The sequence below is a fragment of the Triturus cristatus genome, chromosome 5_1, assembly GCF_964204655.1.
Source record: "Triturus cristatus chromosome 5_1, aTriCri1.1, whole genome shotgun sequence".
Lineage (NCBI taxonomy): Eukaryota > Metazoa > Chordata > Amphibia > Caudata > Salamandridae > Triturus > Triturus cristatus.
Window position 1 is genome coordinate 522,170,969 of NC_140587.1, and position 72,089 is coordinate 522,243,057.

A 72,089-nucleotide genomic window follows, 5' to 3' on the forward strand; every position below is an offset into this window, starting at 1 on the left:
GGATTTTGGATGGCAATGGGATTTGTAGGGTTGAGGGTGGGTATGGGTTGGGTGTCAAGGGAATTTTTAGGATTTAGGATAGATATGGGTACTTAGGTGGCAAGGGATTTGTTAGGGATTTTGGGCAGCAATGGGATTTTTAATGTTTAGGGTGGGTATGGGTTTTTGATTGGCATGGGAATTTTCAAGGGTTAGGGTGGGTATGGGTTATTGGATGGCAAGGGAATTTTTTGTGTTTTTTGACCCACCTATATCTTTTGTGCTGGTTGACATACTTCACAAAGTTTTCTCAAAAAAGTCTACTGGTGATTTTAGTTGTGTATAGGAAAAACAAAATGTGTGTTTCCAATGCTAATTATCTAGAGTCTTTAAATACTCCTGTAACCTGAACTGCTGGACAGTATTACACAAAATTTGGCAGAAAGGTAGAGTCTGTTCTGGAGACCATGCTTTTTCTTATTTGGTGTAAGTCCTTTCAGTAGTTTTCAAGATATTCTAGGAAACCAAATTTGTATATCTGAGCATATGTAGTACTTTTGTAGTACCTTAGTGTATATGTTTAAAACTCATAAACCTTTAGAAAACAGTAATAATCACTGGATGATGCCATCAGTGATGTCATTTAAGATGTCATCAGTATTGTAATGAGTTATGTCACTCACCATGTCACGAGTGATCTAATGTATGAGGCATGCATTATAGTCTGCTCAGGTAACTATAACTGCTGAATTTCACTGGTTTTGTATGAGTGATATCTGAGTCTAGCTGGAACGTTCCTGTAACTTTTGGTTTTTTCAGTGAATTTCTTTCCAAGTCTTTTTAAATTCTATTTCCTAACTATAACACCCCTCTAACCTTTGTCTTTTTTAACATTAAGTAAGATGCCCATTGCAATACACAGGGGGGAGGGGGGTTGGACACCGGTCCTGGCTTGGTATTGTACTACCCCCACCTAAACTGGCTGCTCCTTTCCATCCATTGCCCAGATCCATGATCCTGCTCCCTCATTACAACCTTTTCTGGCCATTATTCTGCCTCTGCCCTTCCTGCCCTAAACAATTAGCTTGCTGTCCCATCCACCTCTTCCCTACCCACTGTTGTCCAAATTAATGTGCAATCCCTTCTCCTGCCCTGCATGGTCTGATGTGCTGCTACTGCCCTCCATTTAGCTTGATGTCCCTGCCCACTCCTACTGCCTTGCGTTGCTCAATTCTATGCCTCATCATTGCCCTCCTGCTTAGCATCTGTACTTAGCTTGATGCCCCTACTCTCCTTCCACTTGCCCTCCAATGTCTGTGTGCATGTCCCTGCTCCCTCCTTTCTGCCTACCATATTCCATGGACACGCCACACTCCGCCCACCTGCCTAGCATGGTCAGATGGCTGCCACCTGTCCCTGCCACCTCCACCCTGTCTGTCCAAGTTCCATGCCCCATCCCCTCTCTCCTGTCCTCCGTGGTCCATTTTGCTGCCACTCTTTTCTGCCCTCCATGCTCTCTTTTGCTGCAACTGCTCTTTCTGCCTGCTCTGCATGGTCTGTTGTGAAGTCCCCTCCCCTCTTTTGTTTGTGTCCAGCCCCTACCCCTCCCTTCTGTCCTCCATGGTCCTATGTGCATGCCCATGTCCCCTCCCACTTTCTCACCATGGCCTTTGTGCTGCCATTAACCCTCCTGCTTGCTGTGTATGATCTTCTGTGCTGACACGTCCTCTCCCACCAGCCCTTTTTTGTCAGAGTGCTGCCCCAGACCCACCCTCCCACCTTCCCTTCAATGTCTGTGTGTATGCCATTATAGTGTCACTGTTGCCCTCCATGAGTGTTGTGCTTCCAGTGCCCATCCCTCCTGCCCTCCAATGTCAGCGTACTCCTCCTGCCCTGCCCACTTGCCCCCAGCCTCCAATTTCCATGTGCAGACCCCTATCCCCTTCCTCCTGCCTTGTCTGGTCCTTTGTAGTGCCCCTGCCTCCTCCCTCCTGCTCTCAATGGTCTGTTATGCTGCAGCTGTCCCTCCTGTCTGCCCGGTATGGTCAGCTGCTGCCCATGCCTCTTTCCACTCTGCTCTCTGTTGTCAATGTGCATGGCACTGTCCCCTCCCTATTGCTTTCAATTGTCCGTTGTGCTGCACTGCCATTCCTCTTGCCCTGTGTGGTGTATTGTGCTGCTGCAACCCCTGAATCCTGTCCTGTAAGGTCAGTTTGGTGCCCCTGCCCATCTTCCTCCTGTCCTCTGTTATACAAGTCCAAGTCCCAACCCCATTTCTCCTGCCCTCTTTGATCCAATGTACCTTATTTGCCAACATTTTGAACTTGGTATGAGGGAAATAGAAAACCTGGGGAATTGATTTTCTCCATTGGCTTACATTGAAAAGAGGAGCTTTTAGGCAGGAGACAGATAAAATAGGGCCCTTTTGGGTTAAAAACACTGAGATTCTCCTGCCCGAATCGGGTCTGTTGGCTTGTATGATTGTACTGCCACTGCCTCTTCCTTCTGCCCTCAATGGTCTTTCATGTTGCCTCAATCTCTTTTGCCTGTACTGCATGGTTGCTATGCTGCCAGTGCCCCTCCCACCTGCCCAGCGTGGTCAACTTATTGCCTCTGCACCCTCCTCCATGAAAGCGTCTTATTCCCAGAGAAGTTATAGTTAGTGCTCTAAACAACTAAAATGAGGACATATTTTCTGAGTTCTCAAATAGTGACAAAGCACTTTTAAATAATTTGCTATCTTTATGTTATTTATCCAGTTGATCACTTGATTATTTGGTACACTTAAAGGAGAGGATGTGGCGGTATGGCCAGAGCTGCAGACTTTGCAACTAGGGAACCAGGTTTGAGTTCAGGCGTCAGCTCGCCATCCAGTGACTCTGGACAAATCACTCAATCTCCCCATGCCTAAAAACAAAATTAATGTGCCCTTGAGTAATGATGCTCATGTAATGCACTCCAATGCCTCCGGGTCAAGTCTGCGATGTATAAAACTGCAATGTAAAGAAGTTCATCTTCAAGCATTCCCTTATAAAACATATATATTGCATTTGAATAGCTGTTAGGTCAAAGTGATCGTAATGTTGACAGTGTTTAATTTTGAATATGGACACAGTGTAATGTGTATGGATTGAAATAAAAACGCAAAACATCAGAACATGGCAATAATATAGCCACAGATTTGCTTCTGCAAAGGGCTGGACTGTGCTTCCATCATAGGAATGAGAACAAAGGGGCATATTATCAAGAACGGCGTTAAAAGTATCGCCTCTTTAGTGGCAGAAAACTGCCGCTAAAGCGACGATAATGGGCTTGATAATATGCCCTTGAGAATTCCAATAGAAGCCCATGTTGACATGGGCTTCTATGGGAATTCTCAAGGGCATATTATCAAGCCCATTATCGCTGCTTTAGCTGCAGTTTCCTGCCGCTAAAGCGGCGATTATTTTAACGCCATTTCTTCACAATATGCCCCTAAATGGTGTCAAACTACGTGGGACAGTAGGGGAGGGAGTTTACACACAGAGCAAAATATTTAACCGGTGGAATTAAAAGAAAAAAATGGCCAGCTGCTCATAGGTGCTGACATCCCCTAATGCGGTCTTGTACAGTGCATACAATTCAGCACTGTGGGGATACTATTATGTAAAACAATGGCATATGACATTTCCAGTAGTAGTCATTCTAAGCTGCGACTGGTGCATTTTTCCAGACGTTCTCTGGGAATGTTTGGAATTGCAAAAAGGTAGGAAATCTGCACTAGAGCATAGGAGTAGTTCTACAAATGCAGTTTTATTACTATTTTTGTGAATTGGGCCCAACGCACTTTAACATAGCATGACTCGTGGAATGTTCATTTTATTAAAGTGCCTCCAATTGGTTGACGGTGAGAGCGCCTACATCTTCCTAAAGAAGGTGTACTCTAATTCGACGTTTACCTATTTATGGTAAAGCAGTTTGTTTTGCACGCGCTCAATGATTTCACTGTGCCCATCCCAAGTCAATGCTAGAATTAAGGAAGCTAATACTGTGTACTTTGATTTTCCGGGGCACGTTCCTCGAGCAGGAGGATGTTGACATTAATGTAGCACTTTCCAATGGTTGGCAAAAATTATCCCTTAAACAGTTGGCATTAAACTCAAAATGCACACCTTGGAATATAGGACAGGTTTCACAGGACTGGCCATAAATTGCCTCCAAGGGGTTAGAGAGTTGCTTTGAAGTCATCAATTGACACGGTCTCAGGGCACAGCAGCAACATTTTCATGCGGGAGTCGCTGAATTTATTCACTCTGATAGAATTTGCACCGCACTTCGGAAATAAAAGGAGCTATTTAAAAGTGAATGCGAATGAGAGCTTCTTGTGTGCGCAGAACCACCAATTTCTGGACAGCGCAAAATGAACCTGCTTACAACAGAGAGCCATTCACAGAGCTGTCTGCCGCAGCCAACTCGTTTTCACCATAGCGCCATTGAAGTGGCTGATTCGCCGCTTTTTAATGGAGAAAGTGTTTATGGTTGCCACAAAAATGATTGACATCGATAACTCACTAACAAGAGTTGCCTTTGGGTCAAGGAAAGATGGGGCATATCAGCAACAACCGGCGATAATTATCGCTCAGCGCTCTTAGCGTGAGGATAATTATCGCCGGGTAACGTGGATTTTTATCGCTGAGATAGCGTGCTATTAGCAACGCTTATCTCCTCAGCGATGAAAATCCTAGCGCTAACTGCCTGACGTGAGATTATCGCTGGAAACCCAGCGATAATCTCACATAGTGTGGCGTTAGCTTGCTGATAGGGACTCACAAACTTAGCCATGATATCCACCTTCCATAGGATATCATGGCTAAGTCAGTCCTGAAGCAGGCGTAAGGAAAGTAGCGATAGCAGGGGTTATCGCTACTTTTCCTGCCGCTATGCTTCATAGCGTGGGGCTTGATGATAGGAGAAATGTCGCTTAGCGACATTTCTCCTGTCATGTTAGGTCAGGAACGCCCACTTTGCATCTCATTAGAGATGCAAAGCTGGGTGTTAGGAATCCTGACGCTAAAGCAAGGTTTCACGCATTAGCGTGGCCTTGCTAATTAGGTGATAAAATTATCGCCGCATTTCGCCCGAAAACAGCCGCAAAAGCGGCAATAATTTTTTATCGCCAGCTTGTGAATATGGCCCGATGTCCTTTTAAAAACACGGAAGCAAATCAGCCATATTCTTTTTCTTTTTTCTCTTTCTACCAGGACTGAAAAAAGTAAATTACTCCAAGACATACTACCGAACACATCCCACTTAATTATTCGTTAGAGACAACTCGTTTTATTCAGAGGACCATATACAGTATAGACCTACTTTTGAAAAGGATTGTGAGAAATTGTATAAAGCAATGACAGTCTTGATTATTTCTGATTATTATCTTACTTTTCGTTTGTGAAGTTTCCTGCTTTTTCTATTGCCGGTCACTCACATCACGTTCTCTTGGTGTTAGCCTGAGTCACTCGCAAGCATATTATATACCAGGGCACAAGGTGTTGCCCCTGTCATGTGTTCATTTTGTACACCAGTGTATACCTTGCTTAGTTGTTCACGGGCGTACTCTTGCACCAGTAACTCACTTGCATGTTGTATGCGAGGGTGAAGCTTGCTTTTTCTCACAAGCTCTCCGGAACCATGTCTCACCAGTATATTACAAGCATTTTGTGTAGCATTGTATTCCTTACCTTGATTTTTCTTGAGAGGAACTGTGAGGCAGAGTAATAAAAAGTGAGTCATCGCTGCCGCAACGCAGCGATGCGTCAAAAATCGTGTGTGGCGCTCTGCGACAACGCAATTCGGCTCGGAAGCGGCAAATCGACAAGGTGACGGACAGGGGAGCAACACAGTAGCCTGCGTAGGAAAAACTGACATAGGTGCCGCAAAACTGCCGCAAGTCAGCCTGATGCAACTGTAGAAAAAGTCACATAAGACTGATTTGCGACACGCAATGCTATTCCGGCAACCCTGCAACAGTTCACACTGCGAGAAGCGGCAAAGGCACCAGGGAATCGATGCAATTCTCCAAAAAGACATTTGTGGACCACAGAGGACATAACAATGGACCAGGAAGGTAACCCCAGTAGCCAGGACCCTCTGGCAAACAGCCGTAGCAGAAGCCCAGATGCACAGGCTGAGACTGGGGCAAAAAGGAAACGGAAGTTCAATTTTAGTCGTGAGGAAAATGAGATACTGGTGACAGCGGTCACCAACCACCAGCACCAGCTCTTTGTCAGTTCCAAGCTGCCTCTCACCCAAAAAGAGGCGATATGACACAGAATTGTACAAAAGATCAACAGCATAGGCCAGTCCAAGAGGACTGTCATGGACTTCAAAAAACGGTGGCATGACTGTAAACGCAGGACAAAAGAAAAGCTTGCAGCAAACCGTAAGGCAGTCTCACAAACTGGAAGAGGCAGCCCAGCAGACCAGGAGGTCCTGGATGACCTGGAGGATCGGGTTGCAGCTGTCATCCCAGAGGAAATCGTAACTGGAATATCCGGACAGGACAGTGCAGCCCGAGAAACTGAAGAGCAGACAATGGGTAAGTCAAAATAAGTGCACAGATGTCAGTAATGGCCCATGGTGGTGATTGCAGCTAGAAATGTCCCTGTGCCACAGTCTGATGTGTACATCTTGTTGTCCTGAAATTAAATTAATCACATATGACAATCACACATGTAAAATGTCAAAACAGCACTTCCATGCCCATCTCTGATGGAGCAGATATACTGGACCTCATTTATGTAGGGCCTTGCACTACCGGTACCTCACTTTTGTGAATGTCCAAAGTGAAGCCCCGTTGGCGTAAGGACTACATAAATGACGTTCACAAGGTCAAGCATATGCCTACATGCGTAACTTAGGTAATACGGTGCAACATGGTGCTTCATCTTGCCTGGTCTCTCTTGAGGTGTGCCAGTGTGTTGGGGCAGTTTGAGATCAATGGTTGGAGGACGTGTGCAGAGGGTTCATTGTATGTAAGCGTTGGCAGAGTGGTGGGGCCAATGGACTCAATGATAACTGATTAGATGACCTGGGTCCATTTGTGATGTGGATCAATGATGGTGATGGTTTCTGGTGGGTATGGTGAATATGTGACATTTACAACGATGGTTGGTCCAGGTGAATTCGGTGGTGTGGCTGTAGTTCAATCTGTCTACTGGTGGTGGAGATGTGCTTGACTGTGTCTCCTGCAATGTGGATTGGTGTGGCGAGTAGCTGCTTCTGTCTGATGTCAGCAAGTTCACCCAGGAGGAGGTGGTGTTCTGGTCACTGGAGTTGTCCAGGTGGAATTAGAGTTCTTAAAGTAGGAATGTCGTTGGTGGATGGGCGACCCTGGTGTGCAATGATGTCTACAATGGCATTGGTGAATGGGTGTCCATGGACCGGGGGGCCTGCAAATGAAGGTGCCAAAGTGGATGTTGTTATGTTTGATCCAGATTCTAAAGTTGTGAAGTAACATGGTCACCACTGGGTCATCAGAGTGCATAGTTAGTTGGAGTGTTTTTCTTTCTTGTAGGAGATGGCAATGCCTCCTCCTCAATGGACGTGGTGGGCCTTGCGGGTAATTAAGTAGCTGTCACTGATGGCGATGGTGATTTCTGGTCCAGAACAGAGGTTGGTACATGTGTTTGTGAAGTAGGTAACCCAAAATAGTATGCCGTTCCAATGGTGTGTTGCAGGTAATTGTATATACTGGGTGAACACATAGGGGTGCTCAATCAGAACAGGAGAAGGGTTTCCTCCTTTCGGAAAAAGACCCTCACACACCCAGCCAGCTAGGTGTCTTGCTTCATCATCGGGTCAGCTCCTTATCGGGTTGGCACTGCAATACCCGATCGGCACCCAAGATGGGGCCTTCTTGGAGGAGATCTTTTTTCCTTTTGCCGTAGGGTGTAGTGCATGTGAGGGCCCTTAGTTAGTGTAGGTGTAATAACGTGAAGGGGTGTGAAATTAAAACAGGAAATAGTAGTCCACTCAAAACAACTTTAATGAAATGTGGACACAACCTGATTAATAAATGAAGAGGCGCGCACACCTGCTCTAAGGTTGCGGGAGAGTGCGCTTGTGATTTAGTTCAACATGTTTTTTGCCTATTGTCAATTTAGACGGCAATTCCTCAGGACCAGAGTGTGATCTACCTACACTTTTTGGTGGTGGTCTGAATGGAGTGAAAAATAGTAGTGACCACCCATACAGCACCCTAAATAGTGGTACCTGTAGATTTGAAGTAGGTGACATATGAAGAGTTTGCAGCAATGAGGTGCCACATTTCGGTAGTGTGCATGTGTAGGGCCTGCACGTTGTGGAGGGTGCAGTTGAGCTGGTTGAGTGGAGTGTTTTTTGGCTGGGTGGCACGAGGCACCGGTGTGTTGATGGGGCAGAAGGTTTGTTCGTAGTTTCGACTGGCGCAGGTTGCAAGATAGGCATACAATCTTGCAAGATGGCAGGTGGTGTTGTGTCCAGGGTAGATGGCGAGGAGGGTGCTTGTGTCGCAGTGGAGGAGTGTACGAGAGGAATGGTCCTTGCTGGCGAGTGTGGTCCTGGGGCAAATGGATGCAGACGGTCTTATCCATGGCTTGCCTTCGTCATGGGAGACGAACATTACAACACAGTTATCACATTGGAATGCCAATTCTAAGTAACTTCAGGCACTCAGTTGCCGTCACATTGCATGTCATATCAACGCATTGTCATGCAAGTAATGGAGATTCATCATTTCCAGGTTAGGTAATGCTTTCTGGTGTCAGATAAAAATGTAAGGGAGTTTCTTTGTGATCAAATATTACATTTTGGGGGTCTTGTGGGGTAAATAATGAAATATAGTGTAATGTTTGTTTGGATAAAACCAAAATTGGATTCCTTTTTGGGTCAATAAATGAAATAAGGGCGACTTTTGGGCCCCAAAAATGAAATTAGGGTGTGTTTTGGGGACAGAAAATGAAAATAGGGTGTGTTTTGGTGGCATAAAATGTAATTAGGGTGTCTTTTGGGGTCAGAAATGAAAATTAATGTGTCTTATGGGATCAAAAAAGAAAATTAGGCTGTCTTTTGGGGGCAGAAAATGAGATTAGGGTGTCATCTGGCCTCAAATTTTACATTTACGGTAGTTTTGGGGTTCTGAGATGAATCTCAGGTATCAGGGGTTGTTATGTGTTTTAAGTGTTCGTTTTAGTGGGAACTGTAATTTAGGATGCTACCCTAACCAGCTCTTTCTCCACTGTTGCAATATGAGTACTATTGGTATGCATTGTATTGGAATGCAATGTAATGGTATGCATTGCAACCCATGATATTCCTTTGGTATACAACTGTCGTACTTTAGAATTTGGGACCGCGTAGGAGGCAGGGCCCTACCCCTGTCTATCCCGGTATTAGTGAACCGCGAATGGTTAATGCGGTATGTACAAGTGGTTTGTGTAACGTTTTAGCTATGAATGCACTGTGTATACGCTATTATACATCACTACGTGGGTTCCATTTTAGAGCGGTGGCCATCTTATGGTTGCCCTCACATAGGCTACATAGCAAGAAGCAAATACAGGCCTTTTAGAGCACATGTGCCTTTCTTTGACTTTTCTGTGACCTGGGCAGCTTGGCTCCACTGCCCCAGGTCAAACTGGTCTCACGAGTTCCCCGTCCTCTGGCCACCTGTGATTAGCATCAGGGCTCGACACACCATAAAGCCTTTACATTAAACACTAGCCTCCAGCTAATCTCTTTCTCACCTGACTGTTCCTGCTTTATGGCTTGTTTCCCAAACAGGAGATGCTCATGTTTATTGGGGCCTATTGATATCTGATGTGGGATCTGAGCCTTGCTGGGTAAATAATTGCGGGCTGGCTTAACTGGAATGTGGGATGGTCATCATGACTCTGCCTTTTCGTTTGAAATGTATACATCTAAATGACCATGCCATAAAACTAGGAATGTATGCCTGAAGCAGGATATTCTGTATTTAAGAAGAAGCCCGTTTCTGTGATTTTTAGCAGTCTCCTGAGAACATACACGCTGTTGTACTTCTAGGACGCCTGTAATTGGTCTGCAGCCAATAAACTGATCTTTGACTTCACCCAGAAGACTCTGTGTTTCTGTAGGTCTGAAACAGGAAGAACCCGAAGTCATAGGGTGTGTTCCCCTGCACCGCTGGGATTAAAATTCCCAGTACTTCAGTTGGCGCCCAACTCGGCGCGATTTCAGCGGTACTGGTCCAAGCCAGAGGTTCGTGAGGAGCTTCGTGTGGAAATTCTAGAGGAAGGCCGCCACTTCATCGACCCCTGCATGTCGACGTGGTCCGAAAGTCTTTTCTACGAGGTTCTCCGCATCCCGACAGCTACGAAGGACTGCTGCCCTGATTAATCGCCCTGTTTTGGACCCTTGACGATTTTGGTAGAGCGAAACAATCGAGAGAGTCTTCTGGTGACGCCATTGATCATCGATATTCAGTTAAGTATAAGTGGAGAGTCTCCCAATTTGTTTGGTATCCTTCGGGATAATTTTGGTTTATTTGGAGTTTGCAAACCCCAAAGCCAGAGGACTCGTGTATTCACGAGACTATCGTAATCGATAATCCTTTGAAGTTGGGAACTAGACTAGTGAGCGAAGATGCCTGGTGCTAGTGTATTTGGTAATTGGTTTTGTTTAAGTTGTAGAAGGGATTTCCAGTTAGAGGATTCATGTCCGGTTCCTCCAATTGGAACTCCAACTTATGAGCTTTATGTAAAACATGGCGTGGGCCCCATTGCATATAATGAAGTATGGATCCGATACACCAGAAAGGACGGTGTTTTAAAATGGCCCCAAAATGGTAGTTTCGATACAGATATCTTAGATAATTTGGAAGTAAAATTGTTTAAAAAGAAAGCCCGGCCGGCGATGTTTGATTCTTTCCGCCTATGGCGAAAGGAAGCCAAACAGAAGGAAATTAAGCTAGCAAAGAGGAATAAGAAAGAAAGAGGTATGTCAGTGATGCAAGCAGCTGTGCAATTTAAAGATAATGAGGAGGAACAAATGAAGGAACAGTTACATAGACAGCGCAAACTAGGGATTGATAAATGTTACCCTGTTTTGCCACCCCTTGTGCAAGATGAGACAAAAAGATTCCCTAATGTCCCATTTGTTAAGTTCACCACCCCCATATGCGCAAAATGTCACAGCACCTCCACAGCTTGTAAATGTGCAGCCTCCAGTAAATATGCCGCAAGCCTTCCCACAGCCGCCAGCTCCTCCTCAGCTGGCTCCTATCCCTGCAGTGCAGCCCTCTCAAGGGCCGCCAGTTTTGCTACCTGTTACCCCCGCGCTTCCTGCAACTTCGCCTAGCACGCCAGCGGCTTACCCTGGCGCTCCTTCTTACACTACCCAGGTACCTGTATCTGAATCTGTTTTTCTTCCCTCTGTCTATCCCCCCGTTTTCACCTCAACCTCTCCTTCAGCACGACAACGACTAGCTAATGTAGTTACTAGTCTAATGTCGCCTCTCTTTGGGTCATCTAGTGCGACTCCTGCCTTACAGCGTAAGCAATTGCGCAGTCAGCTGCCTGATCCCGACGAGAAAGAGGTGTTAGATCATCTGGCGCGTAGGTGGATTGGTTTCCTTTCACTCTATGATGTGGAATCCGTTGTTAACGTTTTTCACCAATGGGATGCCCCAAAGCAGAGGTATGTCTTTGATAAGATGTGTGAATTCTTCTGTGAGGAATTGGAGGGTAATGGTGCAAACCCAAACCCACAGGAATTGTGTCGAGTGCGATTTGATTTTGAAAAAGGTACAATTGTGGGTCCTAATGTAGATAAAGCAGTTGCGACTTTACTGTCCCTCAGAAATAGGGATTGCCAGCAATCATTGTTCGAACAGGAATTCCCTGTGGGGAAGAAGGGAAAAGCGCGACAATACCCTATGAGAGAAGTCCCTCCGGTATGGAAAGAAGCCCTTGCGGCTAATGCCGTTCAAGGTATTGCTGCTGCTCCAGCACATTTTCAGCGTGTTTGGGTACATGTTCCATGGAAGCGTTCTGAGGTGTTAGCGCTTAAACAGACATTGCCTGATCCCCGTAAAAACCCTGCAGGATATTATAAGGAGTTATCACAGACTGCAGAATCATGTGTCATGAATCTAGCCGATATAGATTTGTTGTTTGGGAATGTGGTTCCACAGCCCTTATGGGGATCCATTCGCAATGCAGATCATGTTGCGGAACTAGGGGACACATGGGCTAATATCATTGCCGCAGACACTAGACAAGTTGGTGGTGCAAAACCTGAGCCCCTCATAGCAGCGCTCCCTGGTAGAATTATTACCTACATGAAAACCATAATGCCTGCGATGCGCGTAAATTGGGATAAACTATCCGCATGTAAGCAGAAGAATGATGAGACAGTGTCCGATTTCTTTACCAGGTTTGAAGAAACGTTTATCGACCACAGTGGTCAAGACATGAGCACTGAAGGTGGCCAACGGTTATTTGTTGATAAATTTGTGCAGAATCTACTTCCCGAGTTGTGTAAAAAATTAAAAGACTCAGAAAGTTCTTGGGCTGTTTCCTCTTCAGCGCAAATACTGGCTACTGCACAGTATTATGAGAATAGAGACAAAGATGAGAAGGATAGAACAGATAAGAAAACGAAAGAACTAAAGACAAAGGTCCTCTTGCAGCAGGCTTATCCACCACGTGGAGGACAGAGTAATTATAGGCAAACACAAGGTATCTATCAGCAGCCCCAACAGTTTCAGAATAATCAGCAAATGAACGGGTATTATCAACCACGAATCCCTGTAGGTCCCAACCAATGTTCATATTGCAAAGAGGAAGGTCATTTTAAATATAGTTGCCCTAAATTAATGCAGCGTAACAGTAATGCATATGGCGCAAGAGGTAGAGGGGGTCAGCAAGCTCCTAGGGGTAGAGGGCATGGAAATGCTCCCCAGAACGCGTGTCCTCTTCCGCCTCAAAATACCATAAATAGCTTTGATCAGCAAGCCAATGCGACTGGTAATACAGCTCAGTACTACAATAATGATTATTATGCAGAAGACGACAATGTAGAAGATGATGATTACTAGGACCGCCGTAGACAGAGAGAGGGAGTTGTTTCAGTGCCAGTGGATCAGAGCGGACCCTATGTAAAAGTAACTACAGCAAATGTATTGGAGCCCATTCTGCTGGATACTGGTGCTGCAAAGAGTTCAATCATGCATTCAAAACTCCCTGGCGCGCCTTTGTCTGGCGAAATAAATGTCTCAGTAGGTTTTTCTGGCGCCCCAGTTAGGAACCTGATTTCTAGTCCTATGTCACTTTCTGTTGGACCTTGTGAGCTAAAAGCACCCCTCATCCTAACTAGGCCTGGGCGGTAAATTCCGTTCCGTTCGCGGAATTTGCGGAATTTGGGTAATTTCGCGTTCCGCGGAGAACGCGAAATTGCCCAAAAATCTGCGTTCCGCGACTTCGCGAAATTTTTTGCTTGTTCGCGTTCTCAATATGCGTGTTCGCGAGATATTTCACCCCGAGCACGCAAACAGCGATCGCGAACAGGAAAAAAGTATCGCGAACAAGCAATTCCGCGTGTTCGCGGAATTTCTGCGTGTTCGCGGAGATTTTTTACCGTTTCGTGGAGATTTGCGTAACGCGATTACGCAAATTCCGCCCACCCCTAATCCTAACAACAGGTTGTGGTGAAAATTTGCTAGGCTTAGATTTGCTAAAAAGATTGCATGCAACGCTATATTGTTCTCCCTCAGGAGTACAACTTACATTAGGCAAGAAAGTGATTTCCCCAATGTATTTGTCTAAAAATGCAATGCCACCTGAATTGTCATCCCTTCCGGATGTCCTTTGGGCTACTGGTCCCAATGATGTGGGTCTTTTGGAAATACCACCATATGTGGTCACTTTAAAAGCCAATGTCAGATTGCCACGTATTCCCCAGTATAAGATCTCCAATGAAGGTCAGAAAGCATTGTTAGCAATTGTCAGTGATTTGATTAAAAAGGGTGTAATTGAAGAGACAAGAGGCAACGTTTGCAATAGTCCTGTTTTACCTGTCTTAAAACGAACGGACCCTTCACAGCCACCTGTTTACAGATTTGTGATTGATCTTAGAGAGGTTAATAAGATTGTTGTGCCACAGTTTCCAGTTGTCCCTGATATAACTGCCTTGTTAACCATGATTCCAGCATCCGCTGCATGGTTCTCCGTGATCGATCTAAAGAATGCTTTCTTTAGCATCCCAATTGCAGAGGAGAACAGAGACATTTTTGGCTTTAGTTTAGGAGGTCGAAGCTTCCGCTTTAAACGAGCTCCCCAGGGCTACTGTGAGAGTCCATCAATATACAGTCAGGCTTTAAAAGCGCAGCTTGATGCACTTGTTTTACCTAGTGGCGCTATCCTTATTCAATACGTGGACGATTTACTAATCGCCGCGGATACTGAAAAGATTTGCAAAGAAGCTACATTGTCATTGTTGCGTCATTTGTCTGCCTTTCATCACAAAGTGTCTCTCTCAAAGCTGCAATATTGTCGACAAGAAGAGACCTACTTAGGTCATCTCTTATCGAAGGAGGGAAGGAAACTGACCCCAGAGAGAATTCAAGCCATTACACAGTTGAGTGTGCCAAGAACACAGAGAGAAGTGCGTGCTTTCTTGGGCATTACTTCATACTGTAGGCATTGGATTCCTAATTTTTCCTTGTTGGCAAAACCGTTGTTAGCATTAACATGCAAAGACACACCGAATCCTATCCCATGGTCTGAAGAGTGTCAGAAAAGTTTTTGGGAATTGCGTAATGCATTGTGTTCAGCTCCTGTGTTGGGTACCCCTGACTACAGCAAGCCTTTTACATTGTATGTTCATGAAAAAGATGGTTGCGCATTATCAGTGTTAACACAGCCTTTTGGCGATAGACCGCGTCCATGCGCATATTTTTCGTCAACCTTGGACCCGGTAGCGAGGGCATTGCCAAGTTGTCTGAGAGCCACAGCCGCCGCAGCTATGTCTATTTGACAGTCTGCTGGCCTAGTAATGGATAATACATTAATTGTTATGGTTCCACATGCTGTGGACACATTGTTAAACAGGACCAAGACACAACACTTAACTAGTGCGCAATTATTCGGATATGAGCTAACACTGTTAGCAAACCATATACACATAAAGAGATGCAACACATTGAATCCAGCTACACTATTACCAATTCCAGCAGACCTAGATGAGATTGAGCAACATGATTGTCTGTTCAGAACAGAAGAAGAGACGAAAGGGAGAGTAGATCTTAAAGATACTCCCCTGACTGAGTGTGATGGTACCTTATGGGTGGATGGTTCGTGTTTCAAGCTTCCGAATGGTGATACGACTTCTGCATATGCTATCACGACTTTGCACACGATTGTGGAAACTGCGCGTGTGCCACAAAATTCGGCTCAAGCAGCAGAATTGATTGCCCTTACGAGAGCATGCGTGTTGTCTGAAGGAATGAAAGTGAACATATACACGGATAGCCAGTACGCCTTTGGCGTGGCACATAGTTTTGGGCGATTGTGGAAAGAACGTGGGTTCCTGACTTCGCATGGAGCTAAGATTCAGAATGGCAAGTTGGTGAATGATCTCCTTGAGTCGCTGACCCTACCGTTACAAGTTGCGATTATGAAATGCAGTGCGCACAAGAAAATCACTGATGATGTTGGTCGCGGTAATGCGTTTGCTGATGAAGTCGCGAAAGAAACAGCAAAAGATGTGAAGACTCGAATGTATGTTGCAGGCCCTGCCAGATGGGTTGGTGATGTTGGAATGTGTGAAAACACAATAGAGAGTGTAAAGTCCCTTCAAGCTGAAGCCACAGAGAAAGAGTTGAGCAAGTGGAGAGAAAGTATGGGTAAGTTCGATGAGAATGGTTGTTGGATTGATTTGTCAGAACATAGGCGATGGTTGTTACCTGATGCATATGTGCTTCCAGTGGTTACTATGGCACATGGGATGGCACATATCAGTACGAAAGGAATCTGTAAGTTGTTGGCTCCAGTATGGCAGAATGCTGGAATTCCTAAGTGTGCAGAGGATGTGGTCAAGAATTGTATGATATGCTTGAAGTACAACCCTGGTAGGGGAACCCCAACTCCAGCTGGTCATTTTGCACCTCCATCATATCCATTTGAAGTTTTGCAGCTAGATTTTATCCACATGGAAAGATGCAACAACCTGAAATATGTATTGGTGGTTGTTTGCGCTTTCTCAAAATGGATAGAGGCCTATCCTCTAAAAAATAACACTGCTCTGTCCACAGCCAAAGCCCTTGTGAAGGAATTTTTCCCTAGGTTTGGAATGCCAAGAATGGTATGGAGTGATAATGGGAGTGAATTTGTGGGTAAAGTGATGAAGAATGTGTGTGAGGGACTGGGTATAAAGCAGAAATTCCATGCTGCAAATCACCCCCAATCAGCTGGATTAGTAGAGCGCTACAATGGCGCTCTAAAACTCAAGCTGGCCAAAATCCAAGCGACCTCAGGTCTTAAATGGCCTGACGCTCTGCCTCTAGCACTCCTGTCCACCAGAATGACCGTGCATTCACGAGTGGGACTTAGTCCCTACGAGGTCGTGTTTGGCCGCCCGGCCAATGTATGGGGTGTGCCAAGACCGACGAAATTCAGGGAAATCGAACACCCAGTACTGCTTGATTACTTGTATGAATTGACGGCTAAATTATGTGTTTTACACCAACAGGTGCACGATACTCTTCCCCAGGCCTCTGAGGCTCCAGGGCACCCTATCGACCCTGGCACGTGGGTCTTGGAGAAAAATTTTCAGCGCAAGAGCAACGATGAGCCTCGTTGGATCGGCCCTCATCTCGTACTCCTATCCACAAGATCAGCTGTTCGAGTAAAGGGAAAAAAGAACTGGATCCACGGCGCCCACGTGAAAAGAATCCCTTTGCCTCTGCCGTATGACCAGTGGGTCCAGGAGGGTATCGCAGACTCTGAAACAGACACTGTACCTCGTTTTGTGCCGTTCAGTGATGCACGCGTAAAAGGCACAACTTCAGCACAGGAAAGTGACGATATTTTGCAAGAAGCTGTGCCACCGTCAATTCGATTGGACACCACAGAGCCTGAACTCTTGTTTCAAGATCAAACAGTACCTGGCCGTTTTCATTATAATCTAAGACCAAGGCCTATGGACAAATAAATATTCTTTTTCCTTACCCTTTTTATTTTTTGATAACCAGAGCTCTCCCATCTGAAGGACTTTCTTGATTTTTGTTTTTCGAACCACCATCCGGGTTCAGCCGCAGGGTCGCGGTGCCAAGACTTTGGGGTACAGGCCGAAGACGTTAGGTCGACGGTTCTGGTTGGTCTAGGGCGTTCCCTGGACTGACAGGTGTACTCCTTAGCAGAAGATACTCACCCGCCGCGTGCGGCACGATTAGAGGATGGAGTTTTTCAAGATGGAGAGACCCGCTGAGGAAATGAACTTTAAAGCAAGAATGTGTAAAATAATGAAGAGCAAACGTTTTGTATTTTTATTCCTGTTTGTATTATGTAGTATGGTAGTGTTTACTGTAGGATTTGTATTCTTTTCTTCTCAAGAGCCCATTGCACCCACTGTACAGCCTATACCTCCTCCTACTATCTCCTCACACTCTTTTCACCCTCTGCCTGAACATGAACAAGCTAGACGATCAGAGTTTGTGAATAACTCGTTTATTCAGCTCCTGCACCAACACCAAATAGTCATGAATACAACCAATTGCTGGGTGTGTGGTTTAATGCCACATACCATTAACAAGGGTATTCCCTATCTAGTGCTGCCGTATAGTTACAATGGATCATCATGGGCATTCCAGACCATGTTTCTCTATGCACTAGATGCGTACTCCCCGCGACAACCGCGTTCCATCAGACCTAGCACCAATAACAAAGCTTTAATGAAAGGAGTTGCCGATATGAGCAGAGATATCGATGCATACTCATCTATTCCCAAAGAAGAGTTGAGAGCTTATGTAGGGTGGAACGCTACGGGGTATAGTATTAGTCTGGGTGAAAGACAGCGAAAAATCTCATCCCCAATCTGGGTCGTACCCCACATAGGTCGGTTCTGTTTGCAAGGTAATGGTCAGAATCCTAGAGCTCAACTGGGAAGAAGTGACTGTACTGAAACGTACACTTTTCCGTCACAGTTTTCCCCTGCGTTTTTGGCTGCCAAGGGTACATATTTTATCTGCAATGACCGAGCATATACATGGTTGCCCCCTGACTTCTCGGGCACATGTTATATTGCAAATCTGTTACCGCCAACATTTACTGCCGCCTCTGACTATCACAAGACTAGAGTTGTGAGAGGCGTGATTAGTAAGGAGGATACTGCCGGTCAGGAAGCGGGAGACTTCTTTTTGGGTTTCCTGCCGTTTTGGGGACCTATGGTCAATAGTAGGAACCTGAGACAGCTGACTCGTGTGATTGAATCCACTGTTAATGTTACGGATCGCCTCATGACTTTGCAGAACCGCATGGTTCTAGACGTCATACTTGCAGACCGCGGTGGGGTATGTAAGGTTATCCAATCCAGTTGTTGCATTTTCATACCAGACAACGCTCCAACAGTTTATCAAGCCATCTCCAAACTACATAAAATATCTGAGTCCATACACGTGGATGAAGGAGATTGGTCACTGGTGGGGTGGTTCTGGGAACTGATATCTGCCTGGGGTTGGAAAGTTCTGATAGTCATTGGAATGATCTTAGCCATCCTTTTCCTGTTCTGTCTGTGCATACAGTGTGCTCCTGCGATATGTGGCATCTGTGCTACATTATGTGTAAGGAAACCTGTATCGAGGGACAAGCTAAGTAATAGGATGATCCTACAGCAACATCTCCATGACTTTGTGAATATTGACCTAGACTCGGATTGAAATGAGTATAGTTATTGCCTATGTAAGGGCAAAAGGAGGGTCTGTTGTACTTTAGAATTTGGGACCGCGTAGGAGGCAGGGCCCTACCCCTGTCTATCCCGGTATTAGTGAACCGCGAATGGTTAATGCGGTATGTACAAGTGCTTTGTGTAACGTTTTAGCTATGAATGCACTGTGTATACGCTATTATACATTACTACGTGGGTTCCATTTTAGAGCGGTGGCAATCTTATGGTTGCCCTCACATAGGCTACATAGCATGAAGCAAATACGGGCCTTTTAGAGCACATGTGCCTTTCTTTGACTTTTCTGTGACCTGGGCAGCTTGGCTCCGCTGCCCCAGGTCAAACTGGTCTCACGAGTTCCCCGTCCTCTGGCCACCTGTGATTAGCATCAGCGCTCGACACACCATAAAGCCTTTACATTAAACATGAGCCTCCAGCTAATCTCTTTCTCACCTGACTGTTCCTGCTTTATGGCTTGTTTCCCAAACAGGAGATGCTCATGTTTATTGGGGCCTATCGATATCTGATGTGGGATCTGAGCCTTGCTGGGTAAATAATTGCGGGCTGGCTTAACTGGAATGTGGGATGGTCATCATGACTCTGCCTTTTCGTTTGAAATGTATACATCTAAATGACCATGCCATAAAACTAGGAATGTATGCCTGAAGCAGGATATTCTGTATTTAAGAAGAAGCCCGTTTCTGTGATTTTTATCAGTCTCCTGAGAACATACATGCTGTTGTACTTCTAGGACACCTGTAATTGGTCTGCAGCCAATAAACTGATCTTTGACTTCACCCAGAAGACTCTGTGTTTCTGTAGGTCTGAAACAGGAAGAACCCGAAGTCATAGGGTGTGTTCCCCTGCACCGCTGGGATTAAAATTCCCAGTACTTCACAACTGGTCTGCCTGCTGCGCATGGCTGCACAGCATCTGGCATTGAGCAATGATGTAGGGGGCCCTGGACACCTGGGAGGTGGAAAAAGCCTGAAAAGACACTGGAGGGGGTATTGGATGCGGAGGTGGGGTGAGCGGGGTTTAGCCTCACATTACAAAAGGACAATTGCAACAAACCTGGGTCCTGCGTATTCTGTGCTTCTGCTCCTCTGAGCCTGCTGAAGGAACAGGAAGCAGCCAGTCAGGCTCCCTCACCTAAGTCAATCACAAGGCTGCAATGTGGCTTTGTGATTGCCCATGCACACAGGGACAATGCATTAAGATAGGAGCTTGAGGGGTAGGCATGTTCTCCATACAGGCAGTAATGCTGCCTGCATTGCAAACAGGGAAGTGCCCATGACTGTTCCAGGTGGACTGAGAGGGCCAAAGAAACAGTCAAGGTGCACTTTAGTGGGCATACCACTGAGCCCTGTGCCTACTTGTGAGTAGAGCAGCCCCAATCACCCTCCCATCCAGAAAGGAAACATAGCATGAGTACCTCTTATATTAACCTTCATGGTATTTGTTTCACTGTCTTGCACTGCTCAAAAGCATTGGCCTAATGCTCCAGCACAATAGTGGGTTATCCGCCACTGGGGGTCCCTCACCCACAGGTGCTACCCCTGAGCCCCACTATACCCTGGGCATCCTCCGCTACACATCACACCTCACACTTGGACCTCGACACAGTGGTGTTATCCGATGCACTCTCACAAAGTCTGTGACTCAGCCAGCATGAGCCTCATCCAGGTGGGCCTACACAAGCCTGGGTACAGCATTCACTGCCAAGACAGCTGGGTAATCACACGATGAAGGTGATGCAACACGCATCCCTTAGACGTGTAGTTTCAGTGCTTGTGCAACATAAGTTTGCATCATCTGTGATATACTGGGGCCAGGCAAATCCATCCTGCATGATAAATTTTTTTAGTATCCTACTTCTCATTGTAGGTTGACTCATAGGCTTCTTTTCACTGTTGATCCCATAAAAAATAGGGCTGACATTTGATTTCCTTTGCCGCTAATGTGCCTTTTGTCAGTCTTTGTCTGCTAACGACGGAATTACTAACAAATTTACAGCAATGTTTCTGGCAGTCATCATTGCAGCCAACTGTAAATCTCACCATGTCACAATGTATTGTAATAACAATACCAACAGTGCGTCCTTTGTGGGCAATAGGCTGGCACACAGCAAACTTCCGCTAACTAGTGTTGGTCATAGTTTGAGTGAGTACTTGTACATATGGGCCATAATGTCTCCATAGTGTGAATGGAAACATATCTTTAGGTTGGCAGTATGTTGTGCTTGGAAGGAGGCCAACACACTGATATCACACACTAATTTACAATTGCCATTGCAGTGTTTGCAGAAAAGTGCATCTACCACTAAGTGCAACATTTCCAATGCAGTGTATGTCCACAGGTCAGTAACAATGAATACCAATGACCAGCACCACTACTGTAACAATAAGTGGTGCAATGTCCATGCAAGTGGGTATGAGTCTTGAGCATCATTCTGCATCAGGACATAGATCGCTTGACTGTGACACAGAGATCAGCTTTGATAACCCACATGTGATGTGTCTTACTAAACCTCACTACAATTGAACATGCAAACACAACTAACACATTTCTACCTCATATTTCAGAGGATGCACCTTCCACATCACAACGGGTGGATGACACCAATGTTGTTGAGAAAATGAACGACACTCTGCCCTCAAATGACAGTGACACACTGGATGACCTCATTACCTCCATACGGTCACCTACAGCACCTCCTGAGAATGACAACAGTGTGTTAGCTGCTCCAGCTGAAACCCAAACAACAACAACAACAGAATCTGCCACAACAAATATTATCCCGGACTTGGATAACACACAGGTAGAGTTCCAAAGAACCGTTGTAGCTCTACAACGGGAACTCCTCAGAGAGGTTCATGTGGCTGTGAAGAGTGTGGGTGGCATCCTGCAACCAATACTTCGAAGCCTGAATCCTGATTTGGGGAACATTGGTACAGAACAAGCCAGCAACAACCAAACACCAAGTCTTGCACAATCTCTGGCTAACATATTCAACATTATGAGTCAGAGGCATGTACAAATGCCACCACAAAGTGGCACCAGTGATGTTTCTCAACACCTTCAAAATATCGATGAAACAATGAGATACATGCAGCAAAAGCAAGACATGTACATGGCAACTATGACTGCCTTTCATGGGGAATTGCTGACTGTTGTTAAAACATCAGCAAGTAATGTTGAATTCCCTAATGGCAAACTTCATGTCACCAGAATACATGTTCCCTCACACCTCCTCTGACACTGCTGGTGGTAGCAATGATACAACACACCCTGCAGCTACAGAGCCAACGAAGGCCCAAACTGACAACTCGGAGGAGGAGGACGAGTCAGCAACACAGTTCAGGAGAAAGACTGGTCACTAAATTGAGACAAAGTTACAGGTGTTGTTTATCACCAGAAACAATTAGCCTTTGTTGAGAAAAATGTCCTACAGACAATACCATTTAAAAAATGGTAACACCTGTGCCACACATCTTTTGTTTCTCACTCACTAAAGTAGAACACATTGTGACAACAACAATGTATTCATCAAAGAGCAAAATACAAATACAATCTCTTTGTTTCAACACTCACAAACATGTCAACATGAGTGCTGCTTCACTACTTGTGTGTCAAGAACAATGTGCCCTTGATTGATGTTTGTACCATTCCACAATATCACTGGGTATTTGTTCTGCTCGATTTTCCCGGCCTTCTTGTGAGGAAAAATGATTGAATGTGACTTCAGTCTCTTACCATTCAAGTCTAAGGGTTAGAGTAGTGAATGGAGCCTATTTACTAGGCACTTCGACATGATCCTGTGCTCTTCCCCATAAATCAGGGCTTGCACACATAGCCTAGGGGATAGATTCGTTAGTATTAGGGATAACCTGTCCTGTAGTGAGGGTATTTCATGGAGCCGTGCTGAATTCAGGCCTGGTAGGCCTCAAACGGGAGAGACTCCATCTTTCTTTCTGCTCCGGCAGCTTGGGATGCTTCTAGGTCAAATGTAATGTTTTAGTTATGAGGTGTTATTCGCTTGGAGAGAACCGGTTCAGGCCGGCCCTTATCGAAGGATTGTATTTTTCTTCATGCCGAAGACACTACATCAGGCCGGCCGGCTGGGAACGTGTCCTTGGTACGGGGAGGTACAAGAATTTGGTGGGCGGCAGGTTACGGGCCGGAATTTTCCATGAGGAAACGCACCTCTATATTAGTGAAAGTCTGAGGCAGTTACATGTTCAGTCCGTAGGCGGCATCTAGCCGTTAGCAGTAAAGCTACTACTTATTCCAGGGAAGACAGACGCCATCTTGAAGGCGGAGAAGAACCGAGAGACAGATACTCTCCTAGCAGAATAGCCAGAGAGGAGAGAGTAGCCGATAAGGAAGAGGTCCCAGTGACTCGGAGAAGGGTGAAGAGAACAGCGCATAGTGGTGCAGACATGTATCCGTGACTGCGGAGGTGTGACTTCCAGGCGAGCCGAGGCACAGACGAGAAGGGAACCTAGATGACCACTGAGTGCAGGCTACACACTACTAAGGTGATGTCGACCCTTTCTTATTAGAGTGTACAACTTAATCTTTCACTTTTCTTTGCAGGTTATGTGTTATATTGTAATGTTATGTGATTGCGTATGTAATGAGTAATAAAGTACCCAGTTTGTAGTGAACCAACATGTGCTGCGTGTTCTTGTATGAGAGGGTAGCCTATTCTTCTAGTCAGCTGCGGCTACATGAACAGATGTTAACCCTGATCAGGTAAGTGGTAACTGAATAAGGGAAAGAGGAGCCCCTCGAACCAGAGAACAGGCTATGCTTGAACTGGCAGTCCTTGTGTGATCTGATGAATAGTGAGACTGATTCCCTTTTTGTATGTTATGGTGATCATAGGATGAACTGTTGTATGAGACTGCCGTCGGGGCAGAGAGGTCTGGATTCGTATGGGATCGCGAGGCCGCCACTTGTGATACTGTCGTATGGGCAGAGAGGTCTGGATTCGTATGGGATCGCGAGGCCGCCGATTGTGCTGAGACTGCCGTCTGGGTAGAGAGGTCTGGATTCGTATGGGATCCCGAGGCCGCCACTTGTGATACTGTCGTATGGGCAGAGAGGTCTGGATCCGTATGGGATCGCGAGGCCGCCGATTATAAGAGGTCTTGGTATGTGTGAGAAGTTGGCCTGATATGTAGTGCTCACTATTCTAGTGATCACTGTGTATCATTCCAAACGACCCTTATTGATGATTGGTTGTAAGTCAACCTTTTAGACCAGCTATCCTAGTAGCGTGGATACGAGCAGTCTTAGGCTAAACTCTAGAGGGCGTGTTAAGCCAGCTGTTTACCATCACATATACCCCTTGAACACCAAGTGAAAGGACACCACACAAGTTGTTATGAAAATAAAAGGATATTTATTTATAACAGGACTACCCTGGCTCTTTATGAGTCAGGGAGCTAAGCACACTACAAAACTCTTAGGAAAATACTTCAGTTGCACAATTTACACAAATGCCCGAGGGGCACGAGAAACCACCTACACTAACAGTGAAATGCGAATGGTTAGAGTCTGGAGATACTGATCCCGGAGTGATCCGATCAGTGGGACTAAACGAAAAAGGAACTGGACACTTGTAGAGCGAACCTGCGATGGAGCACCGAGATGCTCGAGTTACCTAGCCCGGAGGCTGCGGCTGCGTGAAGTTCGTCAAGATGTCGGGAGTCCTCGTGTAGTCTCAGGAGCCTGAAAGAAGAAGTTGCTGGCAGGCGACCAGTGACGATGTTCAGAGCGATCCAAGCCTGGATCGGTGGTGAAGGAAAACCTGAAAGCAGAGGGGACTCAGTTCTCAACCGCTAGCCAGCGATCGTGTGGGTACCAGGAGGGTACCGGCGGAAGTCACCTCGACCAGGTGAGTGGGTGACGTCGGACTCGGCTGTTCCTCGGACCAGGAGGCGCGGCGGCGACCAGGATGGAGGGCGAGCTGTCCCACGAAGGTGTCTGCTGTCGATGATGCTGGGCCCAGGAAGGGGCAGCGGATCTTGGCAGTGGCCACCCAAGCGGGGGAGTCAAGATGGCGTCGGGAGTGGACCAGGAGGGTCCGGGGTACTCCTCTGTTGAAGGGGAGCAAGAGCCAGTCTGGAGCAACCAGACTAGTGATGAAACAAAACGTGGTGCGTCGTGAAGCGGGCCACAAGCCGGTCGGCAAGTGGTCGGACAACGCGGTGAACAGCAAGGAGCGGAAGGGCCCCCCACGCAGATCTCGTGGATGCTGGGGAGACAGACTTCGATGCTGGAGCTGCTCAGGGTTTAGGGTTTCTCAAACCCTAGGTGCACTCACTCGAGGGTCCCTCGGTGGGCGTGCTAGATAAGCGTCGTGTAGGTCCTGAAGATAGCCGGTCCCGCAGGTCTCGTCACACCTACGACTCTCAGCTGAGCTGATGAGGGAGGTAAAAGGTCAGAGATGGCAGGGAACTCGGGTCTCGTCGAGCTGGGCAGTCTTGATCCGTAGGAGAGACTTACAGCAAACCGCAAGCGCTTAGGTGGTGCCTGCTGGTGCAGGGTGGCTACTCCTTAGCCACAAGGGAGAGTCTTCAGAAATAGTCAAGAGTTCCTTTCGTGGAAAGTGGTTCGTGATTCGGAGGTATCCGATTATCTGATTATCCAATTTGGGAAGGGGACTCGCTCCTACCTTTATTCTAAGAAAAGGGGCTGGCCCGTGACTAGGTTCTACCTATGGGTGGAGCCAGGAGGGGGGTGGTTACACCCCTATCCTTTGTCCGGCTTCGCGCCAGCTCAGGGGCCGGTGTGCCCCCGAAACTGGTTTGAGCCGGGCTATGCACAGTGAGCACCGGGGTGCCACTTGCAGTCACCTTCCTTTCAGCCCTGCCCACCTGGGATACACAAACCCTGTCTGGGACGGTGCTAACACCGCCCTCGACAGGAAACCCTTTGTCCAAGCTCCCTTTGCTGGAAGGTCCCCCAGCAGCGGGAGGTCAGACTTGTGTCTGGTGGCAGCATCCATTTTGTGATGCTGAGGCTTGAGTCAACTTTAACCGGGGTTCAAGGTTACTTCCATGTCGTGTCCCTCTAAAAGGGGGGGAATGCCAACCCCGTCACCCGGACTGGCGAGGGGTTCGTATTCCCATTCGTATGACACCTTACTCGACATGTGTAGGTGATGCGAGGCCAAAGTTAGCAAATAACCGCTAGGATTATAAGGCATTAAAAGTAGTTGGCCCGCGTCACCATGGAACGGCTATTAGGACTTGGTTCCACAAGCCGTCGACGGGCTCAGCTCGCGCCAGAGCACCGTCCCACATGATCCCCTGCACTCTGCCTTCAGGATTGATAAGGCCTGCCATAGGAGTGACTGATAGGAACCCATGTGTCCATGTTAGGGTTTAGGTGTAGGAATACTACACCTACAGCAACGGGTGATTACACCACGTGGCCCCAGCTGTCGTGCAGCCAGTTGTGTCAGATTTGGGCGGCCATTCCAGGGGTGGCATAATACATGCTTCAGCCCCTGGTAGGCCCTGGGTACACCGATGCCCTGGATACCTGTGGTATGCTGAGACAGGGACTGACAAGGCGGCCCAGTTCCAATTAGTGGATGCACCTAACGTACATGTGTGTTAATTTCGAGAGAGAACAGCTAGGCTGTGGGTCTGATTGGCAGGCCCACAGCCGGAGAAAGTCGTAAACCAATGAAGCAAAAGCAAAAAATCTGGGTGATCATAGGATTGCAGACCCTACTCTCCTACAGTATGTATAGTAGGAATTCCCTGTCCTTAGGTGGTAGATATATGTGGTTGCACTATTGTAAATAGGCCCTAGGGAGGGGGTAACGTTCTGGCTGGGTTAGTGAGGCTCTGATGAGCGGGTTCTATCTGATCCGAAAACCCAAGCAGAACATTTGGCGTCACGAACCGTTTACGAAACCTGTGTGCGTTGTGGTTGTATCGTGTTTGCTTTCGGCGCGTGCGTGGTTTCGTTTGTATATTATTTCTATATAATTGTGAGTGTAGTTTTTTTTTCTCTTTCTTCTTTCTTCTTTCTTTTTTTTTCTCTTTTTCTTTCTTTTCCGAGATGTTTTCTAGAAAGTCGAAATCTACTTTTAAGTTGCCCGTTGATATTCCCGGCTGGGATTCAATGCCTTATGAAGCCTTAGCCCGTGAGTGGGCTGATTCTACTGGTTTGAGTGAGAATTGGAATTCTTTTTTGGAGCTGGCGGAGCCGGCTAATGTGATTACTTGTTTACAGAAGGCGCCGGTATCTAAGGGTGATGAGCTTCCCGTTTTGGGGCGCAGAGGTTGGATTGTTCTGTCTGCGTACAGGATTCTGCATGAGAGGTTGTTGAAGTTACAGACATTGCATAAGGATGTGGAAGCGAACTTTGTGGAGATTCAGAATGCTCATACTTTGTTGCGGTGTCAAAATAAGTTGCTTGCTGACAAACTTGAGACGTACCAAACTATTGCCGAAAGGGCGGCTGTGCGAATTGCTCGTTATAAATACAAGAATCGGCGTGGTCGGGTTTCGACGCGAAAGGTGCGTCTGGTCGTGGCGAAAGCCGGACTGGATTGGAATCCTGATGAATGGGATGGTAATATCTGGAACTCGAGTGATTCTCCTTCCTCGGGTGAGGAGTCTGCCAAGCGCGAGTCCTCTCGCTCCGGCCGTGATTGTAAGTCTGCTTCTTGCGCCTCTGATGGTGCACCCCGTGATTGCGCTCGTCCTTCGAGTGGGGTCGATGCTTCTTATACTGATTGTTCCTCTATGTGTACTGGTCGAGCTCCTTGTGATGCTCGTCCCGCGGTCTCGGTGCATCCAGTTTTTCGGCGGAAGTTGCAGCAGGCTCCCGGTGCTCCGAATGGTATTGCTTTAGACTCTTTGGAGGATTTTACTCAACAAGAAATTAGTGATATTTTGCAGCGATTTCGGCAGCGAGCTGGTGGGACCTTACTCACATGGATGGTGCGCCTTTATGAACTGGGCGCTGCTGGCATTATGTTGGATGCTGGCGATTGTTTGAAGTTTTGTTCCTTGAGTTCGGATTCTACTGTACAGGATCATTTTCGTAACTTTAATGGTGGTGGTCAAATTACTTTGCTTCAATTGGCGACTGAGGGTTGTAATCAAAAATATCCTACTGAGTCTGACTGGCCTGTGAATGACAAACCGTGGTATACTTTGCGCGATGCTGCACAACGTCTCAAGAGGAGGTGATGAAAACGGCAATTTTTTTGAATACTGCTGACAGGTTGCTTGATGGTTTGTTGACATCTTCTGTGCGGAATCGTATTATTCGTTCTTCCCCTGTTGCTTATAAGCAGGTCATGATGACTTTATTGATTAATCAGACTGGTAACATATTGTCTATGGTGCTGGAATCGGTACGCCAACTCGGTGAGTTGGGTGAGTGGTTTAAACCTGAACGGCAGTCCCGGCCTGACACTCGTACTCCTGGTGACAATAAACTTACTAGACGTGATATGTTTTTTGGTCTTATGGCCGATGGTGTGCGGAAGGAGGACATTGACGGTGAGACTACTTCTCGTTTGTGGGAAATGTTTCGCAAACGTGGCTTGGATCGAAAGGAAGGTGCCCGGCGTGTTCGGACGACTGAGTGTGATCGTGGTTTTTCTGACGGTAGCGGTGATGACGACCGCCGTGGGCGCTCTGATCGTCGTGATGATCGACGTTATGTACGTGATTTGTCCCCCCGTCGTGAGAGAGACAGAGAGAGAGAGGGGGAAGGAGAAAGGGGGAGAGATGATTATGTTAACAGCAGACGTAGAGATGATAGGGATCAATCCCCTGAGCTGAGAAGGAGAGAGGATCGACACAGATTGCCCGATCGAAACCCGCAGTACAATGCAGAGGACAGGAATCCATTTCGTAATAGAGATGGATATGAACAGGAGGTATCGATACCTGGGAAACGTGAGAGTCTTTATCCTGATATATCCTGGTACACAGAACGCAGTAAAAATGACTAGGAAATAGGTCAAGCTCCAGTACACAGATGGGCTCACAGAGATAATAGACCCTATGTAGATATTGATATTTATTGGAGACATCGTAATGTCCAAAGGGCCCGAGCATTGGTAGATACAGGAGCGGAGGCCACTCTTATTCATGGAAAATCAAAGAAGTTTAAAGGTCAGCCTTTTACAATTACCGGATTAGGTGGAAAGGAAACTCCCGCAGTTCAAACTTTACTTGAAATGAGAATAGGTAGAATTCCTAGAAAAGAATACTCTGTATTAGTGGTGCCACTCTTAGAATTCATAATTGGAATTGATATTTTGAAAGGAATGACTTTGCACTTAGATGATGGATGTTACCAATTTGGAACTAAACATTATATATCGTCCAGGCCTGTACGGGTTGGTCGTTTAAGAATGCCCCCCATAAAAGTTCCCCAGGCGACAAAAGTGGTTCGTCAGAAGCAGTATCGTATTCCAGGTGGTCATGAAGAGATTAGTACCACTATTCAGGAGTTGGTGGATGCAGGAGTTATAACCCCAGTTACTTCTGCTTGGAATAATCCTGTTTGGCCTGTACGTAAGAGTGATAATTCTTGGCGCATGACTGTTGATTATCGAGAATTGAATAGACACACACCCTCTTTGACTGTTGCAGTACCGGATGTTATTACCCTAATTGAAAGAATCCAAAAACATCCAGGTACATGGTATGCGTCCATTGATATTGCTAATGCTTTCTTTTCGATTCCGATTGCCCCTGAGTGTCAGGAACAATTCAGTTTTACGTGGAACGGGCGTCAGATGACGTTTAGAAGTCTTCCCCAGGGCTATGTGCATAGTCCTACGATATGTCACCGGCTGGTGGCAGAGCATCTGGCTGAGGTACCGGTTCATCCGCAAATTCAGATATGTCACTATATTGATGATATTTTGATCCAAGGCGAAACACAAGAGGAAGTTCAGACCCAATTGGACAAAGTCATTGAGTGCCTGCGTGAGAAAGGTTGGGAAATCAACCCGGATAAATTACAAGGTCCGTCCCAGGCTGTGAAATTTTTGGGTATTAATTGGCATGAGGGGCACCGAGAAGGGATCCCTCAGGTTAAACAGAAAATTCTTGATTTTGCAGTTCCGAGGAATAGGAAAGAAGCCCAAAGCTTCATTGGTTTGTTTGGTTTTTGGCGCCAGCATATTCCTCATTTGAGTCAAATATTGGCCCCTTTGTACCATGTCACTCGTAAAAAGAATGCATTTGAATGGGATAAACCACAGCAAGATGCGTTCAGTCTGGCAAAAGAAGCAATTCAGCATGCTCTGGATTTATGGCCTGTATGTGATGGTGATGTGGATTTGAATGTGTCTGTACAAGGCCTTTATGCGAATTGGAGTTTGTGGCAGAAACAAGGCAAGAGTAGAGTACCGTTAGGTTTCTGGACCAAAAAGTTACCTGATGCTGGTGAGCGTTATACACCTTTTGAGAAACAGTTACTTGCATGTTATTGGGCTCTGGTGGATACCGAGCAATTGACTTTGGGACATGATATAGTTTTGCGACCTGAAATTCCTATCATGCAGTGGGTTATGAGTTCGCTGAAAACTCACCGAATTGGACACGCTCAAGAGGCGAGTGTGATTAAATGGAAATGGTATATACAAGACAGGGCACGTGTGGGACAAAAAGGAGTTGCATCTTTGCATGAGCAGGTGGCGCGGGCGCCATCGACTGAGACTGAGAGTGAATGTTCCGTACCTTTAGTACAGGAGTCTCCTGTTAAGTGGGGTAGACCTTTTGATGATTTGTCCGCAGAGGACAGAAACCATGTCTGGTTTACGGATGGTTCAGCAAGGTTCATAGGGACGAAACGGCATTGGAAGGCAGTGTCCTATAATCCGATCACACAAAAATTGCTGAGTACAACTGGTGAGGGTAAGAGCAGTCAATTTGCTGAACTCTATGCTGTTTATCAAGTTCTGAAACAAGAGTTACCTGGCACATGTCATATTTTCACCGATTCTTGGTCTACTGCCAATGGACTGGCAGTTTGGTTACCGACTTGGCATTCCCATAGTTGGAAAATCCATTCAAAAGAACTGTGGGGAAAAGAATTATGGCAGGAGATTTGGGAAATGCTCCCACAGAGTACTGTTACAATCTTCCATGTGGATGCTCATACCCCGATAGACTCTCTTGACAAATTCTTTCATAACATTGCAGATGAGAAATCTAAAATTGCTGAGGCAGTGGTGGACAGGCAAGATTCTGATATTGCGGGATTGGCGAAATGGGCCCACCAGAAAGCAGGACACTTTGGAGAGAAAGCCACTAGCAGGTGGGCTGCTGATCGAGGAATTTATATTCCCCTAGATTTAATCAAAAATGTTATTCTACATTGTCCCATTTGTCAGCATATCAGGCAGCGCAAAGTGCCTGTTAGACCTGTCAGCCCTTTGGGTGGTCCCTCCTCATCATTATTTATTTTGTCCCACTTTTGCCTCAAACCCTGTTTGAATTTTTCCTTTTTGGGAACCACCAGACTTTTTAGTGTTGCTGCAGATTCAGGGAGCCATTTTAGCTACCCCTGAAACTTCTGTCTGAGGGCCTGGAGCACAAAATGGTGGCCACCTGTGACATCACCAGCATCCACTGGAACCTACCAGCACCTTCCAGAACATTCCAGAACCCTGTGACAGTTGGAGGCGGTTTAGAATGTTGGGAAGCTAAGAGAGAGAGTTGGCAGTTGGAGCTGGCAGTTGGCACCTGACTGGTGAAGAGTGAGCAGCACAAACTGGAAGGAGGAAGGAGTGAAGCAGCAGGGGTGGAAACTTGTGCCTGGAGTGGGGTCCATAAACCCACCCTTGATACTAGTCCCTACTGACGGAGCCCAGCCTAGAGCCCTGTGTGGGAAGAAGTCAGAACAACCATCCTAAGGACCTGGACAGCAGGACAGGCCTTAGAAACAAGAGAACAGCAGGATCCTGACCTGGAAACTGGTTTCCCTGAAGTCCGACGTCGAGTAGCCTAAGACCTGGAGCCCGAGGTGGAGAAGCGGCGCTGACTGGAAAAGCAGACGTCGTACCCGGAGCCGCCAGAGGTCGAGAGAGGGCGCCGTCAGAGGTCGTGAGGAGTACCAGAGGTCGAGGAGGAAGTCACCCGAGGTCGAGCGAGCGGCGTCATCGGAGGAGTGAAGTCCGCCCTCCGGAGTCGTCGGAGACCGAGGTGAAGTGTAACGGAGGTCGGGAGTGAGGATCGCACTCCGGAGTCGCCGGAACCTGTGGGAATCGTGCCGGAGGTCGGGAGTGAGGATCGCACTCCGGAGTCGCCGGAACCTGTGGGAATCGTGCCGGAGGTCGGGAGTGAGGATCGCACTCCGGAGTCGCCGGAACCTGTGGGAATCGTGCCGGAGGTCGGGAGTGAGGATCGCACTCCGGAGCCGCCGGAAGTCGACATCGAGGCAAGGCCGGCCGACGTCATCGAAGCCGAGGTCGCCATCGGACCGGAGCCGCCCGAAGTCGACATCGAGTAAAGACTGCCCGACGCCATCGATTCGGAGGTCGAGATCGAACCGAGGCCGCTGACATCGAGACCGGAGCCGCCTGCCGGCGTCGTCAAAGAACTGACATTGTGCCGAGGCCGCCGACGTCGATCTGGAACCGCCTCACGGCGTCGACACGACTCCAGCGGCGTCGGAGCATCAGAAAAAGGGCAGTAAGTGGAGTAGAGGGCGCCTAAGGCCCTGGGGAGACCTGAGAGACTGCTCTAAGGTGCCAGGGGTGAACTGGGACTAATCTAGAGAGGTTGTGTGGAGAGAGAGAGCCAGGTCTCTGGTATTTCCCCCCCTTTATCTACCTCAGTTTAGGCCTCAGCCTTGACCAAGCCAGGGAGAAGACACCCCCAAGCCTTCCACATCCCCACAAGCTGTGCCTGGGCCAAATCAGCCCTTAGGAATTCAAAAGTGATCTGATTCCATGAGTGTCACTGTCAGCTTTTAAGTATTTATTAGGGGCACTGTATTTATTGTATTTAACCTATTTATTGTTCCACTGTATTTATTGGTCCACAGTATTTATTGATGCACAATATTTATTGGTTTACAGTATTTATTGCCTCAGAATATTTAATTGTCTGTATGTATTGCACTTGTATTTATGCCTCCAGTATTTATGATCACCCCTATTTATTGAATCATTAAGCCAGTATTTATTTGTCCCGCACTGTCTAAAAAGTTTGTATATTGTGATTGTTATTTATTTTATCCAATCAGCAACTAAGAGAAAAAGCAGATAAAGAAAGATATTTCCATAATTTTTACGGTGTAGAGTCGTTTTTGGAACGGATGCACGCATGGTTATTGTTTGGGTATGTCGTATGCTTAGCACGGAGCCTGATTCCTGACCACTCGAGCCAAGCTACCACAGTGTGTCCGGAAGATCATCACAACCCTTTCAGTGTGGGAGTGGTTTTCCAACATAAATTGGTGTTCAGTGGTGGGATAGAGCTGTGCCTACGTATACTCAACAATAACTGTGGGTAGTCCATAGGCCTACACCGGGAGTTTTCTCAAAGCGGCCTTCCTAATTGTGGGTTTTTGTTTTTCCCAAATTTACTCTAGTGGTGGGAGGAGGTATTATTAAAGGTACCCCCCTGCATAGTTACTGCACAAAACCTGTCCTCTAACCTGAGTGGGCGAGATGGAGTTTGTACTAGAAAATCTAGAAACGTACACTGTGGCCCAACTCAGGGAGTTTTGCCAGCGGGAGGGGGTGTACTGTCCCCCAGGAGCAAAGAAGGGTGCCCTCCAAACCAGCTTAAGGGCTTGGGGGGAGGCACGCCGAGAAAGCAAGGCTGAGGAGGAAGACAGGGATGGAGAGCCTGACACCGAGGGGGCTGAGATGTACCAACCTGAGGTGGGGAACCTGTCAGCAGGGCCCAGAACCATTTCTAGGAAGGGCAGCAGTGCCTCTAGCGGTGGCTTGTCTGAAGTGGAGTTAACGGACCGGAGGGAGAAAAGACAGCTCACATGGGACTTAGCAAGGCTGGAGAAGGAGAAGGAGGAGCAGAGGATGACCCATGAATTACGACTGAAAGAAATAGATCTTCAGATCTTGAGAATCGGGGCACAACCTGTTCCTAATGGTGGCAGCCAAACCCAAGAGATCACCAGGGAACCTAAACCATACCTGCCAAAGGACATAGTAGCTAGCTATGGAGTGGGCGACGATATCGCCAAGTGGCTAGCGGCCTATGAGGTCTCGTTGAGGGCCCATGGGGTTCCAGAGAAGTACTGGGGAGGGGGATTGTACAAGTACATGCCTCCAGCTGGTAGGGATGCTTTATTGGCCCTCGAAGAGGATGAGCAGACCCACTACCCCACCATGAAACTGGCGCTCATAAGGAAGTTTGGACTAACGCCTGAAAAGTACCGACAGAAGTTCAGAGGTAGTCACAAACTGGGCACACAGAATTGGGTGGACTTCCTGGACTATGCAAAGAAGGCACTGGAAGGTTGGATTCAGGGCAGTGAAGTGAGGAACTACGAGGGGCTGTTTGACCTAGTACTGAAGGAACACCTGCTCGAGAAATGTTTCCCTGAACTGCGGCAACACCTGGTGGATAGCAAGCTGACCAGTCCCCGGAAGCTTGCTGAGGAGGCGGACATTTGGGCTAGTACCCGGGTGTCCACAAGGGGGACTGGAGGGAATACTCAAAAGGCCGGACAGGGCGCCCCCCAGAAGAAAGAGGGAGGGGAAAAGAAAAAGGAGTTCTCCAAAGGCCCCCAAAATAACTTCCAAGGGAAGGGAACAGGATTTACCCCTAGGGCTAACCCACCCAGAAACCCTAATCCTGGCAGAGTCAGCAGCCAAGGGTTGTCCATTGTTATGAGTGCGGTGGCGTTGGACACTATAAAGGAGATACGAAGTGCTTGAAACGACCACCCCCTCCCACTGGAGGAAAGACCCCCGGAGTAGCTAGTGTAGTGCTCGGGGAGGAGATGCCCTTAACTAAGGGAAGGGAGTGGGCGGGTGTCACTTTAGTGTCCCTGGGAGAACGGGAGATGGTTCCTAAGATCCAGGTGCCCGCAAATACCGCAAAGTATGGGCAGTGGATCACCATCAACGGCCAAAGAGGGGAGGCTCTGAGAGACACAGGAGCCAGTATGACTATGGTACGTAGCCAACTGGTGTCTCCAGAGCAGGTAATTCCTGATGTACTCCACCCAGCCGCGATGGCTGACGGCAGAACAGGCCATTATCCAGTGGCCGAGGTTCCCTTTGAATGGGGGGGGGGTTGCAGGTTCACTTCGAGTTGCCGTAAGCCCTGCCGTGCCAGTCGATTGTCTGCTGGGGAATGACATGGAGCACAACGCTTGGAAGGAGGTGGAATACCGGACTCACACCGAGATGCTGGGTACACCTGATTGGGCCTGTGTTAGCACAAGGTCCGCGACTACCCGAAGAGGGAGTTCATTTCGGCTGGAGCCTGGAACAAAGGCCCAGTCAGCTGCCAGTCAAGGGAAGAACCGAGGACAGGAGGAGCCTGCCTCGGCGTCCCCACCCCGTAGGACGGATAGGCCACCGGAGGTGGTGGACCAGGAGTCTGCGGTGGGGGACGTTACCAACCTGGAGGACCTACCCATCCCGGCCGAGTGGCACGTGGAGGGAGGCCCGTCCAGGGAGGAATTCTGCCAGGGCCAGAGGGAGTGCCCTACCCTTGAGGGGCTGAGGCGACAGGCCGAAGCCCAGGCAGCAGGGAACGTTGAAGGGAACTACAGTGTTTACTGGGAGGATGGCCTCCTCTACAGTGAACCCAAGGCATCCCTACATGGATCGTCACGAGCCTTGGTAGTCCCTCAACGTTATCGAGCCTTCCTTCTGGAGTTGGCTCACGAGATACCATTGGCAGGACACCTGGGGCAAGACAAGACCTTCGCCTGTCTTGTCCCACACTTTTATTGGCCTCAGATGAAAGTGTCGTCCGATACCTACTGCCGGACATGTGTGTCTTGCCAAGCCAGTGGGAAAACAGGGGTGAAGCTGAAAGCTCCCCTGGAACCACTTCCTGTCGTTAGCACCCCCTTTGAAAGGGTGGGCATCGACATTGTGGGTCCGTTAGATCCACCGACTACAGCTGGTCACAGGTTTATCCTGGTTCTGGTGGATCATGCCACACGGTACCCAGAGGCAATACCTCTGAGGACCATAACAGCACCTGTTGTGGCAAGGGCCCTGATGGGAATCTTTACCCGAGTGGGTTTTCCCAAGGAAGTTGTGTCCGACAGGGGGACCAACTTCATGTCAGCGTATATGCGGGCAATGTGGAAGGAGTGTGGAGTGACGTACCGGTTCACCACTCCTTACCACCCCCAGACAAATGGTCTGGTGGAGAGGTTTAACAAAACCTTGAAGGGCATGATCCGAAGTCTGCCTGAAAGCCTGCGGAGGAAATGGGACGTCCTCCTACCCTGTTTACTTTTTTCCTACAGGGAAGTGCCACAGAAGGGAGTGGGCTTCAGCCCCTTCGAGCTTCTGTATGGGCACCCTGTACGTGGACCTCTCAACCTGGTGAGAGACGGATGGGAAAGAACTCCCAGAAAGCTTCCCCAGGATGTGGTGAGCTACATGCTGGCCTTCCGGAGCCAAATGGCTAAGTTGTGGAAGCAAGCTTCTGACAACTTGGAAGCCAGCCAAGCAGTAATGAAGGCGTGGTATGACCACAATGCTCACCCGGTGGAGTTGGAGCCTGGCCAGAAGGTGTGGGTGATCGAACCGGGAGAGCTTAGTGCCCTCCAGGATCGCTGGTCAGGACCCTTTGAGGTGTTGGAGAAGAAGGGTAAGGCTACCTACTTGGTGGACCTGAAGACCCCTCGTCAGCCCCTGCGGGTGCTGCATGCCAACCGCCTCAAACCCCACCACGAGAGGCCCGAAGTCATCTTGATGATGGTGACTGATGGAGGAGAGGACGTGGAAAGCGAGCCTCTCCCCGATTTGTTTGCGTCTCAAGAGAAGGATGGGTCGGTGGAGGGAGTGATTCTCTCCCCATCTCTAACTCCTGAACAGCAGGAGGACTGTCGCCAGGTCCTGGGGCAGTACTCTTCGTTGTTCTCCCTTGTCCCGGGTAGGACTCACCTGTGCGTCCATGACGTGGACACAGGAGACAGCCCACCTGTGAAGTCCAAGATCTACCGGATGTCAGACAAGGTGAAGGCCAGCATTCATAGTGAAGTCACTAAGATGCTGGAGCTAGGAGTGATCGAACCTTCTAGCAGCCCCTGGTCCAGTCCGGTGGTGTTAGTACCAAAAGCTGCACCACCGGGTGCCCAACCAGAACTGAGGTTCTGTGTGGACTATCGGGGACTGAATTCAGTGACCAAAACTGATGCTCATCCGATCCCTAGGGCGGATGAATTGATTGACCGGCTGGGAGCTGCCCAATATCTAAGTACCTTTGACCTTACTTCAGGGTACTGGCAGATCTCTTTGACTGATGGAGCAAGGGAAAGGTCAGCCTTCTCCACGCCCAATGGCCACTACCAGTTCTGTGTGATGCCCTTTGGGCTCAAGAACGCACCTGCCATGTTTCAGCGCCTGGTAAACCAGATCCTCACCGGAATGGAGAGTTTCTCTGCTGCTTATCTGGATGACATAGCCGTCTTCAGTAACAGCTGGGAGGATCACTTGCGTCACCTGCAAGCTGTTCTCCAGGCCCTGAGACAAGCTGGATTGACGATCAAGGCCAGCAAGTGCCAGATCGGGCAGGGGTCGGTAGTGTACCTTGGACACTTGGTGGGTAGGGGAGCGGTGCAACCCCTCCAGGCGAAGATCGAGGCCATCATGGCCTGCGAACCCCCCAAGACTCAGACTGAGGTCCGAGCATTTTTGGGCCTCACGGGATACTACCGCCGCTTCGTGAAGGGGTACGGTACCATCGTAGCCCCCCTCACGGAGCTCACGTCCAAGAAACAACCTCGACGGGTAGTCTGGACGGAGGCTTGTCAGCAAGCCTTTGAGAGATTGAAGAAAGCCATGTGCGAGGCCCCGGTCTTAAGGGCCCCAGACTTTTCCAAGGAGTTCATTGTCCAGACAGATGCATCAGAACATGGCATTGGGGCAGTGTTATCGCAACTCAACGAAGAGGGTCTGGATCAACCCGTGGTCTTCCTATCCCGTAGACTACTTCCCAGGGAACAGAAGTGGAGTGCAATAGAGCGTGAAGCCTTTGCAGTGGTATGGGCTCTGAAGAAGTTGCGGCCATACCTGTTTGGCTCGCACTTCCTGGTTCAGACCGACCACAGACCCCTTCGTTGGCTGATGCAAATGAAGGGGGAGAATCCCAAGTTGTTGAGGTGGTCTATTTCCCTACAGGGAATGGACTTTCAGGTGGAACATCGGCCTGGAGTGGACCACGCCAATGCAGACGGTCTCTCAAGGTATTTCCGCCTTAGTGATGAGAACTCCCAAGGGGTTGGGTAGCTCTCCCCACTTTCAGCTGGGGGGGACGCGTGTTAGACCTGTCAGCCCTTTGGGTGGTCCCTCCTCATCATTATTTATTTTGTCCCACTTTTGCCTCAAACCCTGTTTGAATTTTTCCTTTTGGGGAACCACCAGACTTTTTAGTGTTGCTGCAGATTCAGGGAGCCATTTTAGCTACCCCTGAAACTTCTGTCTGAGGGCCTGGAGCACAAAATGGTGGCCACCTGTGACATCACCAGCATCCACTGGAACCTACCAGCACCTTCCAGAACATTCCAGAACCCTGTGACAGTTGGAGGCGGTTTAGAATGTTGGGAAGCTAAGAGAGAGAGTTGGCAGTTGGAGCTGGCAGTTGGCACCTGACTGGTGAAGAGTGAGCAGCACAAACTGGAAGGAGGAAGGAGTGAAGCAGCAGGGGTGGAAACTTGTGCCTGGAGTGGGGTCCATAAACCCACCCTTGATACTAGTCCCTACTGACGGAGCCCAGCCTAGAGCCCTGTGCGGGAAGAAGTCAGAACAACCATCCTAAGGACCTGGACAGCAGGAACAGGCCTTAGAAACAAGAGAACAGCAGGATCCCGACCTGGAAACTGGTTTCCCTGAAGTCCGACGTCGAGTAGCCTAAGACCTGGAGCCCGAGGTGGAGAAGCGGCGCTGACTGGAAAAGCAGACGTCGTACCCGGAGCCGCCAGAGGTCGAGAGAGGGCGCCGTCAGAGGTCGTGAGGAGTACCAGAGGTCGAGGAGGAAGTCACCCGAGGTCGAGCGAGCAGCATCATCGGAGGAGTGAAGTCCGCCCTCCGGAGTCGTCGGAGACCGAGGTGAAGTGTAACGGAGGTCGGGAGTGAGGATCGCACTCCGGAGTCGCCGGAACCTGTGGGAATCGTGCCGGAGGTCGGGAGTGAGGATCGCACTCCGGAGTCGCCGGAACCTGTGGGAATCGTGCCGGAGGTCGGGAGTGAGGATCGCACTCCGGAGTCGCCGGAACCTGTGGGAATCGTGCCGGAGGTCGGGAGTGAGGATCGCACTCCGGAGCCGCCGGAAGTCGACATCGAGGCAAGGCCGGCCGACGTCATCGAAGCCGAGGTCGCCATCGGACCGGAGCCGCCCGAAGTCGACATCGAGTAAAGACTGCCCGACGCCATCGAATCGGAGGTCGAGATCGAACCGAGGCCGCTGACATCGAGACCGGAGCCGCCTGCCGGCGTCGTCAAAGAACTGACATTGTGCCGAGGCCGCCGACGTCGATCTGGAACCGCCTCACGGCGTCGACACGACTCCAGCGGCGTCGGAGCATCAGAAAAAGGGCAGTAAGTGGAGTAGAGGGCGCCTAAGGCCCTGGGGAGACCTGAGAGACTGCTCTAAGGTGCCAGGGGTGAACTGGGACTAATCTAGAGAGGTTGTGTGGAGAGAGAGAGCCAGGTCTCTGGTATTTCCCCCCCTTTATCTACCTCAGTTTAGGCCTCAGCCTTGACCAAGCCAGGGAGAAGACACCCCCAAGCCTTCCACATCCCCACAAGCTGTGCCTGGGCCAAATCAGCCCTTAGGAATTCAAAAGTGATCTGATTCCATGAGTGTCACTGTCAGCTTTTAAGTATTTATTAGGGGCACTGTATTTATTGTATTTAACCTATTTATTGTTCCACTGTATTTATTGGTCCACAGTATTTATTGATGCACAATATTTATTGGTTTACAGTATTTATTGCCTCAGAATATTTAATTGTCTGTATGTATTGCACTTGTATTTATGCCTCCAGTATTTATGATCACCCCTATTTATTGAATCATTAAGCCAGTATTTATTTGTCCCGCACTGTCTAAAAAGTTTGTATATTGTGATTGTTATTTATTTTATCCAATCAGCAACTAAGAGAAAAAGCAGATAAAGAAAGATATTTTCATAATTTTTACGGTGTAGAGTCGTTTTTGGAACGGATGCACGCATGGTTATTGTTTGGGTATGTCGTATGCTTAGCACGGAGCCTGATTCCTGACCACTCGAGCCAAGCTACCACAGTGTGTCCGGAAGATCATCACCACCCTTTCAGTGTGGGAGTGGTTTTCCAACAGTGCCCCAAACTGTTAAAGGTCATTTACATCGCGGGAAATTGCCCGCTCAAATTTGGCAGATTGATTACATTGGTCCACTTCCTATGAGTAGGAATTGTCAATATGTTTGCACTATTGTTGATACATACAGTGGCCTGTTGGTGGCCCTTCCCTGTAAGCAAGCTACCCAATTGAATACTATTAAAACATTGGAATTGATTATGATGTATTATGGTGTGCCATTCCAAATTCAATCTGATAATGCATCCCATTTTCGTGGAAGATTGGTACAGGAATTCTGTGTGGAAAACAATATTGAATGGGTGTTTCATATACCATATTATCCACAGGCCTCGGGTCTTGTGGAGAGGTTGAATGGACTGCTGAAAGATCAGTTGCGTAAATTAACAGATGACAAGTATAAGAATTGGCGAGACTTTTTGCCTCAAGCGCTATTGATTTTGAATAACCGTCCTTTTCTAAATGCTGAATCCCCACTTATGCGTTTGTTTCCTCCGAATGTTGATGCTAAGCCCAATGAAATCAGAGAGACTGTGATGTACTGGGAAATTACTCCCGGAGCTTTGGCTCCATGTAGAGCGACCCCAGGGTCGGCAGGTTTAGACTTGCATGCCATGGATGACACCGTTATAAAAAGTAAGAATCAAGTCATCATTGAAACTGGTGTTGGTGTTCATATACCAACTGGGAATTTCGGATTAATCGCCCCTAGATCGGGGCTGGCTGTAAAAGGCATTCAGGTGCTTGGAGGAATCATTGACAGTGATTATCAGGGAGAGATTAAGGTGCTCCTGCTGAATAGCAGTGAGGTTGACTTACTGATACATCAAACTGACCGAGTGGCTCAATTGCTAATAATACCTGTTTTCAGTGGTGAGATCACAAAAGGCACTGCCCCAACGTTGCTAACTGTACGAGGCCAGAAAGGTTTTGGCTCCACAGATAATCCTGGGGCCAGAGTTTGGGTGCAGTCGCCTAAGAATCCCCCTGAACAAGCAGAAGTCATTGCAACCGGTCAAGACAACACCATTTTAGTTATGAGACCAGGGAAAGATAGCTGGGAAGCAGTCCCGGCTGACAAATGTTACTTACGAGAATGAATAATGCCTGTATTTGATTCTCTTTCAGCTCATTCTTTGGACTGTTGCTGCAGGATGTGTCGGCGTTGGACTCCTTTTGGGCTGGTACGACGAGAGAGGGGGGATCCCATCAACCCGGGCTGAGTTGAGAACCCGATTGTCGCGTTCCTTCGCTGCGTGGGATTCGTCGTCGAACTTTTGGACTACGTTAGCCAAACGAGTGACTAAAGCCCCTCATTTCTGCTTGACACCGATGAGATCGGTGACTGACATTCTAGCGACTTGTTTAGTTGCTGTCCCTGCTTCATTGGAGACTTTGACTCATATTTTTAATATATCGAATGCTCGCCCCAATGTTCTTCTGGGCGATTTTGCTACCCATGAGTATTGCCCCTTGTGTACTGTACTGTCAGACCCGATACCCCCCATCCAGTCCCAAATAGTTACCTATAATATCACACAGGGTGATTTGTGTTTTTTCCTTACTTGTGATCCTAGTGCGATTTCTGAATGTATGCGTTTAAGATTGAAAGGTGCCACTTCATTCACCGCTCATAAACGAACTTTGTGCCTTCAAAGGACACCGAAAACATGTACTTCTGTTCGGAATAACATGACTTGCAAGAGTTTGGTAGTTACCCCCAGTCATTATCGCACGATGTTACTACCTGCCGGATGGCTTTTCTCATGTGGTAATACTTCCTGGCCATATATCCCCGCAAATATTTCTGGAGGCCCTTGTGCCATTACTAGACTGAGCTTGTTAATGTTTTCATCACATCCGAATGCCAACTCTCGTGTGATTCGAGATACAGTGAGGTTACAGGAGGATTGTGACTCATCTTTGCATTTATATTCCAAGTCTGAATACCTTAGCCTGGCTATTTCAATTGTTGGTGTTCCTGCTTTGGCAGTTTATAATGCCAAATCTATTGGGAAAATGGCCTGCTGGATGGTAAAATCAATTAATCATACTTCTACAGTCCTGTCTGACATGCTATTAGACGCCCAGGGTGAACGTAGAGCTATCTTGCAAAATCGAGCGGCCATTGATTATCTTTTGCTTAAACATGGACACGATTGTTCTGATTTTGAGGGTCTTTGTTGTTTTAACTTGTCGGATCATACAAAATCCATTCAAGCTCACATTGATAAACTACATGACTTGACAGAAGAAGTTAGAAAACACATTGACCAGGGCTGGTTTGACTGGCTCTTTAATTGGTTTCCTGATTTGCATATGTTACGTCAGATATTAGGAGGTATTCTGGTTACTATCGGCATTTTGATTTCTATCTGTTGCTTTATTCAGTGTATTCCTTCACTACTTCAATTCTGCACACCTGGTACTAGACATAGATCAGTTAGTCTTGTTTCATATTATTCTTCCACAGATATTAGTTCTGTTTAATGAATGTATAATAGACTGAAGTCAAGGGTGAAATTTTCTGCTCGATTTTCCCGGCCTTCTTGTGAGGAAAAATGATTGAATGTGACTTCAGTCTCTTACCATTCAAGTCTAAGGGTTAGAGTAGTGAATGGAGCCTATTTACTAGGCACTTCGACATGATCCTGTGCTCTTCCCCATAAATCAGGGCTTGCACACATAGCCTAGGGGATAGATTCGTTAGTATTAGGGATAACCTGTCCTGTAGTGAGGGTATTTCATGGAGCCGTGCTGAATTCAGGCCTGGTAGGCCTCAAACGGGAGAGACTCCATCTTTCTTTCTGCTCCGGCAGCTTGGGATGCTTCTAGGTCAAATGTAATGTTTTAGTTATGAGGTGTTATTCGCTTGGAGAGAACCGGTTCAGGCCGGCCCTTATCGAAGGATTGTATTTTTCTTCATGCCGAAGACACTACATCAGGCCGGCCGGCTGGGAACGTGTCCTTGGTACGGGGAGGTACAAGAATTTGGTGGGCGGCAGGTTACGGGCCGGAATTTTCCATGAGGAAACGCACCTCTATATTAGTGAAAGTCTGAGGCAGTTACATGTTCAGTCCGTAGGCGGCATCTAGCCGTTAGCAGTAAAGCTACTACTTATTCCAGGGAAGACAGACGCCATCTTGAAGGCGGAGAAGAACCGAGAGACAGATACTCTCCTAGCAGAATAGCCAGAGAGGAGAGAGTAGCCGATAAGGAAGAGGTCCCAGTGACTCGGAGAAGGGTGAAGAGAACAGCGCATAGTGGTGCAGACATGTATCCGTGACTGCGGAGGTGTGACTTCCAGGCGAGCCGAGGCACAGACGAGAAGGGAACCTAGATGACCACTGAGTGCAGGCTACACACTACTAAGGTGATGTCGACCCTTTCTTATTAGAGTGTACAACTTAATCTTTCACTTTTCTTTGCAGGTTATGTGTTATATTGTAATGTTATGTGATTGCGTATGTAATGAGTAATAAAGTACCCAGTTTGTAGTGAACCAACATGTGCTGCGTGTTCTTGTATGAGAGGGTAGCCTATTCTTCTAGTCAGCTGCGGCTACATGAACAGATGTTAACCCTGATCAGGTAAGTGGTAACTGAATAAGGGAAAGAGGAGCCCCTCGAACTAGAGAACAGGCTATGCTTGAACTGGCAGTCCTTGTGTGATCTGATGAATAGTGAGACTGATTCCCTTTTTGTATGTTATGGTGATCATAGGATGAACTGTTGTATGAGACTGCCGTCGGGGTAGAGAGGTCTGGATTCGTATGGGATCGCGAGGCCGCCACTTGTGATACTGTCGTATGGGCAGAGAGGTCTGGATTCGTATGGGATCGCGAGGCCGCCACTTGTGCTGAGACAGCCGTCTGGGTAGAGAGGTCTGGATTCGTATGGGATCGCGAGGCCGCCACTTGTGATACTGTCGTATGGGCAGAGAGGTCTGGATTCGTATGGGATCGCGAGGCCGCCACTTGTGCTGAGACTGCCGTCTGGGTAGAGAGGTCTGGATTCGTATGGGATCGCGAGTCCGCCACTTGTGATACTGTCGTATGGGCAGAGAGGTCTGGATTCGTATGGGATCGCGAGGCCGCCACTTGTGATACTGTCGTATGGGCAGAGAGGTCTGGATTCGTATGGGATCGCGAGGCCGCCACTTGTGCTGAGACTGCCGTCTGGGTAGAGAGGTCTGGATTCGTATGGGATCGCGAGGCCGCCACTTGTGATACTGTCGTATGGGCAGAGAGGTCTGGATTCGTATGGGATCGCGAGGCCGCCGCTTGTGATACTGTCGTATGGGCAGAGAGGTCTGGATTCGTATGGGATCGCGAGGCCGCCGATTGTGCTGAGACTGCCGTCTGGGTAGAGAGGTCTGGATTCGTATGGGATCGCGAGGCCGCCACTTGTGATACTGTCATATGGGCAGAGAGGTCTGGATTCGTATGGGATCGCGAGGCCGCCACTTGTGATACTGTCGTATGGGCAGAGAGGTCTGGATTCGTATGGGATCGCGAGGCCGCCGATTGTGCTGAGACTGCCGTCTGGGTAGAGAGGTCTGGATTCGTATGGGATCGCGAGGCCGCCACTTGTGATACTGTCGTATGGGCAGAGAGGTCTGGATCCGTATGGGATCGCGAGGCCGCCGATTATAAGAGGTCTTGGTATGTATAGTAGGAATTCCCTGTCCTTAGGTGGTAGATATATGCGGTTGCACTATTGTAAATAGGCCCTAGGGAGGGGGTAACGTTCTGGCTGGGTTAGTGAGGCTCTGATGAGCGGGTTCTATCTGATCCGAAAACCCAAGCAGAACAGTATTATGTTTGTTTAAAACTTCGGACAGATGTGAAAGAGTGTGTAAGTACTTGATCAATGTTTATTTATCATGACAATGCTAATGTGAAAATACATGTTGTCATTCGGAGATTTAAGGGGCAGATTTACATGAATGTGCCGCAGCGCAGCACAACAAGCCCTTTGTCTGTGCCACACTGTATACCTTTCTGAGCACAGGAATGCCACAAATATCCAATGAAATGTGGCATTCCTGTGCTCTCCTCTGCGCTGGCGCCGAAACAGCTGCCATGTGCCTGTGCATGCACCCTTGCACAATGGGGCAAGGATGCCTGCGTTTTGAGGAGATTATTTGTTGTGCATGAAGGGGTCACAACAATCTTTTTCAAACTCAATGCGTGCTGTAGACTGCAGCATGCATCGAAAGTTTAAAAAACGTGGAGAAATTAAAAGCTTGCTCCTCATTGCGCCTCTCTATGCCACCCCTAGTGGGGCATAGCATACTGACGCATTGCCAGGTTTACGATTCCTCGTAAAGCTGAAAATGTGTCTGGTTCCATGGGTGTTAGGTGTGTTTCACAAATAGAGCTGTGTGTAAAGTGGCTGTAGTTACTACGACATGAAAGGCCAGGCAGGGTGGCTAGTCACGTCCTTATAAATATGGGGCAGAGAAAAGCGCTGCCAGTGTGTCACAAAAAGTGACTTACTGGCAGCGCAAGGGGATTATAAATCTGCACATAAAACATTAATGATGTAGTGTAGTGTAGTTCCTATATCCTTGATTGGCTCTGCGCATTGGAATAACATACACTATAGATTTGACATAGGACTAAGGTCAGCATGTCAATATCGAGTATATTAAACTTAATCACTTGTGTGTGCCAGCTAACTCAGAGGTCACTAGAAACTTCTTGAATATACAAGAAGGGATTAATCTCTGACAACCGCATAAACATGACAACTTTGTTTCCTTTTAGAATCGGAACAGGCTCAGAATTGTGGAAACAATAGATAACAGTTTTACTCAGTCAATCGTGCATGCTTCCTTTCTACAGAGTTGCACAGAAATAGAGAGATGGGCGTTTCAATAAAAGGGTTTATTGAACAGTTTTATTTCCCATGCAAGAGATATGAATTGCTACAATCGTAAGACAGACTGCGAAGTACAATATGTACGAGGTTAGCAGTAAGATAAAATAATACTGCAATAGCATGGTTTGTAGCTATGACATATATTAATCAAAATACATACATAAATAACATAAGCTAAAATGTGATACTCATCTGATGTTTCTAAATTGTTCTACCCCAGTGTACCTAACATAAGTGCAGTATGAGGTTTGAAGTAGGTGTAATTTCTAAAGTATAGCTAGCTATATTTTAGTTTAGCCAAGAGTTGCCAAAAGTTCCTCTAAGTTCTAGTCAGCTCCATACCATAGAATGAGAGAGGTTGGAATCTCTTTTCCGGCCTCGATAGTCTAACCCCCCGCAAGGGAAGTCATAGAGCACTGGATTCTCTGCGAGGAGGATGGCAGCGTCAGGTCAGTGCATCAGGCTGGAACTCAATCTCCCTTCGAACTTGCCATGGCAAACCGCGCAGTCTGGGTTGGATCGAATCCTCCGGGAACTGCAATTTGCCAGGGCAAGTGCTGGTATATTTATACCTTGAAGGTGTCTAGGAATGCCAGTATTGATGTAAAAGTCGGGCAGAGGAACGTCATGAATGAACCCCTAAGGAATAGATGTTCATGCATACTTAATGAGTTCTTGGAGAAATCAATATTTAAGCTGAGGGAAATTCCTAAAGGCTTAAGGGTCTGGTTTTCCAAGAATTCGTTGTGACATGGATGGACGGATGTAGGTGGCCATGCCTGTATTTGGTTTGTATGGAAAATGTCTAAATAAGGGCTGGATTTCTATGTCCAAATAAGGGCAATGTGAATTGTACCTATATAAGGGCATAAATCGCAAAACCTATATACGGAATCTAAATCTTCACACAACAGTAGTGTCAATATAATGAACTTGTACAGCCCATGACATTATACATACCAGCAAACAAGTTGTGGTCAAAGTTTGACCAGAGTACTTCATACACCAGCCGTGCCACTCAACTCCGCCTGTATACAAACATTGGGTAGTCCAATCGTATGAATTTGCCACTCGAACACAATGACTACTTGTCCATTACCATGTAATAGCTATGACAACACTGAGAGAGATAATATGTGGTGTGTCCGTTCTGCACATCTGTGTAGGAGACAACCCATAATTCACTTACACATAGCAATATCATACATAGATGACACAGCTTTGTGATAGATACACATGCAGAGGTTGTCCAAAGACTCATGATTTGAATCAGATCCATATGTATATGAAGACCCAAGAGTGGGTACAACAAAAATGTTAAAGCACAGGTGTAGGATTAACATGCACAAATATTCATACTTGGAGCACCAACCTGCTCGAATGAACAAATATGAAAATATGATACACTCAAACAGTAATCTGTGTTCACAGTCCATGTGCCCAATTACTCCCACATACAACATTCTAAATGCTGACCATCAAAGAATACTGTCAAAGGTGTCGCGAGAAATGTGCATGTGCGGGCACCCGCGCATTCGCATTTGTGTGGAAGAAGTAGGCGATAAAGCAGGAAGAGGGAGCCCTGGGACGCCGCAGCTCAGGTAAGTCATTTTAATTACTTTTAAAATGCTATTAAAGATTGTAAAGGCATTTAAACGAGGGTGGCAGGGAGGCGGGTGGTGGGCAACTCCGTTCCGCCGTGGCGTGTGCGTAGCCTGCCTACTACGCCTACTTCGCAGACCGTGAAGTAGGCAACACTACGTTCACTCCGCGGGCGGGCGGAGCACTACGCCCATGGTTAATTTGAATAACAATAAAATATGAAACGTATATCAGCAATCATCTAAAACACTCTTACTAACATATCTTATAAACTAATTTAAAATCTTAAAACCTATCTATACTAACTATGCCTAACCTACCTAACTTAACATACCTTCTCCTAAACTAAACAAGAATCACATGAGAGCACTAAACATCATCCCCCACCCCTTAACACATCAATGCACAATAGACATACACATACTTATCCTACACATAAACTAAGTGGAAATGTATTAAAACACATATAGATTTTTTCTATTTTTCTTTTTTTTCAAAACACATACACACACTAAAGGACCCACCCACCCACCCTAAATATTATAAAAATATATAACTAACCTAACTAAACTAACTAAGAGTAACTATTAACAATGGTAACTCTACAATAAAATGACTCCTAATTATAAAACAAAACACAATATATTACAATATGTACAAGCAGCCCATCAGATCAGGCTAATGAGATGATCCACACACTGCTGAATTTTGTCCATCGTGTCCGACATTGCAGCCATCTGCTTCTCAAGTCCATCTATTTATTTACAAAAATAAATCCACATCCTGGCTTGACATTCCATGTCTGCAATACTGTCCCGACATAGAAGGGGATGTATTGACAGCTCCTAGGGCTGGGGTCGGGGCTTTAGATGGTCCAGGATGCTGGCCTGAAAGCTTGCCATTCTTCCCATTATTGGCTGGGGCGTTACTATTCCATGTATTTGCTGCCTTCTGTTTGTCATACAGGCGGGACGTCCATCGAAAACCCTTCGCTACCTCACAAATGTGTGTGTATCGGTTCTTATGTATGGGGAAAAGCCTTTCCTCTTCCACACTCATGTTATCTGTATGGAAAGAAGAACACATGTGTCAGTCAATCTGTACCTGACTGACAAATGTAGTTACCAAATGTGCGATGATTCAAACATTAGGGCCAATCATCCGGTCACTGTGTGGCCCACACAACCCAATACAATACAACTCAGTTGGTTCATCACATACTGTGAAGTCTGCTGAATGTCATGATTCTATATAAATCATTTTCACACTTAAAAACGAATCAATTTATGAAGAGCCAGAGAAATGAGAAACCAGTTAACATACATCATGGCCTTTGATCATTTCCACAAAAAATGACATTATCTGGCTCCCCATGTAAAAATCATGTAGTCATGTGATCCTTAATCTGCAACAGAAGCTGAGATCAGGCAGCGTCACAGTGTGTTGTGGATGAAGATCATCTTTCTAGAAATCTATGCCGCTGGACCGTTCATTTCACACATCCACAGAATAATGCACTCTAGTAGCAATTTCCATTTTTGGAAACAGATATGTGGTTGCTGTCTCAACAACAATGAACCTCAGAATTGATGGCACTACTCATGATGACTGGCATGCAGCATGCCATGTAGTACTAGCAGGGTGAACTTCACCTCGGTATATTTATCAACCATACATGCACGTACCTTCAAAATGTTGACTCTTGGTTTTGTGTACATTGTTCAATCTATGACACACAAAACATATCTACAGTTTGATTACAGCTGCTTAGTCCTCATGATAATGGACCAAGGATTCATTACAGCACCATGAATTAAGTTTTACGGAGTCAGGACCGTGAAGGCAATTTTTGAGGAAAAGATGTGCCACACTTGTGTGATGACACAATTAAATATTGTCCTTGACACAGCACAATTCCTATGACTAATTTGCATACAAATGAGTATGGTCTATGGATGTCATTTGAAGGTGCATCATTGATCAGGTATTCCTAGTATGATACATCAGACATTTGAGGCTTGGATGACAAGTAGCAGTCAGATAACTAAACTTGTTCACACTTAAAATGTCAAAATCGTGAAGAGACATATGACAATGATGGACACTGAGCATGGCCAGTTTGTGCCTAGTTGTTCTCTGTTTTATTACATTGACTCTATGCGAAAAATTATTGCAGCCCATGTAATACCCCAGGCCAGCTGATTCTGACCTTGCACCCACAGTACAACCCAGGAACACCATTGTGCAACCCAGGATCACCATTCTGTCCAACGTTTGGGCACAACACCACTACCCACATGTAGTGAGGACTGTGGTAAGCACACCTTCCTCTCCAAACATCATCCATCTGATGCTGCTGTCTCCACTTGGCTTCTGCTACTCCAGTCTAAGTGGCAATGGGCACTCCATTTTTCATTATGAATTGAGGGAATGCTGTCTGACAGTTTAATGACTTTTAATACGTCCACGCATGACTCCACGCAGTACAACATTCACAATGTGTTTCATCATGGTCTTTGAAGTTTGATAGCATTCAACAAGTTGAGACTGCAGCTGGATGTAGTGATCATTCTATAGTTGCCCACATACAGAGTCAAGCTTCCATCCTTGCACATCACCAACATCACAATCAATGATGAATGATACTCACTGGTAGCGTTGGGGTCATCAAATGTGTCGACCTCTCCCTGTGTATATGGCTGTGGTCCAGCTAAGAAACAGGAACAAATGTAGAATCATGTTTGAATTCCAGACATATGTACATTCTATGCAAAATAAAAGTTAGTGAAAAACATTCATGTAATTGCCAGACCATGTAACACCACAATAAGTACAGCAATGTTGTGACACCTGGACATTGTAAATGTGTGAAACAAATATGTGCAGCATCCCTGTGAGTTTGCATGTGCTTTGACAGATTCATCAGACATGCCCTTACGCAGACACAATTGCACAATGATGTAAGATTGTCTGGTCCCAAAAATGTGTTTGTGCATACACATGTGTACACAGTTTTTTGATATGATGATTCACAATAGTTCTTTGACTCGCTACATGCTTGCAGTATGTTAAACTCTATCTTGTTGCCTGATTGCACACTTATTGGACCTTGCTTGTGACTTTTGCATTGTTTATTGCACATGTCTTGTTGTTCTTTTGGCTTCCCGCTTCCCCCTATGTTCCTGCGGCTGATGCATCTGCAGTGCCTCCACCCTGACGATTCCAGAGTTTCAGCTGTGCAATTGTAACCCCTTCCCTATTTGATGGTGTTTGATACATGTCCACACAGCAGGCATGCACAGTATTTGCTCAACAGCCAAACCCCTCTGCAGCCGTCAAGAAAGGAAACACAACCAGCGTCAAACGTCAGGGATCTCCCAAATCCCTCAGCTATGACTCAGCAAATGTCCTTGCACTGTACCAGTGAACAATTTCACAAGTGCAACCTATACACTCAGAGCAACAACCATGAACAGTAATCCTGACTACACTGCCCCAGACCTTCACCACCAACTGCACACACACTAACTACGTACACACCAAACTGCACCAACTCGTGATCCCTGAAATGCATCCTCCTCAAAGTGTCATCCCTACAGAGACTAGCCATGGAGATCTGGATCATCATCAACACCCTTGCACCAGATGTTGCGTTACTCACAGTAACCAGGGAAAAATGCACTTTTGCCAACAACATTGCCAACTGCATCCCCGAACAATATACAAATATGAAGAAGGGCCGGCAACAACCGCCCTGTATGAGGCCTTTCCATTGCACTTAAGAGCTACCTCTGAATCACAAACTCAAGCTCGAGCAACAGCCCTCTCAACACCAAACACCTACACTTCCAGATCCAGACCAAGGACAACCCTGCGAGGGACCCTTGGCTACAGACCATCCAGACCTTGAACTGTGTACACCACCTATATCGCAAACATAATTGCATAACATTCCATCGCAAACATGTACTGCATACTTATAACATACCTCAACTCACAGCTTGACAACCTCAGTGACAACAAATTTGCCAGCTGCATGGACAACCTTGCAAAAGTCTGATAGTAACAACTTGTCACCACCCACAGCCACAAGCCAGGGCAGAACATCACCACATCCACTACAGCCAGCCCAAGTAATTCCCATGGACTGACCAGCACGGTGTACACCTCCACGTCAACAAAGCATCTGCGAATAAAAAATCCTAAATGCACTCCCTTTTACAAAGTACCTGATTTGTGTCTGCTCTCTTTATACATTATTAATTTAATGTTGCCACTCGTCTCACCTACTAACACTTCCTATTAATCTACCCCCCTGTATTCTTCTGACCTCTCTCACCCCCTCACTCTCACCTGTCATTTCGCCCTCGTCACTAAATCTCTCTCTATCCCTCCCTTCTTACATAATCTCCTCCATCTTACTTTAACCTCCTTCACCTCACTCCTTGTTGTCCCCTTAATAGCTCCATTCTACTCCTCCCTCCCTTTTTCTTCCCCATCTCCTCTAACCTAATTGACCATCATGTCCCACCTTAGTCCCACTCCTGCGTCTGCACCAACCCCTCTCTCTCAATCCTCTGCACCCCCCTCACCAGACATGGCCCTAACTCTTGGTCCATTCCCTACCCTCCCACTCTTTCAAAAAACAGCAAGAACATTTTTAAACATAAAGTATTAATACGGCATCCCGAAACCTTAATTGTGGATAACTACCTCAGCCTCACATCCCCCATAAAAAAACAACTACATTTTCTACTCTAAACGCCGCTCCAAATGGAAGAGCACCTTCCTACGCCACCTCCCAGTCACTAAATCTAACAATATTCCCTACGGTTTCAAACTCTTTACTATTCTTTCCCCCATTTTTCCTGGTGAAATTGACATCTCCATCTTCAAAACTGGAAATATCCTCAACAAGCCTTTGAACACCACCTCAACATCTTTGAGCATCATTTCAGCACTCTGTTCCACCAATTGTTCTCACCTACTCTTCTCCCCTCTACCACCCAACCCCTAAACCCATCCTTGTGCTCCCTTTCCTACCCGACAAATGCCCTTCTTCCCTAGACATCTCTAACCTTAAGGATATATCACATACTCTGACTTCCTATCCATCACCCAACCCCGATCCCCCCAAAACATCTCAAACCCACTCATTATCTCCCAAACTCCTATGCTCTCCAACGACCGTTACCTTCTGACCCCTAGCCCCACTTCTAACCCCTCTCCTTCCCCAAGCTCCCCTCCTAACCCGCACCATTACACCCCCTCCTGACCCTACCCCCTCCCCGAATTTACCCCCTGCCCCAAAAGCTGATTTTGCCTCTCTGCTAACCCTGTACACTCACTCTTCTCCTCTTATCACGTCCCCTACCCCTTTAACTGTCCCATCCCTCTCCATGCCGTCCCTCCCTCACACTGCCAGATCACCCCTCTCTCCTCCCCCCAGGCCTACCCCACTACCACCGCTGCAGCACTCCACTTGCCATCCCCCAGGCCTCTCACCCTCTCTGAACAACAGACCTCCACCCCTGACCAACTCCGAATTTTCCTACTCCCCCCTGCCCCAACTACCTCTATAACTATCCAGTCTTTCCCCACTCTCCTCCCCCCAACGACTGCCGGAACGCCCCTCTCTCCCCCCACAGACCTCCCCCACGCCCACAGCTTCAACACCTTTCTCGCCCCCCGACTTCTCACCCGCTCCGAACACCAGACCTCCTCCTCGAACCAACTCAGAACATACCTCCCCCGCTGCCTCAACTACGGCCCACCTCACTCTTTTAACCCAGACTCTTTGCAACATTGACTGCAACATTTCTTCCCTGCTATCCGAACTAGCCCGACTTAGAGAGGATTTCATGGACTTCAAATCCTCTAACCCTAAAACATGCCCCTCTTGGTCCACCTCACCATGCGCTGGCCCTCCAAAACTCACGAATCCCAAACTCTGGAAAACCACACCACTTTACAACCGCTCACATAGACCTCGCCGCACTTGAATGACTACTCCGCCTCTAACCTCTCCGACATCTGCAATCCCTATCCACCTAAGACCCCACTTAAGGATGCGGCCTTTCTTCATTCTAACATCCCTATTATTATTGGGCCCAGCAGAATTCTCTCCTCTCCCTGCTCTCCCAGACCCCCACTCAACTTACCGCCATGCACTCATGCTCCCTCCCCAAAAACAACCCTAAGCAGCCCTTGACTTGCATGCTTGTGAACTGCCGTTCGGCGGTTCGACATGCGACCAATATTTCCGAAACCATCCTTAGTGAAGATATAGACGTCGCCTTCCTCACGGAAACTTGGCTCAATGATCATTCAACACCCATCCTTGACTTACTCTCCCCTTCTGGTTACTCCATCTTCAGAAATAACAGACCAAAGAGAATAGGAGGTGGTCTAGCAATAATCTTTAAAAACGAACTCCTGCTCTCCCTAGCCAAAAACACAAACTTCTCAACATTTGAGTACCTTGGAACAGAACTTAAAATTCAAGGTGCCCCCCCAATACTACTACATAACCTCTATCATCCTCCAGGTAAACATCTTCCCTTCGCTGAGGAACACTCTGACCTTATTTCGCAATCGTCACTTTCGAGCTCTACAAATCTCTACCTAGGAGACTTTAACCTTCACTGGAAGTCAGAGACTAATCCCTTTTTAAATATTCGAGAAGTTTCTAGTGACCTCTGAGTTAGCTGGCACACACAAGTAATTAAGTTTAATATACTCGATAGAGACATGCTGACCTTAGTCCTATGTCAAATCTATAGTGTATGTTATTCTAATATGCAGAGCCTATCAGGGATATAGGAACTACACTACACATCTTTGTACTTTTTATCCAAATCAAGATATATTACTCATTTTGTTCTTTAAGTATACCATATCTCAATGCTGAATTTCGTTACTATTGTTTTATATTCCATGTACTATCGTCATTCCAATGTAAAGTGCTCTGATACCCCAGGGTGGAGCCAGCGCTATATAAAACCTTTTAAATAAATAAATACATAAATCAATAAACTCCACAAAGGAACAGACACAAGATGAATATACAACAACTTAAATCAGCCACAAACCAAAATGCCACCAGCACCTTGAACAACACAAACTTTGGGACCCCACAGATGGATCTCAAAATGTGTACATGAACTTGTAACACCAACACACAGTAGCACAGGAAGCCAACATGGTTCAAGGCCAACCCACACCAATCGTGACACACATGCAGATGCCTTGTGGAGAAGCAGAGTAACAGAAAATCCCCTGAAGACAGATCCAACTACAAGAACACCATATCTGATTTCCACCCACACATCAGACTTACAAAAAGGAACTTAATCCCACACTTGATCCTCACAAACTCCAGTAATGCAAAGGAACTATTCGGCATCATCAGTTATTTTGGCAAAACGCACATGGATAATACAGACATCTCCTCCTCCCAGGACCACTACAACAAGCTCTGCTCATACTTCCACACGGATGTCATGTGCCAAGTTGAAAGACTAGACACAGTACTCTGAAACCACACAGTCTTTATGCGACACCAGCTACCCCTCCATCTCATCCCTGACAACAATCACCACCCAAGACAACGCATCTACCATGAGAGGCATCCACTCATGATCACAAACGGACCCTTGTCCCACCCCTCTTCCACAAAGCTGCTGCAGCCATCACTCCAGCATTAAAAGATTACAATCAACACCACCATCAAAAGTGGCATTTTCCACGTCAAGTGGAAGTGCACTTAACTCAGACCCACATTAAATGAGCTAACAATAACCAGCCTGCAAAAACCCTACCCTGCACATCTTCATTGCAACTGTAATGATCTGACTCTTCAACTGCATGCAGATGCTCCCCCCACGCATTCAGACCCTCACATGTGAGTAGCGCACTTATATTTAAATGATTGATTGGTTGGTTGATTGATGCCTCATGCTTACATAGACATCCAGACTTATGTATATCATGAGATTTACACAGGATAGGGCCAGATTTCCGAGAGAGTGCCGCAGTGAGGCACCACAAGCCCTTTGTCTGCAGCACACTGTGTAACATTCTGAGCACTTGAATACAACGGGGCCAATTTCCTAGACTCCTTTGTCACCAGTACTTCACTTTTGTTGACGCACTGGTGGTGCCTTCTCCTGCTCAATATTTACAAGGACATGAAAATCCAGACTGAGTGAATTTCCATGCCCTTGTGAATATGCCACCTTTACACACAGTAGTTTGCGTGTAAGGGATGTTCCATGGGTGTTGCTGTGGGTGTTGCTATGCAACACCCTTATCCACTGAGGCATTGCCAGACTTACAATAAAACGTAAATCTGGAAATGCGTCAGAATAGCAGGGTGCAACAAGGAGAAATGAATTCATTTCTCCTTGTTTTTTTATCTATCAATGCATGCTGCATTCTACAGCACACATTGGAAGAGGTAAACACCTCAATTGTTTCTTTTTTGTGCAGGAAGGTGTCCCTTCCGGCACAAAAACAATGTCCCCACGATGCAGGCAGCCTTGCACCTTGGTGCAAGGTTGCTTGCGTGCACATGGCAGCAGTTTGTGTACCAGTGCAGGGTTAAGACAGAGATGTGACATATTGTTGTAAATATGTTGCATCCCTGCGTTTCGAAATTAACACTGCTTGGCACAGATAAATGACTTGCAGCACCGCGCTGCTTTAGTTTCTTGTAGCTCTGCCCCATTGTTTATAACTTCACAAAAATATTTCCACCTTTGGCACTGGTGCTTGTGTGTGTGCAAATATACCATTGAAAAGTCAACATCAGATAAATTGGTTACAACATATGTGTCTGTGACCACACAACATGCAATTAGTTCCTTGAGGTCAGATGTATTTTCTCTGACACCATAGCAACACCACTGAATCTATCTGAAAATAACAGTGCAATGTATGGCATTGCTGTGCACCTCTTACAAAACCGATATGACTCATATTATACATTTACTTACCAGTTGGTCCACCGACCTCCAGGCCAAGATGGCACAGCAAGTCTCCCTCGCGGTTGATCACATCCTACCAGCGGTGTTTGATTTGGTGGGACAAAAATCCTTGCAAGGTGGTGCTGGACCCTGCCCCACCTCTGCTTGCGTTCAGGTGCTGGGTAGCCCTTGCTCACTCGGCCCCCTTTGCTGATCATTCTTGGGGGGAAATTATAAATCAGCCAGATGCGGCCACCAACCTACCTGTTGGACAGGTTCTTGGATCTGCCGGACATGCTTATGAGTAGTTAATGTAAATGAAACTTAAAATTAGTTAGAAAGAAAACTTATTGAAAGATAAAATACAGAACAATGAATTTACCCCACCCGTATAATAATACTACACCTAACTACCCCTAATAAACATACACACACCAAAATACAACTATTTATACCACACACAAGACTTACGAGTGACAAAAAACAGACCAACAAATGTCAAAACTACACACAGGACTGACAAAACACACTCCAAAATCCAATCACAATCTCAGCACTCCACACCAGCCTCCTCCACCAAGCACACTCCTAGAGATAGTAAGAGAAAGTGAAAGTAACTCTGTGTGTACTTCCTGGTTTAAAACATTCTAGAATCATTGCATCATTTCCTGCTTAGATGCGACACGTTTTGACGTTTTAAGTCATATTTCAGACGATGCGTCGTGTTTTTGACTCAATTGCCATTTCATTTAACATCTGCATGCGTGACGTTTCTCTGTTTTGCGTGTGCTTCCTGTTTTTTGCGTTTGGCCTCATGCATTTGTCAATACAAAGTGTGATGGTTTTAACTTTGCGTCGCGTTTTGTTCAGATGCAACCCGTTTGTGATAATTTTCGACACTTTACGGTCGGATGCAACACATTTCAGGGGGTCTGAGTGAGTTAAGGCAGATTTGAAGATGCTTCACGGCTGTGACTTTGCGACACTTTATGGTCGGATGCGACACGTTTCAGGGGTCTAAGTGAGTCAAGGCAGAATTGAAGATGCTTTACGCTTGTAACTTTGCGACACTTTACGGTTGGATGCGACACGTTTCAGTGGTCTGAGTGACTCAACCCAGATCTGTTAGTGAATAAATGGACATATGTGGTGTTGTGCAAGGGATGTGTCACGTAAAGTACATGTGTGTATTCCTTCTAAACATGTTGCATGATTTAATGATGAGTTGTGTTGTTTTCAACAAACATTCACGTACATCATGGGAGATGTGTACATATTAGTGGGAAAATTGATTAGTTTGTTTGTGGTACTTTTAAGTTGCACTTGCATAGCAGGTTGATAACTTTGCATCACGCATCGTTGGCACTACCTGCAGTACACTTGTTAGCATGTCACAGCAAGGAACCATGTGGCTTCTTTTCAGGCCCCTTGCGGCACTGGTGCACCACTTTTCACATGTTAAAAAGTGACACATCAGCGGAATAAGGGGCTTTAGAATTTACCCCTGTGTTTTAGTGAGTGATGAGAGTTGTCACTTTCTGCAGCTATGCATGTCATTCACACCACACAGACATCCTCAGATCATGGTGCAAGGGTGCCAAAACCACTGCATGTCAGCTGTTTGTGCACAATTGCAGGGTAGTACACAACAATGTAACATATCATTGTGATAATGTAGCATTCCTGTGCTCCAAAAGTGCCACAGCTAGTCACAGTCAAAATGCTTAAACTGGCATGCAGCGGCAGTTTCATGTTAATCTGCACATATACATTTGTATCATATGACCTGTGAAGCAAATGGACACAAAGTTGATGCTCCTACTTAATTTTTTAATGTGATATTGGTGCATATTGGTACAAAATTAGATTTGCTACATCATTTGAAGAATTGTGTGACAATGTGTGTGCGACGTCTTATCCCTGCTGCATTGTGGCGTATGTCTCATCCATCTGCTTCAGCTTCATCATCACCATCATCCATTTGTTCAGGGGGCTGTTCCTCTTCGTCCCAGTGCACATTTGTTTTGACACAAATGTTATGGAGTATTGCACATGTCATTATCATCTTGCACACAGTTTCTGGAGAATCGAATAGCCTTCTGCCTGATAAATCTAGGCAACGGAGCCTGGACTTGAGCATTCCAAAGCTTCTTTCTATGATGTTTCTAGTTCTGCAATGGGCATGTTTGTATGCCTTTTGCGGATCCGTCTGTGGATTTTCAAACGGTGTCATCAACCGCTTCTGTACGCCATATCCTTGATCAGCTGTATGTGGAAAGTAAGTAAAATGTGTTACTTTTGTGTGACATCAGTATACATGGCATGTGTTGTACGTCATGTTTGTGAAGATTGTAATATTGACTTACGTTAGTGCCAATTACATGTTGTGTTTAAAGTTAGTGGTCAGATTTTCGTGCCCCTTGCACTGACATTACATCACTTTTTGTGACGCACTGGCAGCGCATTACACTGCCCCATATTTAAAAGGACAGGAAAAGCCACCCTGTGTGGCTTTTCATTTCCTTGTTAATACCGCCCCTTCCCATGCAGCACTTTCCATTTAAGGTGCTTACATGGGTGTTGCTGTGGGTGTTCTCATGCAACACCCATGGAACAAGAAACATTTCCAGGTTTAAGAGGATTAGTAAATCTGGATATGCGTCAGTATGCTACGCCACTCTAGGGGTGGCATACCAAGGTGCTACGAGGAAAAATGTTTACATTTCTCCGTGTTTTTTTCTCTTTCAAAGTGTGCTGCATTTTACAGCACGCATTGAAAGTGGAACATGCCTGTAGTGATAGTGTTTGTGCAGGAAAGTGCCCCTTCCTGCTCAAACCAAAACTCCCCATGATGGAGGCATCCTTGCACCATGGTCAAGGGTGCCTGCACCGGCACATGGCAGCTGTTTGTGCAACAGCGCTGGGGACAGCACAGGAACGCAACATATTATTGTACATATGTTGCATTCCTGTGGTTTGGGAGTGCCACAGCGTAGCACAGCCAAAGGGCTTGCACTTCTGTGCTGTGGCACTTCCTCGTGAATCTGCCCCTGAGTTTCCCATTGTCTGTGACACCTGTCACACACTTTTTGTCTATCAATTGCTGTGCATGACAAGGGATGGTGCTTTACAGGGCATGTTTTATTTGACTGAACGGTGTGTGGTGTTGCAATGTGTGAGTGATACATGTGTAATGTTTTGGTTGGATGCACTTTCCAACATAGTGCATTGCACATCTGGCCACATTTCAATATGTGAGTACGACAAATGTTTTTTCTGTGCAAAAGAGAGTCAGTTGCATGGCATAGTGATCCTACATATTTTGTTGACGATGTGGTTTGATGTCTTTGGCCCTGCATTATCACTCATTTGGCTTGACATGCCCCTGAACAGGTACCTTTGTCACATGGTGCATCAATACATGCATCCTGTGTGCAATTGATATGTACACTTATATACACATAAATGCACATGCACATTCTATTTGGAAGGTTTGCTATTTCCATGCATTCCTTACAATTCATTGCACCTTTCAATAGTTCATTTGTGTTAGATGCCATGTGTGCATATGTAGACAGTGTGACTTATAGATCTACAGAACTTTATGTAGGATATGTGCATGCATTCCTATCTGGTTTCACTTGGAACTTTAGGTTATGCTGCTATGAATGTATGCAGCTTTGGACTGTATGTAATGTGGTTATAGTGTATATGTGGTTTTGCATTTTCACATTGACTTCTTGCAGCATTCGGACAGAAGGGCATGTAATGTGGCAGAGGGCCAGCTATTCTTGCAGAGTATATTTGCATGCAAATTTATTTATGCTTACCTGCAGGGAGCCCATTGCCATATTGTCCATTTTGGAAACGGTCATTGATGCTGTTTCTGAATATATATGAATCATGCACACTCCCAGGATGTTTGACAAGTACATTGATGTATAGTCCCTGATGGTCCACAATGGCCTGGACATTGATGGAGTGTGTGTGCTTTTGGTTGCTGTATGGTGTGAAGTTGCTGCAGGTAGTACCAGCTGAAGATGCGTGCAGTCGATTGCACCAAGTACATGTGGAAAGCCAGCAATGGAATAGAAGCCTTGTTGAATGTGCATCTGCTGCTGGGGTGTGTTTGGGAAATGGATGTGCTGTGGTGTGAGCTGAATGATGGCATCCAAGACAGAAGGGAGGAAAGCGGAGAAAGATACCTGTGAGACCCCTGCTACTCGTGCTGCTGTTGTTTGAAAATATCTGGAGGCCAACATGTGTAAAACCACCAGTAGCGTTGTCAGCGGTGGGATGTTGATGTTGCTGACCCTTTCATTTGGAGTCTGTAGCTGTGGTGTGATCTGCTGCAGCAGGGTCACAATATCGCTTTCCTAAGGCAATACATTTTAATGACTTGTTCGTCCCGGAGTCCAATGAGGGTGGTCCTTTGAGGGTAGATGCTCTCCCTTCTCCTGTGCTGCCTTTGTGGTAATGGTGGAGGCTGAGGTTGTGGGATTTGTTGTGGGGTGGTTGTCATCTACTTAGTGCAAATCCCAGCTGCAGGATTAGGAGGTCCATGTTGCCTGCTCTGCTGCAAAACAGCTCTGCTGCACGTTTTTTCAATTTATGTGGTACTTGCGTCATTTCCTGTGTGTGGGTTCATGAGGTGTAAGCTTGCGAGCGCATTTTCAAATTTGCGCGACACATTTTATAGATGCATCGCCACGGCGATTGTTGTAAATATACCTGTGTCAGAAATGCATTGGTTTTTGAGTGAGAACGCCTACCTTGCATAGCTTAATACTTAGGTGATGCAGATGAATCTCGTGCAGCTCGATTCCGTCGCATCTCCGTTTACGTGACGCATCTCCATAGATGTGTCACCTTGTAAATTTTGTGTAAAAAAAACCCACTGATGCGTCATGAAAAGTGACCCATCAGTGGCGCAAGGGGCTTGTAAATCTGCCCCTTAATACCTATGGCTCTCGCCAGAAACATGTTTGGCCGATTAAGACAATCTGACTCTATCTGGCAAAGTTCATTTTTACAATATCCTGGTATGGCCTTGCACACTGTTTCATCAGAGCCTGCAAGTGCAGCAGATAAAATGCTGTCAATAAAATTACATGTATGACTGTGATTGGGTGAAAGAATGTCAAATGAAAATGAAAAACATGAGGATTGTGCAATAAATTGCAGACCATATTCTTTAGCTAGACAGGAAAAATATCAGATGTTTGTTTGTTGGCTCACATATATTCAATACTGTATTCGAATATTGGGAAGGCTTTCAACCTTGTCTTCCATTATTTCTTAGTGATAGTAAGAAACTGCGCTCTCTCGACAGATATGCTTATAAAGGCATTTTACGAACATTCCACCACACTCAGCGGATTTCTTGTAAATTTCAAAGAGGCAAAGCAGGGGATTCTCTTTTTCGTTTAACCCTCTAGCATTAAAAGGTGTCCAGAGGATTTAAGAGTGGATCAAAAGTGTGTTATTTTCTAAGTTGGTTTATACATGTTTCTTATGTGCAGATAACATAATACAGTAGCTATTAAATCCAGAACCCTCGTTTCCAACTGGTTTCAATAAACGTCTTTAACTCTTTCCAACTGAGATAACATAGCATGATTAATCTCCAAACCACAAAATTTAGGTGCCAGTACTAGAGGCGGTATATGGAAAGAGAACCATGGCTCCATTGAATATCTGCTCATGAAAATGCACTAGAGCATACAGACACCAGCACTGTTAAAGGAACAGGCACACAATTGCAGAGTTACTTTCAGATGACTATCAAACAAGAGTCAAATGGCTTGTTTACTTTTATACTCTAGATTATGAAGTAGAATGGTTACAAATCACAAAATAAAATTTTACAGGCATGATTCTAATTTGTAACCTCTCTTGACATATATTATTGTCTAATGAGATTAGTCTTCTTAGCAGAGGACTATCACTTTTCCCAACTACGCGCAGTGACTTTTTTGCACTCCATGAATACCTTCTAAATGTCTTTAGACCCATCAGATTATGTTACCTCTTTGCAGATACATCTATTGACCAGGAATCAGCTGCAACTCATTTTAAACTTCTTTCTACTTATAACCCACCTCCCACAACAATGCCTCCTTTGATTTTGACTTATGAGAAGTTATTACTACAGGAAGACATGCACTTGTACTTTTGGGTATACATCTTACAGTCTTTAATTTCAAGATAAACAGACTTTCCTTTCCTTGAGATCCATTTAAACCTGCTGATAAGGTTGGGGCATTGTGTTGATGAATGTAGAGAAATATGAGATGGAGATTATGCGACAACTTGTGAATATGGATCATTACTGCCCTCTTCTTAGTGACACTCTCGAAGGAAGTGGAAAGGGATCTGCACCCAGGTGAATTGGTGCAACCCTTGCATCACATGGCTATATTAGTAGGATCCTGACCCACTAGTACCACCACTGGCATGTTTCATCATCGGATCTTCATCCACTGCGCCTGGGTGCATATCCCTTTCCACTTTGATATATACTGAGACCAGTTATTTTGACCTTTTAAAATGTTAGGAGTTCATCAATTGCGAAGCTTTCCCTCTTTTGTGTACTGATTACAATGTTTAATGGAGGCTGAGGGATGCTCCAATTTAGCTTCTCAGTCCCCTATGTTTTTCTACATCTACCTCTCAAACAAATACCATCTCTGTATTGAGACATTGGAAAATCAGCTTTGGATTAATCATTTCCAAAATGTAATATTTATTTCTCAACAATACCAATCCTCATATCCCAGTAATCTATGTATTGCCCAAAATACATAAAAACGTATCCAACCAAGCTCCTATGTTTCAGGCTGTGGCTCGGTTTTGAAACCAGAGGGTAAGTACATAGATGTGATGACTAAGGAGTTTGTTCCCCTTACTAACACTTATATCAAGACTAGTATGGGTCTAATAGGTCTCATAGAAGATATGGAGATTGACTGCAACCTAACATCCTGGTGGGATTGGATATAAAATATCTATATACAAATATTCCACAACAAGAAGGCATTTAAATTATCAAACAACTATTGGAAACAAGGCTATGCCTGACACAGGTTCCAACTGACTTTATCATTGAACTTCTTGAAATTGCACTCATGCAGATCTTCTTTCTCAATTCTGATACCTTTTACCTTCAGAATAAGGGTGTATCTATTGGCACTTGCTATGCACCCAATTTTCCTTTATGCTGACAATTTCAAAACTACCAAGTACTGACACCTATGAATCCTTTCCTTGACTATATCCATCTATGCAAAAGATACTTTGACAACATTTTGCTTATCTGGAGATGTGATTCCGAATCACTAACACATTTTTTGAATTGGCTTAATAACACACACGAAGAACAGTTTGAGAGGGGGCCCTCAGACCAAAGGGGCAGGGCTCGGTATTCAACTGTAAAATATAAACGTTTTCCCTTTGGCGTCCAACCTCACCACATGTCACATTCACTCAAGTTTCAAAATAGCATACAGTCTGAAAACGAGTCACAACTCACGCTTCATACAGACAATCACCACAGTGAAGATATATAGTGCACAAGATCACTGACTGTATCAAAAATGTAATCTAAAAAATCAGGACACATCCAATATAAACCTATTTTTCATAAGTATAAAGTACAATTCATAGAGAAGGAATATCAACCATGGAATCAACTGATCCTCAGTAAAAAGTGTAATGTAATGGCACTTCTCCCCTTCTCATAAATTGGCACGGTGTTTCCTACAATAAATGGGCCATCTAAAATCTTGGCTGCTTTTAGCACCAGTTCGTGGCCTCTTATTCCCTCACTATCTTAATTTCCAATTGCGTAGCATTGCTCCACTTCTTTGGGACTTATGTTGTACCTGTATACAAAATAAGTCCCAAAGGAGTACATTTATTGTAAGTAACACCATGCCAATATGAGAGAAGGGGAGAATTGCCCTTAAAACCAAGAGTTTGAATCAACGCGAACGTAGAGTCCCCACATTACAGTTTTTACTGAGGATCGGTTGATTCCATGGTTGAGATCCTTGCCAAATTTGGAAAGAAAAGGAATAGTCATACATTTATAAATAAATACATAACTGGGACCAATCAAGAGGCCCATTAGGTACCAATGATAAAAATTGATAAAAGAGAGATTTAGATGTTGTCTTGAAGAAGGTGGTTTGAATCTGCTGGATACTATCGAAACGCATCAACGCATATATAAGGCTAAATTTGTGGAACATGCCGGCAGACTAGATGGGAATCATCTGTTAATCATGTGCCTGTATTGATTATTTGCACAAACTAGCAGATTATTTCATGACAAAGTGTATTCTCTTGTGTGTTCTCTCTTCTGAATTTGTAGAGTGTACTTTTTAATTGTAGTGAGACAATTTAATAGTGTTTTAATGAACATGTTCTTATCTTTTCTATGAATTGTATTTTAAATTTATGGAAAATAAGTTTACATTGGATGTGTCTTGATTTTTTACATTAAGTTTTTGATACGGTCAGCGATCTTGTGACACTATATATTTTCACTGTGGGGATTGTTTGTCTGAGGCGTGAGTTGTGACTGATTTTCAGACTGTATGCTATTTTGAAACTTTTACATTTGATGCCTAGACTAACAACTTATCATTACTTGATCTGCTGATACAGATACAAGATGGAAAGATAGGCTCATCTCTATATCCCAAAAACCTGATAGAAAAACATTGCTAATTATTACTAGCAACCATTCATGGGGTTTACATGATGGCCTACAGTATGGACAGTTTCTACATGATCATAGAAACTGCAAATGGTGTAAGGATTAGTTCTGTGAGGCAGCCACTTTGGCTGAAAAGTTACTGGAGAGAGGAAACCCCAAGCATTTAGTATCCAAATCATTAAAATGTGCATGGTAATGTCACAGGAACACCGTACTCACTCCAAGAGAACAGAGACCAACTACATATATTCCTGTATTAGCCACCTTTTGTCCATCAAGCCACAACATCAGTAAAATAATCAAAAAGAACTGGAATATGCTTCGGTTACATGAGCTATTCTCTGACTCTCCATTTTTTCATATTAAAGAGGACAAAATCTGGATGACTATTTGGTACATACCATGACATGGACCCCCAAAGATTCTTCCAATATCCAATCTATCACCGCTAATTTGGGGTACTCGCACTGCTAAGCCATAACAAATGTCATAATTACTCATTATGCCCACATTTAACCCCAAGGAGTTTCTCATATAAAAGAAGACAAAATCTGGGTGACCATTTGTTACATACCATGACATTAACCCCTTAAGACTCTTCCAATATCCAATCTATCAATGCTAATTTGGGGTGGATTTTTTATATTTTATACTTGATGCTGCCACCAATTGAGAGTATATGGGCCCGAATCACAAAGATCCTCCACCATCATGGGGAGGCCCCACAGTCGTGGAAGGGACCAGAAACTCGAGCTGAGACCTCAGCATTGCAGTATTTCATTGCGGAGGTCCCAGCATGAGTGCGATCCCCCGCCACAACTTCAGGGCCTTCACCAGGAATGCAGAGGCCTTTCGTGAATAGGGACCTAAATATATATTTTTATATGTATAAAACATTAAACGAGTCTTCCTTAAATTTTAACTGGCCATATCTATTTTTGCAATTAACAATTATATGCAATAAATTGTTCTTAAGTATTGTATGAATGTGGCATATTGTTTATCTAAAATGATTCCCCTTGAATAAATATTACCACATTATCCCCACTGTCTTGAAATCTCACTGGCTCCCTTTGCCTGTCCACACTAAACCAACACCCAGTTGCATTATCCACAAATCCATCATGACCATCAGCCCCAAGTAGTTGGCTGAAAAACTTGACATTTCTGCAGACTCAGCATACTCACGGCCATGACACCTTCATACTGGCCATGAAGATATGCCAGAAAGGAAAACAAGGCAAGAGGTCTTCTCCTTTTATATAATAAGTATATAGAAGGAAACACATTTTTAAAAAATCTACATTGCAACACAGTTACAGACCACTTCCACTCTCTGAACCTGACTACCTCTCCAATTATTCATTCACTGTATCCTTTACCTTTGGCCCTGATCAAGGCTCTTCTGCTTTTGCATGCATTTTCACTATACAAGCCCTAGATAAATACAATGCAGAAGCAGAGCAGGGCAAGATTGTATATAGCTTTGTGACAATTGTGAATATTAACCTACATCCGTATAATGAGCTAGTAGTTAAGAGTGAACTAAGATAGATCTTGATATCTTTTCTTTAATTCCCCTAAAATAATGAGGTATTTTAAATCAATTTTCAAAGACAACCGGGCTGAGTTTTTTTCTGCTGTGTCTGTACTCATTAATTCAGTAGTCATTCTCTCTTAATTTCAACATATATTTAAGATGAAATATAAAATATCTTTACATGTGGTGGTACCCTTGAAGTGAACATAAATAATGGTACTAGACCCTGGGTAAATCCTTGGTTTAATGAATCAATTATTCTGAAGTAGGGACAGTAAATGCTCAGCAGACATAGTGGCAATCTACAGCAACAAAATATCAGGTTGGTTGTAAAGCACATTATCGGCTACATAAACACACAGTTGTACACAATTTGTTGCAGGAACGATGTAAGATGTATTGGGAGACAGGCGTAGGTCCAGTATCAAGGGAGTAGCCAGAAATGTAAAATAGCCCCCACTTTGAGCCAAAACTCTTATGGCACCAAGAAAGCAAAGCAAGTCATCACGACCATCCCCAGAAGAGCTTGCTTGTTTATTACTTCCAAGCACCTATCCATTCATACTTCCATCCATCCGCTGATGTCCACCATTTCACCTTTACTTGCTGTCACTCATCCATTCTTTCATCTAAGATTTAGTTTATCATTATTTCATCCATTCGCCCATCAATATCCATCCATCTTCAAACCTATCCATCAAACATATCCCTTCATCCATCCTTTCACTCAGTAATTAATCCATTAACTTATTGAATCCCTTTCATCCATCTATTCATCAATGTATCATTTCAATCATCCCTCCAACCATTCTTTTGCTCACCCATCCACACGTTCACTCAACCATTCATCCATCCTCACTTTCACTCATCCATTCATCTCTCCACCCTTTCACTTATCCATCCTTTCACTCATCTATCCACCATTGGGCCCATCCATTCATTAACTGTAGTAATCAAGCCAGGATCCAAGAGGTGGTTTCAAGTAGATTTATTGAAGTTGGTTACAGGATCAGAAATACAGCCCCACCAGGAGCAACCTTCCAGGTGCTCAGCCCTTCTCCAACTGTCCATTCCCACTCCCAACATTCCATCCAGCATCATACTGTCAGCATTCCACTGGCACATCTTAAACCATACCAGACCAGGATACTACATATCCTCCTTTGTTCCAACAAAAACAAAAAGGAACGCCAAAATCTAGAATGACAGGAGAGAAAAAGAACAGAAACTAGACACAGGCTACAAGAAGGAGAAAACCGGAAAACACGTAAAAGAATAAAGGCAAAACATAACGAAAGGAGATGAGAGAGAATAACAACAACCAAACCCATCTTCCCTTCCAAGGATAGGAACCTAACAAAACACCAAGGAGAGTGGGGTAAAACATAATTAAAGGAGATGAGAGAGAATATCATAAACCAAACCCATCTACCCTTCCAAAGATAGAAAGAAATAGAAGAAGAAAGAATCCATTAATGGCTGTCCTCTGCAAACCCACTGGCCAGGTAGAAATACAAGAAGGCAGCTCACATCAGGAGAAAACAAGACGACAGAGAAGAAGAGGAATCCAAGTACTCACACTTCCCCATCGACAACATGAAAAAGAGATTACAATTATAAGATACAACTGGGCTACAGCGTGCAAACAAAACTGAGACAATTGAAACGCCCAGAGTAACGTAACCCATGCACTGTGGCGACTTAAACCACACACCCACCAAGGGTAACAACACTTGCATCTGCATGGGCAACCTCGTGTGGAGGTATATGTGCACTATTGAAAACAAAACATGTCCAACCTTAGACAACTAAGAAAGGTAAAGTGTGCACTGCCGCGGAGGCAATTGACAAATAATATGACGTCCACCTACGGACGCACCTCGACTGGAGGTAACAATTGATATGCACCGAGTGACGGGGAAAAGCCCCACAACACACCTCCGGAGAGGTCAATAGATTGTGCATAGAAAACACGGGACACACGTCCACGCGACGCACCTCTACTAGAGGTCAAGTAATATGCACAGGAACTAGGGAAATAACCCTTAAACACACCTCATGGAGAGGTCCTTAGATTAGCATGTGCGAGTGGGACAATAGTCCACACATAACCATGTGTACATAAAACACAGTACCTTGTAATCGTTGAGAAAACATTTCGAGGAACAGACCTCGTGTGGGAAAGATGCATTGTGCACTAGAGAAGGTAAAATAGATTGTGCACACTACAAGCTTAAAAATATTGTGCACTGTACAAAAGGGACGACGCCCATAGAACACACCCCGTGTGGAGGTAGGAACGTTGTGCACAAATCAGGAAACTAAGCACCTGATAAAGCAAACCAAAGCTAAGCTGTAACCCAAACACAAAGAAAGTATCTTGCGGACCACTATCATTGTTAAAAACTTGCTTTTTCCTTAACAAACGTGGTCAAAACTCTGGCCTAGAATACAGAAGCATTAGAATCGCACAAAAACAAAACTTCACCCCACAGTTCAATATAGAACGTTGCACTTGAGCCAAATGAGGATAAAAAAAAATAACTGTTCATGTGGTTATATCACTGTCGCTCATTCTAGTTGGTTGGGTTGAAACAAGAAACTGTTCTCTTCAAAAAACAACGGAACTCTGATAATCCTTGCAAGCACGTTTTGCCATCCTCCATAAGTTAAAAATTCTCCATGTTAAGTATTGTTTAAATCCACAAGTGAAAAGAATGCCACTCAGAGCCATTGACTCACTGTTTGTATTTCCGTGGTTTGACTGTTTGCAGCAGCCGCTGGGGATACTCGGGTTTACGTTCCAATGCATAGTGAAATAACTTGATGGCTCCAAAACGTTGCAAACTTCACACCATAACGATCGTGGTTAGAATCGCTTTTTTTTTTAATAACATTAATTGAAGAACAGGATGGTTGGCAAGATACCGCAGGAAATCAGATCATGGTGCAAAAATAGCAGCTTGAAAGCCAGCTCACGCCAATTCCAAAATGGCGGTACGTTTTTTGACGTTATCCCGGGTGGCTCAAGGCACGCTGGAGCATGCAGGCGTGAGTTGACAGCAGAACAGAACACGGACGGGCGTCATAGAGAACTGAGGAAATGAAGACGCAACCAAGTCACACTGCCTGCACGTGACACTAGAAATCAGGTGAGGAGCGCGCACACGTATCTTGAATTTGAAGGATGCACCGCCGTTAGTCGTAGTGGAGATCCACCTCAGAGCCTTACATAAATAATAAAAAAAAATGGAGACTCTCAGAAAAGAGCACAGTCCTCGCACTCACACATATGCGCATATGCCCCCCCAAAATGCCGGTCCTCCCGCAAACAATAACATAGCCAGTTCCTTTAAGAAGGCTCGAGGGCTGTTGAACGTAAACACTGTCACAGGAGTAAGGGAAAAACTTGTGTGTAACACGAACGCTTCTTGTTCAGGATGCTAGATTGATTAAAAAAAAAACTTCACAAGGCACTCGAGATGTTGGAGGAACAGCATACATAAATGTCATTTATCTGTTGAAACGCTGTATTGCAGACAGCTCACTCTTCAGAAGAGAACCATATTAAGGTAGTAGAATTACCTTGTTTGTTGATAAGCTTGATAAAATGTCACACATTAAAAAAAAAATGAACTCCACGTTGACAGTCTTCAGCACAAGAAAAACAGGCTTACCCTCTCTTGAGGGCACAGCAGAGGCTTACCCTCTCTTGAGGGCACAGCGCACAGCAGAGGCTTACCCTCCCTTGAGGGCACAGCAGAGGGCACAGCACTTGACAAGGGCGTTGGGCTTACCCTCTCTTGAGAGCACAGCATAGGCTTACTCTCTCTTGAGAGCACAGCACCTGACACAAGCGTTGTTGAGTGTCAGGCAAGGACTGCACAAATCAGACTTGAGCTGAAGTAGATACTGGAACTGGCAATGAAGAGTTGAGGGCGACCATTGTAGTGGTCACTGGTGGGGCTGACGAGTTGCCAGTAGATAAGTAGGTGCAGCTATAGACAGAAGAGTTGCTTTATCTTCAGAGTAGGTACTCTTAATGTCTTCAGAGGTAGCAGAAGCAGGTTCTTAGTTTCAATTCGTCGCCAATAAAATTGTAGTAATCAAGCCAGGATCCAAGAGGTGGTTTCAAGTAGATTTATTGAAGTTGGTTACAGGATCAGAAATACAGCCCCACCAGGAGCAACCTTCCAGGTGCTCAGCCCTTCTCCAACTGTCCATTCCCACTCCCAACATTCCATCCAGCATCATACTGTCAGCATTCCACTGGCACACCTTAAACCATACCAGACCAGGATACTACATTAACCCTTTCACTCATCCATTTTTTCACTCAATCATCCATCCACCCACCCTTTTCACTAATTCATTCATCCATTCACCCTTTCACTCATCCATATACCCACCCATCCATTGATCTATCTGTCCTTCCTCCCTTTCACTCATCCATCCCTACATTTATCCTTTCACTCACTCATTCATTCATGCATCTATCTATCCACCCTTCCACTCATCCATCCAGCCATTTCACTCACAAATCCATCCATTTGCCATTTCACTCATCCATCCATCCTTTTACTCATTCATCCATACACCCTTTAACTCATCTGTCCACCCATTCAGCCTTTCACACATCCATAAGTCCACCCTTTTATTTACCATCCATCTACACTCACTTTCACTCATCCATCCATTGTTTCACTCATCCATCCTTACATCCATCCTTTTACTCATCCATCCATCCATTCATCCATTCATTAATTCATTCATCCATCCGCCCATCCATCCATCTCTCCATCCATCCTTTCACTTCATCCATCCACTCACTCATCTATCTATTTGCCCTTTCACTTATTATCCTTCCTTTCATTCACTCAACCATCCATCCTTCCTCTAATCATCTGTCCCCCTTTACTCATCCATCCATCCA